General features: G+C 43.5%; 2 protein-coding genes across 3 annotated transcripts in view; one reads left to right on the plus strand and one right to left on the minus strand.

Moving 5' to 3' along the window:
• Coil (coilin) overlaps positions 1–15,234 on the minus strand; it is a 17,841-nt gene extending 2,607 nt beyond the window's left edge. The window contains exons 1-7 of one of the 2 annotated variants that reach the window (XM_076869573.1): positions 14,985–15,234; positions 6,252–7,359; positions 6,037–6,123; positions 5,717–5,764; positions 4,332–4,401; positions 2,927–2,969; positions 19–87 (exon numbers count right to left, since the gene is read on the minus strand). In XM_076869573.1, the coding sequence (XP_076725688.1) occupies positions 63–87; positions 2,927–2,969; positions 4,332–4,401; positions 5,717–5,764; positions 6,037–6,123; positions 6,252–7,359; positions 14,985–15,229 (1,626 nt within the window). In that variant the 5' untranslated portion in view covers positions 15,230–15,234 and the 3' untranslated portion in view covers positions 19–62. Of the gene's footprint in view, positions 88–2,926; positions 2,970–4,331; positions 4,402–5,716; positions 5,765–6,036; positions 6,124–6,251; positions 7,360–14,984 lie in introns of both variants that reach the window. The other variant, XM_076869572.1, reaches the window with a different exon arrangement.
• Positions 15,235–25,724: 10,490 nt separating this feature from the next.
• Scpep1 (serine carboxypeptidase 1) lies at positions 25,725–57,125 on the plus strand. Its single transcript, XM_076870749.2, has 13 exons — positions 25,725–25,838; positions 29,358–29,506; positions 33,643–33,732; positions 34,552–34,707; positions 35,062–35,136; positions 41,051–41,123; positions 46,524–46,561; positions 47,150–47,278; positions 48,320–48,413; positions 49,276–49,389; positions 51,453–51,590; positions 52,502–52,665; positions 56,535–57,125. Exons 1-13 carry the CDS (start codon positions 25,757–25,759, stop codon positions 56,595–56,597), a joined length of 1,365 nt encoding a protein of 454 aa, XP_076726864.1. The 5' UTR covers positions 25,725–25,756; the 3' UTR covers positions 56,598–57,125.
• The last annotated feature ends 14,429 nt before the right edge of the window (positions 57,126–71,554 follow it).

The raw sequence follows: 71,554 nt of genomic DNA on the forward strand, positions 1-71,554 counted from the left end.
TCCTCTCCTGTGTCACAGCATACTCAACTATCTCGGTTCCATTTTCATTGTGATAAACCAAATCAAATTTCCCAGGTTCTTTCAAGGCTGAAACCAGAAGGCAGGGATAAAAGACAATAAGTTATTCCTCAATAGTTTAAATATTTCTCTATAGAGAATTTCTATCATTGGGAAAACAGTCACAAATAAATCACCAACTGATACACAAGTTGGGTGTACAAGAGATCGGGGAGCGCTCCTCACAGACAACCCTTAGAGAACCAGTGCCACAACATGGTCACTTCCTGACGGTTCATCAACAACCTTTCCTTTAAAATGAGCTTGAGGAACTGTCACTACTAATCCCAGAATTGAACATTGAACCACAAGATGATTCAAAAAGATAATTTATATGTTTCAATAAGGCAAGGTGATATACAATGTCATTCAGTCCCAGAAATCACATATGCATACTATTTGGAAACAGAGGCAGGTTTCAGGCTCCCACAGTAGTATGGGATTGGGGAAAAAAAACCCTGCGAGACAAAACTATCTTATCAATCAACGGGAAAAAATATGGTTGTCTTGAAATTTTTCAAAATTGTCATCAAAACATCAAAGACCCTCACTATATAGAGAAATGAAAATTAGTAAAAATATTTTTGTAGTCCATTTTTATTTCAAACATTAGACATTGAAAGGTAAAGCACTTTATTTCTTCATAAGAAACTTATCGAGGGTGGTTGGAACGATGCTGCCGTCATGTCATGTGGCTTACGCTACAGATGGCACAGCTTTTCCCTGCCTGGCAGACTATCACAGTCCCTTCGAGGTGTGGATCAGCTTTCAACATTTTATTCTCAGAGCTTCTAATGTCAAGAAGTGTCTCTGAGCGTTTCCTTTTCACTGTGTGGAATCTTAGTGAAGCTTTCCACTGGTGCCACTGCTGGGACTTTTCATCACAGCCGCCTTCTATATGTCAGGAAGTTTACAAAAGTGGCAGAGTGGACTTCCCCAGTCAGCCACTTCACCTGTGACTCCACTGACGCAGGCGAGGGCACGTCCAGCATTCTCACTTTTGTTTCTCTACTGTGCTTTCATGTTTTTAAAATGTTTTTAAAAAATGTACGTGGTTTTACACTAAGAGACAAGGAGGCAGCACAACCATCTGCCATCTGTATAGAATGTTAGATGTACAGTGAGCAGTCAGTGACAGACTCTGAAAGAAGTGACGTGACTCGTCACTCATCAGGAGGCACATCTGTTATTTACACAGTGATTTGTGGACTGAAGAACTATCAGTACTTAATGCAATTACAGTTAACATACCTAGTATTGTGGGGGACTGATGCTAAATACTTGCCTGGTATTGTTGGGGGAAAGACACTACTTAGTATTTAACCAAACCATGGTAACTGAAATTCATGTATATCAGAACTATGTAAATTGAGAACGACTTGTATTTTTCTTAAAGAACAGGTAGTTTTTTCGTTTTTGTTTTCCAATACTGGAAATTGAAACTAGGGGTACTCTACCACTGAGCTACATTCCCCACCCTTTTAATTTTTTTGCAACAGGGTTTTGCTAACTATCTGAAGCTGGCCTCCAACTTGTGACCCTCCTGCCTCAGCTTCCCAAGTTGCTAGGATCGCATATGCCTGTGCCCAGGGGGTTGTTTGGTTTGTTTTGTTTTTTGGCATTAGGGATTGAACGCAGAGGCACTTTACCACTGAACTATATCCCTAGCCCTTTTTAATTTTTTATTTGGAGATGCTAAGTGGCTTAGGGCCTTGCTAAATTGCTGAGATTACAGGTATGTGCCACCACACCTAGGAGTAGTCATTTCTTGATGCCCCAAAGAAAAGTGCTAGCCAGGCATGGTGGCACATGCCTGTAACCCTAGTGACTCAGGAGGCTGAGGTAGGAGGATCACAAGTTCAAGATCAGTCTGGGCAACTTAGCAAGACACTGTCTAAAAATAAAAATAAAAATTAAAAGGGCTGGGGATATCTCAGTGGTACAGTGCTCTTGGGTTCAATCTCCAGTACCATATACATATGCACCAAAAAAGAAAAATTGTAATTAGATATTGTCATTGTCAACAACTTGACATGCAGTAATTAGGTTTGTGTCACTGGAATTTGACCAAGCACAAACTTCTGTCCATCATTCCTAAGAATAGGGATTTCTATAAATAAAACCTCATCTGGAGAAAGCTAGAGCTGGGCCCCATGGCCTACACCTGTAATCCCCGCAATGCTATAGACTGAGGAAAGAGGATAGCAAGTTTTAGGCCAGCCTTGGCAACTTAGCAAGATCCTATCTCAAAATTAAAAATAGCACGCACAAGGCCAGGCGTGGTGGCACACACCTGTAATCCCAGCAGCTTGGGAGGCTGAGACAGGAGGATTACAAGTTCAAAGCCAACCTCAGCAATGGTAAGGTGCTAAGCAACTCAGTGAGAACCTGTCTCTAAATAAAATACAAAATAGAGCTGGGGATGTGACTCGGTGGTTGAGTGCCCCTGAATTCAATTCCTAGTACCAATAAATAAATAGATAGATAGATAGATAGATAGATAGATAGATAGATAGCATGCATAAATATAACAACAAATCCCATCACTATGTACAACTAAAACGTTCCACTAAAAATATGGAAAAAACCGGGCATGGTGGCATACGCCTGTAATCCCAGCAGCTCAGGAGGCTGACGAAGGTGAATCACAAGTTCAAGACCAACTTTAGCAAGATCCTATGTCAAAAAAAAAAAAAAAAAAAAAAAAAAAAAGCCTCAGGGGTGAAGCGCCCCTGGGTTCAGTTCCTAGTACTGGGAGGAAGGAGTGGGAGAAAGAAAGATTCAAAAGTTCAATAGACAGAAATCAGTCAAAAGAGTTTTTCAACAAAATCCCTTTGTGATATTAAGTAAATGTTTAGATATAACTTACACTGGCTTTCCAGCTGTCATTGTCATCATCATCATCTTCTTTTCTTGGGGGGGGAGGGGTATTAGTTAGGTATACGGAACATTGATCCCAGTGATGCTCTATCACTGAGCTATATCCCCAGCCCTTTTTACTATTATTATTATTTTTTGGTGATGACTTTTAAATTTTTTACCACTTTTTTTCCAACCAGGGATTGAACTCAGGGGCACTTGACCACTGAGCCACATCCCAAGCCTGACTTTGGATTTTATTTTGAGACAGGGTCTCGCTGAGTTGCTCAGCCTTGCTCTTGCTGAGGCTGGCTTTGAACTCGAAATCCCAAGTGGCTGGGATTACAGTTATGTGCCCCATGCTCGGTGGAATTTTTAGTCTTTCATTCACTGACTTGTATAAGGAAAAAATTAATTGCTTTAGAGTCTGCTAAAGAGAAAGTCAACTCCCCTGCTCTCTGATTAGGGACCCCTGCAACATATTTTAAGTTCCAGGTCCTTGTGATAAAAGCTGTCTTATCTAGAACAACAGGTAGGATTAATCAAGACAAAGCAGGGAACCAGTGACAATAATGTGCAAATACTCAACTAAGACACGCAAGACCCTGAGTTTGATTCCCAGCACCACCAAAAAAATAAAATGTGAGAGTATATGTATATACACACATTGTAGACATTTTATTTTGCCAATCTTTTTGAAAGACAGCTAAGTAGGTCTTGAGTTTACTAAATAGAGATGTCTGTCTTTCTTTTATAAACCATACCCCTAATACATTGTCTATAAGTTCCAATTTGGGATTTTCTTTCTTTCTTTTTAGATTTTATTTTTTTATTCATTCATTTATTTGTTTGTTTATATGTGGTGCTGAAATTCAAACCCAGTGCCTCACACATGCTAGGCAAGAGCTCGACCACTGAACCACAATCCCAGCCCAGGATTTTCTTTTTAAAGTGATGTAAGAATGCAAAACTTTGCAAGGCAACTAAGGACAGAACCTTCTTAGACTTTTACCAAAGTCTTCCCAATCTTTTATAGCTGACCCACTCATATATAATTTAATAGCTTTTTTTTTTCAGTAATACTCCTGAGTCAGCATTCAATTGTTTCCTAAAAATAACTCTTTTTGAAATCAGTTTTCACCAGCTCATATAATCCTTTATGAAGTCACACAAATACAATAAGAATAAGTAGCCCACCAGCTTTGAGAACCAATCCAATATATCTTAGTAGACACAATCCAAGGATTAGGTGTGCAGGCCCCAGAGGTGTGGGGTGTGGACAGAGTGGTGAACACAGCCAGTTACAGGTGGTAGGTTAAGTTGAGAAAGAGAACATCTCTGTATATTAATGCTATTCAGAAGCCATTGTAGATATGAAGAGTCTAAATTTTCAAATTCATTTCCAAAAGACTCACCAGGTAAGGATGAGAGAATTTCTATATCTACTTGCTGGGTCTCTGGATTGTGGCTTAATATTTTTCCTTCCTTTCAAAAATAAAAGTCCAAGTCAAAAATCAACATATAAAACACTGTGAAAATACTATAAACCACTGAATTGTAGACTTTAAAATGGTTAAAAAAGCAAGTTTTATGTGTTTGAATTCTATTTCAATAAAAAGCATTAAAAATAAATCAACATGTAGGGGAAAGCTATAAGAACAGCAGATTTATAATCATTTAACTGAAATATACTGAAATATATTCAGAGGCAAAATAGATACATTTTAATCATAAATGGTAGACATCTACAGAACTTAAAGAAAGGCCAAGAATACACTAGGTCATCAAAAGTCACTAAATAAGAGAAATGGAGAAAAATAGGCTAGGATGATGTACTCAGGTGGGACTGGCTATCACAGCCTTTAATAGGAGAGGCCACCCATACCCCAGTGGTGCGACTCCCATTTCTGATGCTGTCGGGGCCATCCTAAGGGCTGAGTACAGTCCCTTAAGGCTGAAACAGGAAGGTACTTTCTTACTGGTAAGTTTATAAATTCCTTCCTCTCAGGTCCCTCAGATTTAGGAGCTGGTTTTCAAATGCATCAAGAGGAGGCATTACCCTATGGTTGCTGGTGGGCAATGAGACAATGGGTGGTCTTTGGGGACACACAGGAAGGCCAACTAATCGGTTCCTCCTGCACCTACCCAGGCTTTCTGAGTATAGACAACAGGTACTTCTAAAAACCAGGTTTGGTGGGGGTCAAGGGCCTTGAGAGACTATTTTCTTTGGAATAGAATTAAATTAAATTAAATCAACTGATCAAGCTAGAAAACAGCACTTAAGATGAAAGCAAAAATATAGGACTCATCTTTTTTTTTATTTTGTACCAGAGATTTAACCCAGGGGCACTTAGCCACTGAGCCACATCCCTAGCCCTTTTTTTAATATTTTATTTAGAGACAGGGTTTTGCTGAATTGCTTAGGGCCTCACTGAGTTGCCAAGGCTAGGTTTAAACTCGAGATCCTCCTGCCTCAGCTGCCCCAGCCACTGGGATTACAAGCGTGTGCCACCACTCCCAACAACAGTGATGATTTTAAAAAGTTTTCACTTTGATAAGTAATTTAATCTTCTACTTTATGACTTTAATGGAAAAAAAGAACTATTTTATCCAAGCAAGTAGTATTAAATATAACTTTAATCTTAATAGTATACTGACAACTTTGTCTCACTATGTTGCCTATGCTGGCCCTGAACTCCTGGCTGAAGCTGTTTCTGCCTTAGCCTCCTGAGCAGTTGGGACCATAGGCACACGCTAACATGTCCAGCTGAATTAATTATTTTTAAATAAACAAGCTTACCTTGTAGTCAGAGACATCAGGAGAGTAATCAGATGTTAGTTCCAAAAGCTAAAAAAGAAGGAAAAAACCTAGAGTACACAAGCCCTCTCTCTTATCCTCTCTTTTCCCCATGGCTCCTCTGTCTTACCAACCTGCCCCTGGAAGAAAACATGCAGTGCCCACCCTCACCAGTCTGAGGCCCCATCCATGAAACTGTGGTCACACTGGTGTTCCAGGGAAAAGGGTTTTTATAAATATTATTCAACATGACTTGCTAAATAAGTTTATTTGGAAGGGGAGCTAACCTTTTTTGTTGTAATTGTTGCTGTTTTAAAATATACCTTAAATGCAATCTTCTCTCCGACTTGAGGGGCAGCTGCTAACAGTGGTAATAGACTATAGTCCTTCTTGTGTATTGCTACTGGATTCTGAAAAACAGCATTAGTCACGTGACTTCATTACTGGTGAGAAAATGGGAGCCCATGACATGGAGTCCATGTGACATGACTACTTTCCCCATGGAGAAAGTAGTCAACTCATAATAAACAATACTTACCTGGATAATAGTAGATGAATTTGTTACTATCTCATTTAATTGCTGCTGCTTCTGATATTCAGTGCTAGTATTTAAAACACAGGAAACAGCGTGCCCTCGTCCTCGACCTCTCCCTCGCATGCCCCGACCTCTTGTTCCCTTCCAAGAAAGAAGGTCCTCTCCTCTCCCCCATCCTCTTCCTAAACTGGTGGGGAGAGACACACTGGGAAGAGGACCAGGAGCCTGTTTGCTAGTATTTGATTCCCAAAATTTCCACCCTATGGAACTTGGAGTCTGTACTGTCAGCCCTGGACCTGGACAGCCCCTTCCTGAAAAGAGGCCTACTGTCTTTAGGAAATCTGTAGCATACTCCGGAGTGCTCTTGGACACAATGCACTGCTCCTCTGAATCTGACGCGGAATCTGAACTAGAAGATGAGGCTCTGATCTTGCCTTTGCTGGTGGTAATGGCAGCTTTTGCAACCAGTTTGTTTACAACTGTATTTTTTGTAAAGGGTCCTTCTTTTGATAACTCAGTTGATAGTTTCTCTGAAGAATTTCTAACCTCCAATGTGACATTGCTGATATCATCACTGTTCGAATCCGGACTAGAACTAGACTCAGACTCCGAGGAGGAATTGGGGCTGTCTTTTGAACTTGTGACTCCCCCACCTTTTCTTCTGACTTTGACAAGACTGTTTTTAGAAGAACCTTTCTGAGGAGTATACTTCTGGATGATCCCCTCTTTTGACATCTGTGCTTTAGGACACTTGGAATTCTTGGTCTGTTTTTTATTTTCATATTTCTCCTTTTTCTTTGGTGTTCTCTTTTTGGTGTCTTCTTCCTCCTCATCCACTGGGCAACATGTTGCTTTATTTTTTCTCTTGCCTTTTTTCCTCCCAGTCTGTTCTGTGACAGCTTTTGGTTCCAGATCCACGACCTTCTCATTAATATTATTGTTGTCTTGCTTCTTCCACTGCTTCTTTGAATATCTACAACCTAGTTCTGATTCTTCATCCTCCTCCAACTTATAAGCCCGCTTCTTTGCTTTTCTAGATGGTAAAGGAATATCATCTCCATTACTGACTACTACAGAAGTCTCAGGAATTTCTCTCTCTTCTAACTTAACTCTGTCAAAAAAAAAAAAAAACAAGAGAGAAAGCTAGAGTGAGCAATTCATAAGTATGTCTCCAGGATGTAGCTATACACAGAGATGATTCTGCAAATGGTCACTACCAGCAGTGAAAAACTGTCATGTCACTTAAGGAAAACAAAGGCTCTTTTTGACAAAATGGCCCATATAGCACAACTTATGGTCAACTTTCATAGGCCAGGGCTGGGGATGTGGCTCAAGTGGTAGCACGCTTGCCTGGCATGCGTGCGGCCCGGGTTCGATCCTCAGCACCACATACAGACAAAGATGTTGTGTCCGCCAAAAACTGAAAAATAAATATTGAAATTCTCTCTCTCTCTCTCTCTCTCTCCCTCTAAAAAAAGATATTGTGTCCACCTAAAACTAAAAAATAAATATTTAAAAAAACTTTCATAGGCCAGTTTTACTTACTGAATACCGTATCTCAAATATTTTCTACACATTTTCTCTGATCAAAAACCATAAGAAAGTAGGTTTTTTCATTTTTGTTTTTTTTTACAAGCCACAAAATTATAGTTCAGACAGGTAAGTTACTCGAGATCCCCAGCTGATAAGTAGCAGGAAAGCAATTCAAACCTGTCTAGCTTCAAAACTCATTATCTTTCACTACATGTATGTTACCTCCCCTAAAAGGTAATAATTGCTAACTTATCCATTTTTGTTTTGGAATGTGTTGCTTTTTTTTATTTTTAATAGCCAAAATATGGAATCAACCTAGGTGCCCATCAACAGATAAGTGGATTAGGAAGATGTGATATGTGTGTGCAGTGCAATATTGACCAGTCATAAAAGGAATGCAATTCTTTCATTTGCAGCAACATGAATGGAACTAGAGGACATTCTGTTAATTAAAATAATGCAGCTGCAGAAAGAAAAATACTATATACTCTCACATTTGGAAGCTAAAAATTTGATTTCAAAGAAATAAAAAATATAATAGTGATTATCAGATCCCGGGAAGAGTGTTCTACAGCACCATAGGATAACTATGGTTGACAACAATTAACAAATATTCCCAAATAGCTAGTAGAGAGAATTTTGAATGTTCCCAACACAAAGAAATGACATATGCCTGAGGTAACAGATATACCAGTGACCCTCATCAAATCATTACACTTTGTATACACGTACTGCAATATCATCGCTCCCTATAAATATGTACAATAACTGACAATTAAAATAAATATATACTTAAAAATAATAAGAAGTAACATGAGATTTGATTATTATTTTTTGTTTAAACTTAGGGAAATACTACACAATTTATGTTCTCTGGAATAGTGACAGATGCCCATAAAATTGCATGACAGTTTGTGATGGTTAATTTTATGTGTCAACTTGCCTGAGGTATGGGTGCCCAGACATTTGTTTAAGCATTATTTTTTGTCCATGGCATGTCTATGAGAGTATTTCTGGGTGAAATTAACGTTTAAATTGTAAGACTATGTAAACTGCTTTTCCGAATGTGGGTTGGCCTCATCCAATCCATTAATTGCCAAAAGAGAACAAAAGGGCCATAGAGAATTTGCTTTCTGTCTGACCTTTCAAGCTGGGATATCAGTCTTCTCCAGCCTTCAGAGTCAGAATTGGATTAGAATCACACCACTGACCCTCTGGTAGCCAGCTTACTGACTACAGATCTTGAGATTTCTCAGCTTCCACAACTGTGTAAGTTAATCCCTTATATTAAATCATGTGTTTTTCCTATTGGTTTTGGGGAAGAAGCCCTCTCCAAACAGGCACAGCAGCAAAGCAAGGCCAGATCTGTATGTACACGCATGACTGTCAGATAACATGATGCCTTCAATAACCATGTATATATGCATTCATCAGACAAAGGAAAGGTGGTACGGCACACTCGGGTTGCATGTGCAACCCTGTGCTAACAGCTCTGTGGAAACTTCTTTATGATCTTATAGTACAGAATACCCACACAAAATATATTTTTCCATATAGGGGAGACAAAGGGGATAATATGCAATGGGAGGCAAAGAGGAGAGGAAGTCCTGCTGCAATCAAAACTTGGCTTTTGGATGTGAATCTGCTGAGTCTGTGCTGGCACAAAATAAACACTGCTTCCTGTGGAACACTGGTGCCCTGTCTCTCTGTGCACAAATCCTGCAACAGTTTTGTTTTTCTGGAGAACCTGGACTAATACACACTGCATCCAAAATTATTTCATTACAGAATAGCAATTTTCCCCAATGAACTGGCAATAGCTAATCCCGAGTGAACAGGGAAAGATACAGTCATATTTGAAAATAAAGTATAATTGGTTAGGGTTAGGGTTAGGGGTTAGGGTTAATTGGTGAATAAGGGCATATGTATAAGCATTCTTTATTTTTTTTAGAAATATCCTTTAGTTGTAGATGGACACAATACCTTTATTTATTTATCTTTATGTGGTGTCGAGAATCGAACCCAGGGCCTCACACATGCTAGACAAGCACTCTACCACCAAGCCACAACCCCAGCCCGAATTCCTTAATTTTTTTAAAGCCCAATAATCTTGTTGATTTACCTTCTCAAAGCAGTAGATGAGAAAAATCCTCAATTATTTTTCAACAAACAACTATTTAGAAATCCACAAATCAAGATAAAATAATAGCTACCGAGCAGGAGAAAATAAAGACAGAAATAAAACTCTGAATGACCAAGGATTTTTTTTTTTTTAAAGAGAGTGAGAGAGGAGAGAGAGAGAGAGAGAGAGAGAGAGATAATTTTTTAATATTTATTTTTTTTTAGTTATCGGCGGACACAACATCTTTGTATGTGGTGCTGAGAATCGAACCCGGGCCGCACGCATGCCAGGCGAGCGCGCTACCGCTTGAGCCACATCCCCAGCCCAATGACCAGGGATTTATATTATAAAAACATATCCTCGGCCTGGGGATGTGGCTCAAGCGGTAGTGCGCTCGCCTGGCATGCGTGCAGCCCAGGTTCCATCCTCAGCACCACAAACAAACAAAGATGTTGTCCGCCAAAAACTAAAAAAAAATAAATATTAAAAATTCTCTCTCTGTCACACTCTCTTAAAAAAAAAAAATCAGTTCCCCTTCCTTTCCTTTAAAAAAAAAAATAAAAATAAAAATATATCCTCTCTATTCCCTTCTAAAGGCCTCAATATTTAACAGCAAAGAAGTCATTCTTAACTGGCACAATCTAGTGTGGCATCCTGTGAATCTAATATTGAATAAGTTTCAGAATATCAGATTTTTTCCCTTGACATTTTTTATTAATTTGTTTAACTTTTAGCAATGCTATGATTCAAGCTTCAATTGTGAGATGACTAATTAGGATCAAACTCTTCCCCAAACTTCAAATAGCTACTCAACTTCCTGACATTGTAGTTTATTAAGTCCCTACATACAAGACAGCAAATGCTGCACCCAGTTTAGGCAGCATTCATACTTTTCCCTGGAGCTGGTAACACCATCATGCTTTCTAAAGCATCACCTCACCCATTTTTTTGTTTTGTTTTGTTTGTGGTCCTGGGAACAGAACCCAGGGCTTTGTGCATGCTAGACAAGGGCTCTTTCACTGAGTTACATACCCGACCCTTATTCCTCCTTAAGACACTGCGTTTATAGGTATCTGACTGAAAAGTATGACTTGTGATTACTGCAGCCTCACTAGCTACTGTTCCCCACAAGGAACAAATATGAACAGAGTGAGGCAAAATGTCACCCAGGGAACAAGAAATGGTCTCCTTAAGTCTGTTTGATTGCCATTTTTTTTTTCTTTTCTTTTTTTTAGCACCAGGGATTAAACCCATAGGTGCTTAACCCCTGAGCTATATCTCCAGCCCTTTTCTATAGAGTATTTGGAGACAGGGTCTCACTGAGTTGCTTAGGGCTTCACTAAATTGCTGAGGCTGGCTTTGAACTAGGGATTCTCCAGCCTTAGCCTCTCAAGCTGCTGGGATTATAGGCATGTGCCACTGCCCTCAAATTACAGGGGGTATGCTTGCTTTAGTAATGTTCATTTCTCTGTATGAACTACAGACAACAAATGGAGCTGTCTTCTACAAACAAAAGTGAATGCAATTGTTCTTTTATAAACGGAAATGAATTACCTGGGTAATTAATTAGCAATGACAGAAATTTGATTTCAAGGAACTTCTAAAACATATCCTCCACTTTTTATTCAAACTCTGTGCAGGGAAAAATGGGTGGTATTATCAAAATGCAAATACTCCCTTTTATATTTGTAATTTTGCTTCTAGGATTTTATTATACAGAAATATAGACATGCCCATCTGCCCCACCTGACACCTACTTTCTTATACTGTCATCTTACCAAGGTCAAAATGATTGCCTGGGTTAAAAATCCTCTTTCTGCCACTGTAATTAATTCTTAAAAAACCATTACCTCCGCCCTTCTCATCTATAAAAATGAGGATAATGATAATAATTATAGTACTCAAATGAACTATATATCTAAAGCATGCCTGGCTCAAAACAAGTGCTATCCATGTTAGTTCTAATTTTCATTAATACAATGAACGCTGTTAGTCCTCTGAAGGAGATGTTGGTGGATTTTTGATGAACTTGTCTCATCAACCGAACATGAAATTCAACAAGGAAGGTGAAATAGGAAAGCTTCACTCCTTTGGATCCCACCAGTTCCCTGCAGCCTCCCTCCTGTCTCGCAGCTGGTGGCAGCAGCCACATTGCCACCTTCAGACAGGTAAAAAGTTACCTGACCAAAAGCACAAAGTTTGTGAGTCACAGAGTCACAGACGCTTTAGAGAGGTTTGACTTTGTACTGACTACAGGAATATGAAATGAGAACCCACCTCTAACACTTGATCAAATACTGTAGGCATTTGAAAGAGAGAAAGAGGAGGGAGTGAGAGAGGAGGGAGTGCACTTTATTTCCTCACAGGATGACTTCAACTGAAAGCTCTCTTCTACCTGGTCACTGTCCAAACCAGTTGCTGCAACCAAACCTCTGTGAAACCCTCTTCGGGGGCTGTTATGAGCTCAACTGTGGCCCCTTAAAGTTCATATGTAGAAGCCCTAAGTCCCAGTACCTCTTGTGACTGTATGAGGAGACACAGCTTTTAAAGAGGTGATTAGGTCAAGATGAGGCCATTAGGGTGGATCCTGATCCAATCTGACTGGTGTCCTTAGAGGAAATTTGGACAAAGAAAAACACCTGGATTGCACAAAGAGAAAAGCCCATGTAAGAACATAGGGAGAAGGATGACTTCCACAAACTAATGAGAAGCCTCAGAAGAAACCAAATCTGTAATATTATGAGAAATCATTGTTGCTGAAGCCATCCATCTGCAGTATTTTGTTATAGCAGCCCTGGCAAACTAACACAGGGGTCTCCAAGCAAGGAGCACTTCCTCTTCTCATGGGACCTAAAGACCAACTTCAGGAGCTCACTGTCAACAGTTTGGGTGCAGATGTCCAGTCAGATTCCTGGGGTTTAAGAGAATGAATTATGAGGAAAAGACAATGGCACAGAGGGGCCTCAAAGATTATTTCTCAGGATTCTCACAACCTGGCTCTACCTTTCCTCATGAGACTTCTCAATTCCCCAGCACCTCCAACAGAATTCTACTGATCAGCAGGCTTGTCTCCTCTGATTCTTTTTTTTTTTTTTTGCCTCTACAACTGCACTTTAGCCACCTAATATGTGCCCAAACTTCAAGGTACTGCTCAGTTCCCTGACCACTTTTGTTCCAGATCTCTCTCCTTTTTGTGGGGGCAGGTGGCAGTACTGGGGATGAAACCCAAGTGCTCAACCACAACTATAGCCCCAGACTTCTTAATTTTTATAAAATTTGAAACAGGATACTGCTAAATACCAGACTGGCTCAATTTCTCAGTCCTCCTATCTCAGCCTCCCAAGTAGCTGGGATTATGGGAATGTGCCATTGCACCTGGCTTGATCTCTCTTTTCTCAATCATCTTCTGTACTTAGCAGTATAAGTTGATCAAACTATTCAATCTAACTGACTACACCACACAAGATGATAGTATTCAGAAGCACAAAGCTATGTATTTGGGTGTACTTCAACAATATTAGGTAACTGACAACAGAGAATATGTTTCCTTTGTAGCTCTGAAAAAAAAAGTGAATTTGTCAGGGAAAGACAATGATTCAGGGAGCATGAAACAAAACATTCCCAAATTTAGTTTTCTGCTACAGGATTGTCCCTATTTATCATTGAAGCCAGCTACAGAAGTCCGTCCCCCTCTCCCCTCAAGTGCTGGTTATTTGACCCAGGGCTTTGCACATACTAGGCAAGTGCTCTACCACTGAAACGTTGTTATCAGCCCCTGCAGAGGATTTCTCATCATATGCATTTGGGCATTTGAGGCATTTAGAAGGAATCTGCCTGCCATTGTGCTCTAATTATTACTTACAACAACTTTCACCATTGTTTTTGACATTGTGAGCTTCATTATAAACAACGTAATTCCTAGATGATTCATTAAGTGAAGTATAACTGTACTTAGCTAGCAGTCATAAGTTATTAATTCATTAGGCAGGGGACAGTTGGGAAAGTAAACTTAATAGGAGGGGATACAGTCCTTACAACCATAATATTTAATCAGTCCCTAAATTTCAGAGCAAATGGAGGCCTATTACAGTCAATAAAAAGAGAAAAGAACATTTTTTTGAAATTTGGGCTATTTCAAATTGTCATTTGAAACAGCTGAACATTGTTAAAAGTCATAGCATTCTTGATTTAAGAGAGACTCAAAGATACAGTCATTATTCCAAATTAAATTCCCTGATGTTCTGAAGAAATCTTGGGAATCTGACATGCTTCGGGGGAAAGCAATTTTCAACAACAAAAGGCAAGCAACAGGATGTAGCCTGGCTCCCAACTCCGAAATTCACTGTAGCTTAGGCTTAATGAGGTGGTGGTGACAAATCAGTCCAAGATGAGAATCTGAACTGGAATGATCACATCTCACTATCTGACTGAGCCAACGAGGTATTGGCAATTCATACTACAACTGCCCCTGGATACTCACCTACCATTTTCTAAAATTTCCAAAAGCATATTTTAAATTATTCTTGTGTGTCCTGATGCACAAAGAGAAGGATCCAAACACCTATTTGGGTGAACCCAAAACGCCTAGTGAGACACAGAATGTCGCCCACCAGAAGTCTCAGCGGACACTGCACAGGAACTAAAGTGGGACAACCGGAGTGTTAGGAAGAAAACAGGACTGTTTTCTCCGTCTGGTCTCGGGGCAGATGACCCTGAGAGTATGCCAAGGAAGGCCAGGCTCCCAGACATTTGCCACCATGTGCACGGAACACAGTGCCTGGCTGGGTGCGGGTTCCCTAAATCAAGGCTGGAAGAAGCACCTGCCCTGTTCAGGAGCATGAGAGCTGCCCCAAGTTTGGTTCACCTGAAAATCAGAAGCTCCCGGAGAACGACACTAGTTAAGGATGCAGATTCCTCAGCCCCAGCCTTGACTAGACCAGTCTGGATCTCCGGGGTTCATGCATTTGCATTTTTTTTTTTCCCCAGTCTCACCCTAACCCGGCCGGAGGCGACCCCGGCGTGCGCAGGCGCGTCCCCGGCCGGCCGCCCGCCCCGCCGCCGTCTCCCCGCGCCGCGCGCACCTGAGGCAATCGTTGTCCCTCACCAAGCGCGCGCTCTCGACCGGGGGCAAGAGCCCCCCCTCCAGGTAGAGACCTAGAAGGGCCCCAGAACTGAAGCCGAATCGCTGGCGGATGAGACTGATGAGATCCGTGACGACTCGGCATCTGTTTAGGTCGACCAGAAGCCAGAAGACCGTGCAATGCGGGGTAGCTGGAGGAGGGTAATCAAATTGAAGCCGTAGCCTAACCGTCTCGGAGGCTGCCATCTTGCTCGTGCTCAACGGAAGCCCAGAGAGACCACAGGGCTACCGAGAGGCGTGCTCGGACGGCCCGCCCCCCCGCACTACCCGGGGTCGCTAGCGTGTGCCACCTATGGGTGGCACGTGGCTATGACAGGTTTCGTGAGAACCCGGAAGGTGTTGGATTCTATTCAGATTTGTTCATGACAAGGGTTAGGGATAAGTGCATGAAATGTCTCTATTCCTTTCCTGCCCAGCATTGTGTAGGGTCCGAATTTAGGCAAGTGGCTGGTGAGAAATTTCTAAGATATTCGCTCATATATGTAAAAGAAGTTTCGTGGTTTTTTTGAAAACACTTCCTCTGAGCAATTCTTCATGGAGTTGAAAAATATGTAATTCCTAATGTATTGTCAATATTGATATTTTTAAAATAAACCATTAATCACTCTTATCTATGCATCCAATGGAATATCTTTTATATCAGGGATTGAATCCAGGGGTACTTAAGTACTGAGAGTCATCCCCAGTCCTTTTTAATATTTTATAAAGACAGGGACTGGCTAAGATGCTTAGGGCTTAAGCTAAATTGCAGAGGCTGGCTTTGAACTCATGATCCTCCTGCCTCAGCCTCCCAAGTAGCTGGGATTACAAGCATACACCACCGCGCCTGGCTCCAATGGACTATAATTACCGTAGCCATTTGATATCTACCACCATCCATATTATCAAATAGAGTACTTACTTCTAGTAAGTAAATCAGAAATTTTATATCATTTATTTCTTGAACTAGAATTTCCACGTGTCTCACATATAATTTTTGTTTAATTTTCATGAGGAAGGTATGGATTTTAAACTATTATCTTTTTTTGGGGGGGGGCGGTGGTACCAGGGACCAAACTCAGGGGCTCTCAACCTCTGAGCCACATCCCCAGCCCTACTTTGTATTTTATTTGGAGACAGGGTCTCACTGAGTTGCTTAGGGCCTCACTTTTGCTGAGGCTTGTTTTGAACTCACGATTCTCCTGCCTCAGCCTCCCTAGCTGCTGGGATTATAGACATACCCAACCGTGCCTGGATATTCAGAAGATTTTTAAAAATAAATTTTCACCTGTGATTTACGCCTGTAATCCCAGCAGCTCAAAATGAAAAATAAAAAGGGTTGGGGATGTAGCTCAGCGCCCCTGTGTTCAATCTCCAGTACCAAAAAGAAAAAATATATATATTTTTTTTCAGTTCTCCAGCAGCTCAGGTTCATGTTCCATAATGTTAAAAACAAAGGGACTGGGGCTCAGGATGTGGCTCAAGCGGTAGCATGCTCGCCTGGCATGCGTGGGGCGCTGGGTTCAATCCTCAGCACCACATAAAAATAAAATAAAGATGTTGTGTCCACTGAAAACTAATATATATATATAATGGGACTCAAGTTTCAAAAGGAATATTTACCCAGCCATTTACTTTCTCAATATCTGGAAGGTTCTACTGAGATTTAAGTGATTATTATACCACTCACTCTTACACTTAGAGGTGCCTGTTTTCCACATCTAAAATTAGATAAAGTTTTTGGAGTAAAAAAATGACAATTATATTGAAGTGGGGGTTATAGCATTTAAGCTTATCCCATTGGCTATGATCAAAGACCTGTATATATATATTCATGACAGATGAACAGAGAGATGTTTGTGAACTCTTATCTGTAGATTAACAATTTAATCTCATAGTAAAAAAATCAGTTATATTTATAAATAGGAATTTGACAGAACCAGAAGAGCTTATCAACATCTAAGAAAGAAGAGCTAGCTACTCCCAATAAAATGAAGGTGTTCAACACCTTACTAGATTTTATGTATTAATGATTGCTGTTATGTTCATTATTTACAGTAGGTTCAGTACATATTCCCTTAAAGTTCATCTAAATTTAATACTTAATAGAAACAAAGAATAAGGGAAGTGGGTGCCAGTGAGATTACGGGATGCTTTTCTTTGGGGAGAACAGCAAAGGGAGCACAGACACTTTCCCAGGCAATCAGCTTTAGGAAAGAGTCCACTGAGAAAGTGGAACTTTTGAGAAATGGAACTTGAGTCCCTTAAAACTATCTATGCAGCTGGGCATGGTGGCACATGCCTGTAGTCGAAGCTACCTGGGAGGCAGAAGGATCCTTTGATTGCATGAGTTGGCTCCATCATTTTGGAGTCTATGGTGAGGCAGAACATCATGGCAGGGAGTGGATGGTGAAGCAGAGCTTCCCATCTCACTGCAACCAGGAAGCAAAGAGAGAGGACAGGGGAGGGGACTGGTGGCAACATCTCCATCAAGGGGTAGCCTCCAGTAGGTCCCACTGTGACAGAAAAGACTTCTCCCCAGAGGAAGAAGGGGACCCAAAAGGCAGAATCCTGGAAGGGGGAGGTCTTCCCTTTTTTATAGCTAAGATCTTCTTTCAGCTTTCCCACACTCCTGTCCTCTGTTTCCCTTTGTCTTGCAGTGATAGAATGCAGGTGGGAAGGCCCAAAAGGTGGGGGATAGGGGGGCTGAACGAGTAATCTGGGGAGCTTTTGATTAGCACCTCCCTGTTTGCTGGGAGCTGCTTCATTAACATTTCCTTAGGATGGGCTCAGAGCCCTGGGGACATTAACATTTCAATTTCCCCAATTCTGCTCTGGTTTCCTGGACTCCATTCTCTATAATGGTCTCCATTTTATTTATCTTACTTGATATTAGACCCAATTTACCTAACTACACTAACTACCTATCTGTAAATCTGGCTTCACCACCACCTAAAGGTTCTACCACCCCACCAGTAGCAACACAGATGGGTGACCAAGCGTTTAGCACATAGGTCTTTGGGGAACATTTAAGACCCAAACCATAAAAATGCCCATCAATAGGGACTAGATTGAATACATTAGTACAGCTATATGACACTTGTATAGAATTCCACTGTACAGATATACCATCCTTTTCCCCAATCTGATTTCCAATGAAGTTACTACAGATATATTGATGTAAGAAGGTGTTATAGTTTAGATCTTTAATATCCCCCCAAACTCTCATGTGTTAGGCAATCCAGGGATGATCAGAGGTGAAAAGATTGGAGTATGAGAGTCGTAACTGTTTGAGACCCCAATAGACTTCCAGGAGCCAAATCCGATGCAATTACACAAGAGTGTTTATTGGAAGCTCGAGCCTGGACTCACAACTGTTCCTGACGCAGCGGTCCCAGGAAGTGAGTCCTGGTCCTTTGTTCAGTAAGGTTTTATAGGTTTTGCGGGGTACTCTATGTGTCACAACATCACACAGCAAATCATTCCATACTGCGGGAAAGTCAAACAACAACTCTTAACATTGATTAGCACATTCAATGGCAGGAAAAATTTGGGTAGAGGTGATTGGTTAATATAAGAGGGGGATTAGTTTGAACTGATTGGTTTAGACCACAAGGGGTGTACGTGCATGGTTTCCCAACATGTTATCAACCACCATAAACCACTTGGGGGTCATTTAGCATCCCAGGTATTTTCCCTGTCTCATACTGATTGGAGGTTGCTGCGGGGGGGGGGGGGGGGGGGTGCTATGGGTCCTCACCTAGCCTAACTGAATCAGGGACACCTGGCGCCTCCGACTTCTCCTGCTATTTACAAACAACTCAGCAGGGTGGGTATGTGCTTAGGAGTGCTCTATGGGTTTTTCCAAGGACAAGGGTCACGCCCCTCTTCCTTAGGACAGGCCTTGAGGTAGAAGATGCTGTTATTTTTTTATTTTTTAAAATGGAGTCACATTAGTTTCTCAGTAACCTCATGAGTGGATTAATTCATTTGATAGGTGTAATATTTGAATGGACTACTGGGTAGTAACTCTAAGTAGGTGGGATGTCCCCGGAGGATGTAGGTTACTGGGGGTATGGCCTCAGACTAAACCTGTTCCCAGGCCCTTCCTCTCTTGCTCTCAGCCTCCAGGTGCCTAGAGCGGAGCAGCTTTTCCCCACCAGCCTTTCCACCATGATGTTCTGCCTCATCTCAGGCCCAAAGTAATGGAGTCAGCCAACTATGGACTGAGACCTCTGAAACTGTGAGCCAAAATAAACTTTTCTTCCTCTAAGTTGTTCTTATCAGGTATTTTGGTCACAGCAATGAAAAGCTAGCACAAAAGGTGTCTAGAATATGATGAGAGAAAAGAACAAGAAGGAAACCCATACCTATTGTACATTCTTGGCAGACACAACATCTTTGTTTGTACGTGGTGCTGAGGCTTGAACCCAGGACGCACACATGCCAGGTGAGCGCGCTACTGTTGGAGCCACATCCCCAGCCCTTGAGTCTTGTTTATTCTGTTTGCTGGCTTCCTCTGACACTGCTCCGACAGGGATGGAAGAAACTGCCTCATTAGTGCTGGGTGGGGAGAGAAGTCTAGGTTCCCTGCTTGGATTCTTTTGATACCTGAAGAGAAGGAGAAGCCCTCCTTACTGCTGACTGGTGGTGGACATTCCTTGTACAAGTTCTGAGAAACTGATGTGACTCCATTTTTGAGAAACCAGCTTCTGCCTCAAGGTCTGTCCTAAGGAAGCGGGCGTGACCCTTGTCCTGGGAAAAACCCACAGAGCACTCCTAGGCACATACCCACTCTGCTGAGTTGTCTGTAAATAACAGGAGAGGTCTGCTTGCCAGGTGTCCCAGACTCAGTTAGGCTAGGTGAGGACCCATAGCAACCCCCCTAGCAACCTCCAGTTATTATTCCTGTAGGAATTTAAGTTTAGAAACCAAAGTTGAAAATCGGGCTCCAAACAATGTCGATACAGTAGCTCATCATCACAAATCTTCTGGGGTTATTCATGACACACCCTTTTATGAACAGTTCAAACTGTCACTTAAAGAACAACTTAAAAGTATGTGTGTGGAGAGAGAGAGAGAGAGAGAGAGAGAGAGAGAGGGAGAGATGAATGAGGGTGGCTTCTGGGAATCAAACATAGGGCTTCATGAAATTCTAGGCACGTACTCTACCACTGAGCCCAGTCCCTAAAATGTATATAATTTTGAAAGCTCACAATATTACTCTTCCGGAAACTGCTGAGGAAGAGGGGCACAAAAAATGATTCTAGGCTCTCCAAGTTTTCCTGGCTCCTAAGAATGATTTCTAATACATTTTATCTCTCATATTTTCTTATCATCACTGAACTTCTTTAAACACATTTACAATTTGCCTCTGCCTTGACTTGGGAACTTTGTTATGTGATTTCACATCACTACTGTTAGCCCATTTGAGGTTTTTTTTTTTTTCCATATTTTTATTGGTGCGTTATAATTTTACATAATGTTGGGATTCGTTACTATTTGAGTTTTTTTTATATTTATTTTTTAGTTGTAGTTGGACACAATATCTTTATTTCTTTTCATGTGGTGCTGAGGATCGATCCAAGGGCCTTGCCTGTGCTAGGCAAGTGCTCTACTGCTGAGCCACAACCCCAGTCCCTCCCCCCATATGAGTTTTGAAATTCCTGTGGCAATTAGCCCCGAAGAACAAGAGAATCACCTTCCTCATACTGGCACAACAAAATTGCCTGACATACAAATCTGGCCCCATCACTGCCTGACCAACCCTTTCCCTGGATAATATCACTTTTGGTAAATCCTAAAGTTGACAACCAGTTTTGCTCAGGATCCTGCATTGTGGTCTAGACCTACCCAAGTCCTATTCTCCAACAACTTCCCCATGACTTTAGACTCTCAGGTTCTGCACAATAGAAAAGAACAAATTTTTAATTTTTTTTTTTTTTTTGTAGATGGAAATGATACCTTTATTTATTTATTTTTATGAGATGCTGAGGATCAAACCCAGGGCTTCACACAATGCGAGGCGGACGCTCTACCACTGAGCCACAACCCCAGCCCCCAAAAGAACAGTTTATCCCAAACTTGGAAAAAGGCAAAATAACTGCTTGGTTTCCTAGTATCATGGCAAAGCATTTGGCAGTAAGCCTGCTGGAATCTCCCAAGATACACTCAAATGCAACCTTGAGGTCAGAGTCTAATTGGTCAAACATCAATGACAACTTGATCCTCAACCTCGTGGAGTCCACAACTCAGCAGGAAAGATAAAATTAAATAATCACATGCACAATTATTTAGAAGCAATTATGATGAGCATCATGAAAGAAAGGTACAGAATGCTGTGAAGATCCATTAAAAGGGTCCTAGTCTTAACCTAGTGTTGGGGAAAGTTTCCCTGAGAAGAGACATTAACTGACAGCTGAAGGTGCCACAGAAGCTAGGCAAGTGCAGGGGAAGGAAGGGTTGGAGGGTATCCCATACAGACAGGACAGCTCCTGCAGGTGTACAGGGACAGAGAAGCACAAAGGGAAGACACAGGGAAGAATCTGCTGGATGGGTCATTAACAAACCCTAACCAATCTCCATCAGCTTCCCAAACCCTCCTAAATGAACGATTTTTGCAGACAGTCTTGAGGCACGTTCCCAGTCTTTCTTCTCACTCTTACTGCCTTTCTATTATGTTTTTGAGCTGCCCCAAGAGAACAAGTTCACATCACAAAAATACAATCAAGTTCAAAGAGCATAACCTTTTAAAAAATGTTCTGTCAAACATTTAAATATTTTCTTTCATCAGAAAAATTTCCTCTGTCTTTTCATCCAGCCTCGACCCCTGCCCCATGCTGGAGATTGAACCCAGGGCCTTACAACATGTTAGCTGAGTGCTCTGCCCCCAGCTACATCCCAACTCTGGCCTCAGTTCTTTGGCTGCTTTTTATCTCTACACAGCTTCCCTTCTTTTATTTATTAATCTTTTCAAAAAAAATTTTTTTTCCATTTTACAGTAATAAGGATAGAACATAGGGGCTGTCTGCCACTGGGCTACCTCCCCAATTCTTTGCTTTTTTTTTTTTTTTTAATATCAGGGATTGAACCCAGGGGTGCTTAATCACTGAGCCACATCCGAAACCCTTTTTTGTATTTTATTTTGAGACAGGGTCTCACCGAGTTGCTTAGGGCCTTGCTAAATTGCTGAAGCTGGCTTTGAACTCATGATCCTCCTGCCTCAACCTCCTGGACCACTGGGATTACAGACATGCACCATTGTGCCCAGCCTCTATTCTTTTTATTTTTTATTTGAGACAAGGTCTTACTAAGTTGCTGGGGTTGTCCTCAAACTTGCCGTCCTCCTGCCTCAGCCTCCAGAGTCACTGGGATTACAGGTGTGTACCCCTATACTTGCTACAAGATGGTTTAGAAGGCAGCTCCCTTGCTTTCTGTCATGTCCACAGCTCAATTGTGCCAGGGCACTGGGATAGGTTGCTGAAAGGTTCAGAAGAGGGCATTCAAGATAATTTATTGGAAAATGCTTACAAGACATTAGTGACTGCTCCAAGAAGAGTTCAGTGGTGACAGGCTCAACCAGCAGCTCCTTTGTCCCTCACAGAGCTTCACCAAGCAGCACCTCCATCCCTCATGACAATGCTCCAGAAAAGAAAACCTCCATCCCTCAAAGTGATTTATCTGGTCAGGGTCTCTTGGACCAGTACATAAATCATTTCCACAGTGCCCTCAGTTCCCCACCTGCCCCACTCAGAGAAGGATTTTATATGTAGGCTGCAGAGCAGTGACATCATCAGCATTGGCTTGCTTAGGTTGTTTGTCTGACCAGCATTCCAAGGAGCATCTGTCCATATAAGAAAGTAGCTTTCCACAACAACATCAGCTTGCCCTGGTTCTCAGTGTGCAGGAGAAAGCCAGTGTCCTTCGAGATAACATGTATCAGGATATTCCAGTCCAGTCTTGTTCTCAGTGTTCCCTGAACTTGGCTAGGTTTTTGGGAACAGAGAATGGGCACCCAGGAACATGGTGTTTACAGTCCCCTTTTCTTTAAAGATAGTACATCTTACCTGTATCTTTATTGCTATTGAATAGGCCTGCTGCATGGCTTAAAAAATATAGTTACACAATAATGATTGCAGCCTGTTATGGTTTGGCTACAAGGTGTCCCCCAAACACTCTCCTGTGTTAATGCAAGAATGTTCAGAGGTGAAATGACTAGACTACGAGAGCTGTCACGTAATCAGTGGGTTAAATCCATTTGATGGATTAATAAATTGAAGAGACTGGGTGGTAAGTATAGGCAGGTTGGAGGATGTAGGTGGCTGGGGACCCTTGGGGTTGATATTTGTTCCTGGTGCTTTGTCTTCTCTCTTTCTTTTTTTTTTTTTTTTTTTGAAGTTTTTAATATTTATTTTTTAGTTATTGGCAGACACAACGTCTTTGTTTGTTCGTGGTGCTGAGGATCGAACCCGGGCCGCACGCATGCCAGGCGAGCGCGCTACTGCTTGAGCCACATCCCCAGCCCTGTCTTCTCTCTTTCTCTGTCCCTCAACCCCCACTGCTTCTTCCCAGACACCGTGGGCTGAGCAACTTCCTCTACCACAAGCTTCTGCCATCATTCTCCACCTCATCTTGGGCCCAGAGTGATGGAGTGAACTGATCATAGACTGAATCTCTAAGACTGTGAGCCCAAATAAATTTTCCCTCCCTTAAGCTGTGTGTGTGGTTCTTTTTTTTTTTTTTTTTTTCCTTTTGTGGTGCTGGGGGTTGAACCCAAGGGCCTTGTGTATGCAAAGCAAATGCTCTACCAACTGAGCTATATCCTCTGCAGCCCCCTTAACTTGTTCTTCTTGGATATTTTGACCACAGTGACAAAAAGCTGACTAACACAGTAGCCTTTTGTACAATAGTTTCACTTCTATTTTACTTTAGAGAAATAATCCTGATATGAAAAAACATAATGTTTTTTCATACATGCAAAAATATATGTTTATTATAATGTTAATTTGTCGTGAAAAGTTGAAATCCTACCTAACACAGTAACTGTAGTGGAATGGTATGTGCCTTTGAAGCTCTGGTGATAACAGATCACAGTTTAGGATGGTGCTTGCTACATAGTTGTTTTGTTTGCTGTTTTGGGGATAAGCCCAGGGGTGTTGTACCCATTGACCTACTTCCATTATTATTATTATTATTATTATTATTATTATTATTATTATTAACTGAGACTGGTCTTGCTAAGTTGCCAAGGCTGGCCTCAAGTTTGCAATCCTCTTGTCTCAGCCTCTCCAGTGGCTGAATTAGAAGTTACCATACTCAGCAAAGTTATTTATTTTTTCACTAAAGGTATAACTTTTTTTTCTCTCTCTCTCTCTTTCTCTCTCTCTCTTTCTCTCTCTGTACTGGGGATTGAACTCAGGGGCGCTTGACCACTGAGCCACAGCCCAGCCCTATTTTGTATTTTATTTAGAGAGAATGTCACTGAATTGCTAAGCACCTCACCATCCTCTGCCTTCCAAACTGCTGGGATTATAGGCATGTGCCACCACACTTGGTCTAAAGGTATAACTTTTACTATCTTCCAAGTGTTTCCCCAGATGATGATCCTCTGATACCTGCATCTTGGCGTTTCACCCATTGGGAACCATCTCACTCGGAAGCAGGAGAGAACCTGGGCTCATGCTTCTTTTCTCTGGGCTGTGTCCTTCTAGAGGATATAGAGTAAAACAGATGTGTAGATTTATGAGGCGTGGGAGAGACCCCAGCGAAGAAGTAAGCAAGATGCAGGGACCACAGTGTACTTTATTTTGGTTTCCTTTTTTTGGGGGGGGGGGTGGGAGGAAGTTGCTGTGTGTACTTTTAAAACTAAGTTTTTGAAGTACGTCTGACCTTCATGTAGCTTTTACTGTATTTGTTTCCTAGCTTTGAAAGGTGAGTTATTCAGTAAACTCCTAAGATAAAAATGACCCTTCTCTCTCTCTCTCTCTCTCTCTAACACACACACACACACACACACACACACACCCAAAATCTCTGCGTCCACTTTTTCTTCATTCCCCTTTCCAAAACCCCAATCCCCGGTTTAAAATGACTGTCCTGGAGGTAAGGTAGCAATACGGAATAATGTTGATCACAAATTAGATACACAGAAAAGAAACAGAGCATTTTATTACTGTGCTTGAAAAAATGAAGTAAAACACTATGAAAAAGTACCTTAGACGTCAATAATGGTTATGTATGATCTACCTTTTTTTTTTTCACATTTACAAAATGTTCAGGATCTATGTAATTTTAAAAGAAAATAGTTTTTAAAAAATCTTTGAAAATGGAATCCCATATTTCCAATGACCAGCTGGTTCAGGCTTAGTCTGATGGTGGGGGATAGATGTGGCAGTTTTTAAAATGCCAGCCTTTTGTTGAAGAAGGCAAAGACGGGTGGAGCCGGAGGGGCATTGGTTACTTCCCTACAGTATGTGCACAACTGAAGCCGAATAAACGCATTACATGCCTCCTCCCTAAAACCGCAGAGAACCACTTAAGCAAGCAGGCGCGCAGAATTGGCCCAGCGCCGGGGCAGCGGTTCTGATTGGCCTGCCCGGCAGAGGGCGCGCTGCATGCAGCGAGCCTCCCGGCCGCTCGGGCCCCGCCCAGGCCCCGCCCAGGCCCCGCCCATCGCCGTCACGTGGTGGGGCTCCAGGTCCAGCCTGTTGCTGATGCTGCCGCGCTGTATTCATCATGGAGCTGGCGCCGCGGAGCTCTCCTGTCTCGCGGTGGCTACTGCTGCTGCTGCTGCCGCTGCTATTGGGCCTCAGCACCGGTAGGTTCCAGCAAAAAGCTCACCAGCAGCGGGTGCGCACCCACCCCCCTGTCTCTCTCTAGGGGTGAAACTTTGCTAGTGGGTTTGTGGTTTTTAAAACAAAATTCTTTTCCTGGTTCGTTCTTTAGTAATTTATATTGCTTTTGAACCTCGCCTATTTTTTTTTTTTCTTTTTTCAGTTCAAAGTATTTTTCTACCCTTTTCTGGCTCTGGATGATCTAGTGCTTCCTTTCTCCCTTACGCCTATATATACGCAATTGTGCACCAATGTGTGATTTGGGGGAAACTGCCGATCAGTGAGATTTCCATGATCTAAAGTCTACTTCCTTTTTTTTTGGTATGGTGGGCTGCCAGATGAGGTTATAAGGTCTTATAAGCCTGCAGTAGACTGTCAGAAAGACCCCTGAAAGCCCTATCAGAAACCAGCCCTTTCGTCTGCTTGATTGGAACAGGCAAAACAAATTTGTGTTTAAATACGATGACTTGCAAATTGATTTTCACTTTATTCAGCAAAATATCTCCCCGTCTGAGTCTACAACAGAGAATATGAACTAGCCACAAACTTGTCTTGTGATCTCAGGCAAGTTGCTTAACAGTTCTTGTTTTCTCTTTTGTAAAATGGTAATTATCTGTCCCTTCAGCTTGGGTCACAGAAATGCAAAATATGTTCCTCCAGATTTTACAATGGTCATTGTCAGGGAAGGGTGAAGTGCCAGGGGTTAGATTTGGAGGGACTTGAAATTCTGTCGTTTTCAAGAAATTAAAACCTCTGTCATTTTCAAGGGACTCAGGTTTTATCAGTCATTTTCAAGGAGACTATAATCTCCTGTTACTTGTATATAGAGCCTTTTAGCCACACCTGTAATATTCTAGCCATTCTCTTTTATTTCTTGGGCATTTTCTGATTTTCTTCTCTCTCCTTCTCTCCCTCTCTCCCTCTCCCCACCCTCCCTTCCCCCTCACCCTTATAGGGAATGGAACCCAGGGGCTCTCTACTACTGAGCTACTGCCCCAACCCTTTTTATTTTGAGACAGTCTCACAAGTTGTGATCCTCCTACCTCAACCTCCAGAGTCACTGGGATTTCAGGCTAGTGCCACCAAGCCCAGTTTCTTCATTTTCTTTCTTTCTTTTTCTTTTCTTTTCTTTCTTTTCTTTTTTTTTTTTTTTTTGGTACTGGGGATTAAATCCAGGGGCGCTTAACCACTGAGTCACATCTCTGGCTCTTTTTTATATTTTATTTAGAGACAGGATCTCCTTGAGTTGCTTAGGGCTCACTAAATTACTGAGGCTGGCTTTAAACTCAGGATGCTCCTGCCTCAGCCTCCAAGCTCTGGAATTACAGGCGTGCACCACACCATGCTTTCTTCGTTCTTTTAATTTACAAGACAACATCATCTCCTCATCTATGCCCATCTCTTCCTTAGTTGGGACAAGCTTTTGTTTTAATTGCTAATGATGCCTGAAATTTAAGAAAAAGAAGGCAAAAACTTGGTCACAGGGAATTCTTCTCATCTTTTTTTTTTTTTTTTTTTAACCTACCCAGTGGCTTTGAGAAAAAAAAGATACTGTAATTTGGAAGTTATTACTTCAACAAAAGGTGACAGAAAATGTAATTTATCCTACCCCTTTCCAATACATATTTTGCAGATGCTAGAGAAAAGTTAACTAAGGAAAATCGGAATGAGAGGATTTAAGGAAATAAAAACATATATATATATTTTTTACTCTTCATTCAGCAAATAAGAAATATATAAAATATATATCTCCAAATTAAAAAAAATTAATTGGGCTATAGCTTATTGGTAGAGCACATGCTGAGGCCTTGGTCTGATCCTTACCTCCATGACCTCTGAAAAAAAATTGATCTACATAATTAAGGAAAATTATTCTTTTGTATATTTGTTACAGATCTGTCTTTCCTGTTTGCCTATTTTTTGGTACTGGGCATTGAACCGAGGATTGCTTCACCGCTGAGCTATGAGCTATAGCTCCAACACTTTTCGGGGGAGGGGGCAGGTAAGGGGGATTTAACCCAGGGCACTTGACGGAGGAGACACATTTCAAGTCTTTTTTATTTTTTTATTTTGAGACAGGGTTTCCCTAAATTGTTTAGGATCTTGCTAAATTGATGAGACTGGCTTTAAACTTGTGATCCTCCTGCCTCAGCCTCCTAAGCTGCTGGGATTAAAGGTGTGAGCCACCACACCCAGCACACAGCTCTTCAACTTAATTACATTTTTTTTTTTTGTCGTGGGTACCGGGGATTGAATTCAGGGGCACTCAACCACTGAGCCACATCTCTAGCCCTATTTTGTACTTTATTTATTTATTTTTATTTTTATTTTTTTAGAAGAGAGAGAGAGAGAATTTTTCAATGTTTATTTTTTAGTTCTCGGCGGACACAGCATCTTTTGTTTGTATGTGGTGCTGAGGATTGAACCAGGCGAGCCCGCTACTGCTTGAGTCACATCCCCAGCCCCTATTTTGTACTTTATTTGAGACAGGGTCTCACTGAGATGCTAAGTGCCTCACCAATGCTGAAGCTGGCTTTGAACTTATGATTCTCCTGTCTCACCTTCCCTAGCCACTGGGATTATAGGCATGTACCACCGTGCCTGGCCAATTTAATTTTTGATGTATAGAAATTTTGTTGTGTAGAAAATTGACAAGTTTCTGCCTTCACCTCTTAATGTTTTTCCTTATAATCTCTGGAGTTTGCTTAAATTCTTTTCTCATCTAGAGGTCAGAAAAATATTCAATTGCAGTCATCCCTCCGTATCCAGTTGGATCCAAGATCCATCTTGGGTGCCCAAATGCATAAGTGCTCAAGTACTTTATATAAAATAGTATAGTATTTGCATATAACCTACACACATCCTCCCATATCTTTTACATAATATCTAGATTACTTATAATACTAATACACAATTTAAATGCTATGTGAATAGTTGTTATACTTTTTTGTTGTTTTTTTTCCCCAATTGGTGAGGGGGACCAGGTATTGAACTCAGGGGCACTCGACTACAGAGCCACATCTCCAGCCCTATTTTGTATTTTTATTTAGAGACAATGTATTCCTGAGTTGCTTAGTGCCCTGCTTTTGCTAAGGCTGGCTTTGAACTTGCAATCCTCCTGTTTCAGCCACCCAAGCTGCTGGGATTACAAGCATGTGCCTTGCTGGCTCCAAATATTTTTTATTCAAAACTAGTTGAATCCAAGGATATAAGATCTGTGGATAGAGAGGACTGCCTGTGTATATTTTTGTTTTATTTTTAAATTTTAAACACTTTAATTTTTAATTTTAAAATTTAACACTTGGTTACTTGGAATTTATTTTGATTTATAGTGTTGAAAGGACCTAAACTTCTTTATAAATTCAAACATTAGCTGGGCATGGTGGTGCATGCCTGTAATCCCAACCGTTTGCGAGACATTTGTAGCCTGGCATGGCTATCTCTACCAGGTCTGGAATTCACCTGACAATCTTCAGGAAAATGACCTTGAGACTCTTTTGCAGGAGCTGTCATTGACTGGCCCACAGAAGAGGGCAAGGAAGCATGGGATTATGTAACCGTCAGAAAGGATGCTCACATGTTCTGGTGGCTTTATTACACTACCAACCCCTGCAAGAACTTCTCAGAGCTGCCCCTGGTCATGTGGCTTCAGGTAAACTAACTTCCTTCCCTGGCCTCACCTTGAGACCAGGCCTCCCTCTCTCAGTTTATTTATTTATTTATTTTGGTTCTGTGGATTGAACCCAGGGACACTTTACCACTGAGCTGCATCCCCAGGCCCCTAACTTTTTTTTTTTTTTTTTGAGACAGGGTCTTGCTAAGTTGCTTAGGCCTTACTAAGTTGCTGAGGCTGGCTTTGAATTTGTGATCCTCCTGCCTCATTCTCCTGAGTTGCTAGGATTACAGACGTGTACTACTGTACCTGGCCTCTTTGCTTATTCCTAAGGGCTCACAGCTCAACAGTTAAAGTCTGGTTTGGTCCAGCAGCCAGGCTTGGGGCTTTGGCATCCTGAGGCAAATTGAGAAAAAGGTATAGCCAAGGAGGTGAAATTGGAGGGTAAAGGGAGTCTAGCCTTTTTTGAGGGTTTTTTGGTTTGTTTTTGTGGTACTGGGGATTAAACCCAGCGATATTCTACCACTAAGCTACATCTCCAGCCCTTTTATTTTATTTAATTAATTAATTTATTTGTTTATTTTTGGGTACAGGGATTGAACTCAGGGACACTCAACCACTGAGCCACATCCCCAGCCCTATTTTGTATTTTACTTAGAGACAGGGTCTCACTGAGTTGCTTAGCACCTTGCTTTTTGCTGAGGCTGGCTTTGAACTCAGGATCCTCCTACCTCCCAAGAATTACAGGTGTGAGCTACCACGTCCAGCTCTTTTATTTTATTTTGAGACAGGGTCTTGTTAAATTGTTCAGGCTGGTCTTAAACTTACAATTCTCCTGCCTCAGCCTCCGATATAACTGGCATTAAGATGTGCACCATCTCACCCAGCTGCCAGGGTCTTTTTATTATTGAGGCCAGACAGTTGCAGGAACCTTGACTAATGATGTCTTTGGTTTTATACTGATAGAAAGTGTTTGAAGGTTCTGAAGCAAAGACCAAGATACATCAAACCTCCCTCACCTTTTCTTTTCCTTCCTCTCCCCCTCCCCAGGATCCTCTCCTGGACCCTAATACCTCATCCCCAGAAAAGCTCATCTTTTCAAAGAACTGCTACTAGTCTTTTATATCTTAGTGTGAATGTTAGGCCCTACCCTTCTTCCTAAATGTGTTTGCATTTTACCCTTGAGCTCTGACTGTAGACTTCCTGCGTTCCTGTAATATCTGTCTAGAGATAGCCACGCCTGGAAGACTAATCTCAAGGGAGGGGTTGAAGAACAGTCTTGCTTCAGCCTCTGGAAAACGTGGGCATGGCCCAGTTGGCCAATAAATAGGGCACCCTGGTACTTATCTCCATGGGATGCAAATGGGACTTCCTCCAAAAAATGCTTCCCAGTGCCCAGGCTTTGTCTGCCAAATTTTTCTGCAGATTTTCAGCTGAGATGAAGGGAAGATGGATACTTTTCAGAGAAGGTCCTTTCTCTCTAGGATTAGCACACATACCTCCTCTAGGGGCTACAGGTGAGGCTCAGCCCAAGGCTGCTGATAGGAAAATGCTCAGAAGAGAAAGCTACGTGTGTCAGCCAGCCCCGATGGGGCAGCTGGAGGGGAGGGTGCAGCATGGTTACCTGGGAGAGCCAGGTCTGGGACAAGCCCAGCCAGTTCAGCCAGAGACCTCAGTTTTCAGTGCCCTCCTGCCGCTTTCAACCATGGCAAGACCCTACCCTTCTCTGAGCCTTAGTTTTCTAAGCGGGGCGATTTGGATGGTTTTCAGACTTTTTGTTCATCAGCAGAACTCTTTTACCCACAGGTGAAAGCTTCCACACAGGGGCCAGAGCAGATAAAACAGAAGTGCTGAGGCTGGGGTGGGAGGGGGTGCTGAGTCCTGTGTGTACGGCCTCCTCTTAGTCCCTGGCCTCCCTCAGGTACTTTCTAGGCTCTCTGGGAAACAATTTGAAAAACACCCGATTCCAGAAACTTTTGCTTGACTACTGGGTCAACTTGAACCAGTTTGCCAAGATTTTAAAATCAGGACGTTTCCTTCCTCTTTCAAAATATCAGGAAATCCAGCAGCTTGGATCTGAAGTCACCATCCCCAAAGTTGAGTGGTAGAGTCCCCCCTCTCAGACAGCTGCAAGGAAGGGGGACTCTGCCCCACAATCTCTGCCCAGCCTCCGGCCTCTGGCTGTGCCATTTGTGACCTTTGGTTAGTTAGTTTAACCTTTCAGGCTGAGATTCTATTTAAAGGTTAGCTACTGAAGACACAAAGATTGCTCTTCTCCGTTTCCCTAGAGGCTCAAGGGAAAAGGAAAAAAAATACACATATATGATTAAAGAAGAAACAATTAATTCAGATGAAAGGCGTTCTCTCGTAGCAATCTACCAAGGACTCACGCACTGATTTCTCCAGAGGATCTTGGAGAATCGAGGTCACATCAGGAGTGGAGTAGCAAGCTATTTTAGGGATACTTTCAAGTCATGTACGCACTTCGTTTGATCCACTGACACACTTACCATATTTCAGAGTCGCTGGGTAGCCCTGGGCCACCACGGTAGTGCCCCATCCTGAAGATTTTGCAATCTTGTGTGTGTTCAGCTAGAACAGCAGTGTCCTCCAGCCGGCTTCTCCAGCCGGCTTCTCATTTGGTCCCTAAAGACCACACCCTACCAAAGGCCTTAGGAGCCTTCAGGGGGACTCTTCACTTTGATCCTGTCCCATCCTGACTAAAAGTTGGGTTTCATATTGCCTTGTAAGCATTTGTCAGTGTTGCCACACCGTTTTCATAGTTTGATTCTAACTGACAGCGTAGCCCACCCTGCAGGCGTGGTTCACTCCTCTGTTTCCCGTGGTGGGACATTCCAGTCGCAGCCTTCCTCTTGTTGTGGCTGCTGTCGGCACACGAGATGAACATCCCCCACTGGACTGTGAACTTTTTACTGCTGTGTTGGGAAATCTTAAGATAGAAAGTGCCTATAATCGAGGGGAGTCGTGGCCTTCCAGTGTGTCTTAGCAAGGTTGGGGTCGGTGGCGGCTCTAGTGTGAGGAGCCTTTCCTTGTGGGGGTCCAGCCAGCCCTCAGCCCTGCCTCCCCCTTCTCTTTTCTTTAGAGTTTCTTGCACAAACTGCCTGGGTTTCTGTTGGGCTGGAATGATCTCCTTTCCATCTTCTCTCCCTTTCCAACTCATCTGACTGTGCACAAGAGAGGCTAGGTCCTTTTATTCTGGGCCTTGAGCCTTACTGATAATGCGGTCATGTACCCCCAACTCAGCTGGCCCACTAGAGTTTTCCAGAAAGGCTCCCTCCCTTCCCTTGACCATCTCCTGTTGCCATCAGAAAGCCCACCCAACCTCCCCCACTTTTGCCCCTTCATTTCTTTCTCCTCCTCCCCTTTCTTCTCCCTGAGCTTTTCAGAGCCCATGGAACTTCTGCCCGTCACAGTGCAGTGTCCCCAAGCTTCCGTGCAGAATCCTGCCTCTGCCCTGCCTCTGGATGCCCACACATCAAGCGCTCCTGCGCCGGGACTTGCACATTTGCTCCGTTATATCCAGGGAGTTGACTTGACCAAGCAGCCTCTCAGTCTGAGCCCTTGTCTATCCACAGGGGTTCATCACAGGAACCAGATAGTCCCCACAGAGCCCCTAATTGCTGCATGGCCCAGGGCCAGCCACATCCCCTCTTCAGGGCCTACTGCTCTTCTTTGAAGTGAGAAGGGTTAGAGTTGTTTTTTGAAAAGTCTTTTGCGGTGTAGGGGGCAAGGTTCAAACTCAGAGAATCAGGAAGCAGGAAGGTTCCCTTGAGGGCCTCTTAGCCAGCTCTGCCCTTTCAAAGAGGAGGACTTCAGAAGTTACCACAAGAGCCTGTTGCCAGAGCCCGTGGGTCTCTGGGGACATGCATCTTGCACAGACTGACCAAGCAATCACTAAATCATAAGTTGTTTATAGTGATCGGGCTCATCCACTGTGATGACTAAGATTTGTCTCGATTTTCTTTTCTTTTTTTTAATATTTATTTTTTAAGTTTTAAGTGGACACAGTATCTTTATTTTACCTTTCTGTGGTGCTGAGGATCGAACTCATGCCTCAAGCATGCTAGGTGAGCGCTCTACCTCTGAGCCACAACCCCAGCCCCTTGACTCGGTTTTCTTTAGGTTTACTTCGTTGATTTCTGTCTCTTCCACAGGGTGGTCCAGGCGGCTCCAGCACTGGATTTGGAAACTTTGAGGAAATCGGGCCCCTCGACAGTCATCTCAAACCACGAAAAACCACCTGGGTACGAGGATGGCAGCCCCCAGTTGCTCCTGTCCTACAGCCTCTCCCGGGGGGTCGCAGAGTTGGCAGTCCTCACTGTCTGTGTTGCCCGAGGCCTTGGTCATTTGTTATAGGCTTCCTCTTCAGCCAGATTCTCTATTTCTCAGGACACCTTATCCTGCACTCATCTCTTCTCCAAGTTGGCGGCCTTTCTCTATCTGCCTGTAGAAACCTACTCTAGTGGACACCTGGGGCTCTGTCCTTACCAACATGCTGGCCATCTCTGTGATCTTAGACTCCAGGGTCCCACCCTCTGACCACGCTTGCAAGTCCTCCCTTCCAGTCCACCTGGTGTCTTGACTGTGACTCCAAGAGCCTAGTTCCTCCATTTTTGAGGCCTCTGGTTCTCAGTCTTCCCCTTCCCCTCATTCTTACCACCCCTTCCTTTCCCAGTTCCCCTTACTCCACGGGAACCACACCCTCCTCTCTCTCCAGTTCTGCCGGGCCCACCCTGGGTGACCTGCTTCTTCTGTCCTGCTTCTTGCTCAGACGGGCACCACCTGGGGCTACCTGCACTAACGTGTTACATTCATTCCATGCACTCACGTGTTAGGAAAGCAACTGCTCAGAGTCTTTGATCACCATTTATGTGTCTGTCTTTCCTTTTGGCCTCACTTTCTATGCTGCAGTCTACGTTCCTGTCCCTTTTCTGAAAATCCCTTTTAGCAGCAAGACATCACCACCAGCCACACCGAGGTCATAGCGTGGGTTTTCCTGAGCTCCTCTGAGATGATAGAAATGTCCACTGATTGCACCATCTCGTTCTCTCTGTGGCCTGCAGCTCCAGGCTGCCAGTCTCCTCTTTGTGGATAATCCTGTGGGCACTGGCTTCAGTTATGTGAACAAAAGCAACGCGTATGCAAAGGACCTCGCCACGGTGGCTTCTGACATGATGGTCCTCCTGAAGACCTTCTTCAGTTGCCACAAAGAATTCCAGGTATGTAAAGACCTAGGAGCAGCTAAGTAAAGGGCTAGCAGTCGCAACAGGACATCCATCAGAATAAATGTATGCTTTCCCAAGAGTTCAGTGCCCCGCTGATTTCAGATAAACCCTTTTTTGCTCCTGAGGTGGGTTGTGGGCTCTGTTTCTGTCATTTCTAAAGGGCTCTAGTGTGAAAGAATGACCCTGGAGTCATTGTGCTAATCAGACCAAAATAATCAGATATGGAGAGAAAGATAAAAGCAGATTTGTTTTGCCTGGGCATTACAAGCAATAAAAATTTTAAATTAATTTGTGTGAATTAGAAGCAGTCAGGCTATTTCATTGTTTGTATGTTCCTTTTCTTGCTAGACGGTTCCATTCTACATTTTCTCAGAATCCTATGGAGGAAAAATGGCTGCTGGCATTGGTCTAGAACTTTACAAGGTAACAGGGAGGGTTTTTTTTGTTGTTGTTGTTATTGTTATGATTTTGGAAAGAACACTAATTATGTTTTTTTAATAGGATATTAATGTACTTTGAATAGGATTTTATATATGCAGAGTGAAGTCTGGAATAATATCTGAAAAGCTTTAAGAACAGTGAAGGTCGTTTGTCTACATATTGAGTAAAACTGTGGAGCTGACATAGTGACCAATAGATTGAATGCAACATGATAAAGAATCAGAAACAGATTATATTATGTGTGTGTGTGTGATGTATGCAGTTTTTACATGGACCATACCTGTATGGGAACCATCCACAAAGATGGCATTTCACATTTTTGGGAACAGACAGAATATTTGATAAATGGTATGGAGATATAAAGTTGGATTCTGGCTAGATTAAATTCTAGATAGATTAAATTCTAGATAGATTAAAAATCTAAACATGAAAATGTTAAAACGCAAAATAGTTGGAAACTTAAAACTATAAGAGAGCCTGAAAATAGAAAGTTTTATAATCTTGGGTAGGACAGGCTTTCCTTCATGATATAAAATATCCATCTGGGTGCAGTGGAGCACACCTGTAAATCCCAGTTCGACACTGGAGGCTGAGGCAGGAGGATTGCAAATGAGAAGCCAGCCTCAGCAACTTAGCAGGACCCTGTCTCAAAGAATGAAAAGGGCTAGGGGTGTAGCTCAGTGGTAAAGTACCCTTGAATTCATCCTCAGTACTAAAAAAAGCAAAAACAAACAAAACAAAAAACTAATGAGACATCCAGAAGCCACATAGGAAAAGTTTCATTGTTAGGCTACATGTAAAACTTCTTAGGGCCTCATAGGCAATTATACATACACAGGTATATGTATGTGTTTGTGTTTATGTATATGTGTATGTGCACACAAATATGTACATATAGACAAATGTACACTTGTACAAATATATAATAGAAAAAAAGGTAGTCATATCAATATATCAATAAATCCATTTTATTTTTCTATGTATTTATTTTTAAAAATATTTTCAGTTGTAGATGGACACAATACCTTTATTTTGTTTATTTAGTTTTTTTATGTGGTGCTGGGGATTGAACCCTGTGCCTCACACTTGCTAGGCAAGCACTGTACCACTGAGCCCCAACCCCAGCCTGATAAATCCATTTTTATAAGAGAATATCCTAGGGGCTGGGGCTGGGGCTGGGGCTCAATGGTAGAACACTTGCCTGGCATATGTGAAGCACTGGGTTCAATCCTCAGCACCGCATATAAATAAATAAAAATAAAGGTCTGTCAACAACTAAAAAAAAATATTAAAAAGAAAAATTCAACCTTTGTAGTGAACAAGTGGAAAGATTCACAAGCAGCTTTCAGGAATTTGAGAGGAAGAAACCCTACTATTTCTTTAAAAAAAAAAAATAAGAGAGAGAGAGAGAGAGAATATCCTAGTAAAATCATGGGCAAAGGATATGGATAAGCACCTGCAAACATGAAAAATCTTCAACTATTAATAGTAAGCCACACCTTTGAAATTTGCAATTATTTAAAAGATTGGCAACATCCAGTTTGGGTAAGAAGTTAGAGAAATAAATACCCTCGTGTGCTTTGGGTGGGAATGGACGTTGTTAAGTCTTTTTACTTATTTATTTATTTATGGGGGTAAGTCATTTAAAAAGAGCAATTTAGCAGCATGTATCAAGTTTGGAAATGTATGTGCCCATTTACCCAATAACTTCACTCCCCAAAATCTGTCCTACAGAAATACTTACACATATGTGTCTGTCAGAGGATATTTATTATGTCATTGTTCATGATGTTCACTAACTGCAAACAGCTCGATGGCTGTCAGAGGAGGATGGCTCACATTAAGTGGTGGGACACTTTGCAGTCATGAAGAGTGGAGAGAGCGGTGCAGGCTGAGGCTGGGAAGTCACCCTTTGCTGTGTGGCAGGCACGCTGTAGGACAATTTTGGATACCTTGTTGGTAAATGAAGAGACACATCTATTACAAATGGTTTATTATGAGTGCTGTATATTTATATGCTTGTGAAGGCAAAGATGGGTCAGGAAGAAAACTTTAACTACAGTTAGCTGGTGTGGGGCACAATTAGGGCAAAGTAAGAGAGTCACATTTTCTCCTGACTTCTGTGTTTAAATTGTGTAGCGGTGAGCTTGTATGAGTGTTTCTAAAAAGATGTATTAATTATTTTAAAAAAATAATCCTGTAGAAGCAATATATGGGCGTCACAGAAAATCAGAAGAGGGGCTGGGGCTGGGGCTCAATGGTAGAGTGCTTGCCTCTCACGTGTGAGGCCCTGGGTTCGATCCTCAGCATCACATAAAAATAAATAAATAAATATATTGTGTCCATCTACAACTAAGAAACAAAAAAAAGAAAGAAAGAAAATAAAAAGATACAAGACTGAGATGTAGACAGTGATAGAATCAAATGCTTAGTATGTGCAAGGGCCCTGAGTTTCATTCCCAGCACCACTGAGAGACAGAGAGAGAAAGGAGGTTGAATATGCAGCAAGTACAAAGTAAAAATGAAAGCCCGTAATCCCAGTGGCTCTGGAGGCCGAGGTAGGAGGATTGCAAGTTCGAGGCCAGCCTCAGCAACTTTGTGAGGTCCTCAGCAACTTCGTAAGACCCTGTCTCAAAATAAAACATAGAAAGGGCTAGTTATGTGGTTCAGTGGCTAAGCATCCCTGGATTCAATCCCTGGTACCAAAAAAAAAAAAAAAAAGCAAGCTTCACTTTCTTAACTTTCCTACCAGATAGGAAACACCTTAGCATATAACTTTCTAAATATTTTCTTGATAGATGAAAAAAATTTTAACCAAAGCATGGTCCTCAGTCTTCTGTCCTTACCTTTCTGTTTCAACCAGTTTTCATCTCAGCTATTCAGACTTCATTAGTTTGTCCCAACATGGCCTTTATAGCTGCTTTGCCCAAGCCGATATTCAGTCCATATGCATGAGTTACATCTGGCTATGATGTCCCCGAGGACTGTCTTCCTCTAGCACAGTCCCTATTTTCATGACCATGATGTGCTGAAGAGACCAGAGCGTTTGTCTTATAGAATGTCATGTTTCTTGGCTTTGTCTGGCAATTTCTTTGTGGAATTATTTAACCTATTTCTCTATTCACTGTAGTTCTTACAAAACTGGAAGTTCTATCTAAAGGCTTGATGCATTCAGGGTAAAAATTTTGTTTTTTGATATATTTTTTAGATATTGATGGACCCATATTTTTAAATTTTTTTTAAACATTTATTTTTTAGTTTTAGGTGGACACAATATCTCTATTTTACATTTATGTGGTGCTGAGGATCGAACCCAGTACCTCGTGCATGCTAGACAAGCGCTCTACCACTGAGCCACAACCCCAGCCCTGATGGACTTTTATTTTATTCACTTATTTATATGTGGTGCTGAGAATCGAACCAGTGCCTCTCACATGCTAGGCAAGTGCTCTACCACTGAGCCACAACTCCAGCCTTCAGGGTAATCATTTTAAATAGAAAATAATAAAAGCCAGATGTCAGTAGGCTATGACCCATGAGTCACATTGACCCCCAACCTGTTTTTGTACGACTCATGAGCTAAGAATGACTTTTCCATTTTTAGGTGGTCAGGAATCAAAAGAAGAATAGTATTTCATGACACATGAAAAGTTGTATGAAACTCAAATTTCAGTGTCTATAAATAGAGCTCTGTTAGAATGTTTAGTTGTTTACATATTACTGTGTCTGCATCAGCACCACAGGGGCAGAACTGACTAATTTAGGCTGGTTGGTCCACAAAGCCGAAAACATTTAATATTTGACCCTTTATTAAAAATATCGGTGACCTCTGTCATAGTTGATGTGCATTTGTTTTGCATCAAATCAGAAAGCATATCATAATACCTCAGTCTAGTTGGATCTTTCTATTGAACCCTTTTAGCCACCCCTGCAACAGAAAGTTATGGGAGTAGAGTTGGTTTTGCTCTCTTTGGGTGTCCAGCCCCTCATCCACTTTTCAACATCAGGTTGTAATTCTCATCTAGCCTATTGATTTCATTAGAAGTTCCAAAGTGCTATCATTCTGTTCCCTCTTTTACAAGGCAGACTTCCCTTATTACCTGGGACTATTTAGATTACTCAAATGAGTTTCTTCTGGAAAAGTCGAACAAATGCATAATTCCTTCTCGTTAATACGGATGTTCAAAGTCAGGCTATTCGTTGTGTTATATATATAATATAATATAACATAATATAATATAATATTATATATATATATATATATATATATATATATATATATATATATATATACCTTTATTTTGTTTATTTATTTATTTACTTTTTTATTTGGTGCTGGGGATCGAACCCAGTGCCTCAGATGTGCTAGGCAAGCACTCTAACCATTAAGCCCCATGTTCTTGTTTTTGTTTATTTATTCATTTAGGTGGTGGTGCTGGGGATTGAACTCAGAGCCTCATGCATTCCTAGCAACTGCTGTCCTACTGAGCTATATCCCCAGTCCTGTTTCCTTGTTTTAGATCTCTTAATAGCCTTTTTTTCTTTTTTTTTTTTTTTTGGTCCTGGGAATTGAGCCCAGGGGTGCTTTTTCACTGAGGTAACTCCCCAGCCATTTTTATTTATTTTGAGACAGGGTCTCAGTAAATTGTTGAGGCTGGCCTTGAACTCCAGATCCTCTTGTCTTAGCCTCCTGAGTTGTTGAGATTACATGTAGCTGTGCAGCACCACGCCTGCCTAGATCTTTGAGTAGTTTATATTCACATAATTAAAAATTTTAAGAAATATAAAAAGAATGCTGTTTGGGCTGGGGATGTGGCTCAAGTGGTAGCGCGCTCACCTGGCATGCGTGCAGCCCGGGTTCGAGCCTCAGCACCACATACAAACAAAGATGTTGTGTCCGCTGAAAACTAAAAAGTAAATATTAAAAAATTCTCTCTCTCTTTAAAAAAAAGAATGCTATTTAAGCTCTTAGTCTTGCCTTTGTCCCCCTTCCCTAATGCACTTATTAAGCACTTATTAAGCTGCTTCTGGATTGTTCCAGAGGAACTGCATGGCTGTGTAAACTAATTTACATGAATTTATATTTTTTCCCATTTTTGTATAATATGCATAATTCTCTCTCTCTCTCTCTCTCTCTCTCTCTCTCTCTCTTTCTCTCTCTTTCAAATATTTTTTTAGTTGTTGATGGACCTTTATTTTATTTATTTTTATATGGTGCTGAGGATCTAACGCAGTGCTCACACGTGCTAGGCAAGCGCTCTACCACTGAGCTACGACCTCAGTCCTGTATTTCTCTTTTTTAAAAACATCAACAACATATATTGGAGATATTTTCATATCAGTACATACAGAGCCTTACCATTTTTTTAAAGATTTTTCATACATCATGGAAATAACCAGAATTTGTGTAGCTCATCTTATTGATAAATATTTAGGTTATTTCCAATTTCCTGTTAGTGGACAGATTCATATTTAAATGAATAAAAGAATCAGGGGTTCAAGTTTCTTGTCCTAAGGCATCCGCTTCATCCTCGAGGCCTCCAGCCCTTCAGTGACTGCTACTTGGCATTAATCCCAAGCACCTTGGGAGGATCACAGACTTCATGGGGGGGGTGTGATCATGTTCCTACCAGAGACAACTAGGGTCAGACCTCACATACATCCTGCCAGCACCCTGTGACAAAGGAGAGAGAAGCAGGCGCTTCCTCCTTGTTTTGCCAATGGCTGCAGGAGAGCTCCCCTGCTCTTTGGTGGGTTCCTGGGTCTTACAATGGCCAGAGAATCTAGGAAAGGATGGGCAGAAGTTCTCAGAAAAGGTGGAGGATAGGTCTGCCTCTTTGAGAAAGGGCTGAGGCCCCTGATCCCTCATGAGGGTGTTTCTTGGCTTCTCTTCCAGGCCATTCAGCAAGGGACCATCAAGTGCAACTTTTCTGGGGTTGCGTTGGGTGATTCCTGGATCTCCCCTGTTGGTAAGTATAGAATTTGTAGGCCTATCTTTACTTTCCCTACCCCATCCCTTGCTCAGACTTTGGGCTGTGTGGTCCAGATCAAAGAACAAGGCAGCGGGGCTGGGGATGTGGCTCAAGCGGTAGCGCGCTCGCCTGGCATGCGTGCGGCCCGGGTTCGATCCTCAGCACCACATACAAACAAAGATGTTGTGTCCGCTGAAAACTAAAAAATAAATACTAAAACTCTCTCTCTTCTCTCTCTCTCTCTCTCTCTCTCTCTCTTTTAAAAAAAAAAAAAAAAAGAACAAGGCAGCAAAATTTTAGGGGGGGGTCCATGGAGAAGTCAGCACAGAAAGTGTTTCCCTCGGGAGCATCCAAGAAATGTGGGGTGAGGATGCATTGACAGAGCACCTACCCCTGCACTGAGTTCTCAGATTCTCCCAACAAAGGAATTGAATTTTGCAATTGGAGATATTCCGAAAGACTCAGAGAGGTGATGGAATATACCCTCTGGCACTCAGAATGAGTGGTTAGTGAGGATCCAGAGGCAGGTCTGTGTGACTCAGCAAGAGGACGAATTTGTGTTGTCAGCTTGTCCCCTCCACCACCCTGATGTTGGCGTGAGCACTCAGGGTGAAGTTTCCATCTCTCCATCCTGTTGATGGCAAGAGAAGGTGATGGTCAGGTCTTGCCATTCAGGCGCACGGGTTTCACAACCTAGCATCCTTCTTGGAGCACCTACAGGAGTTGTTTATTTGCAGATGTCTGGGGTGTGGCTTCAGCTGTCTGAAGTAATCATCTTAGTGGGGTGAACTGCCATAGGGTTTCTCAACCTCAGGGCTGTTGACAATTTGGGGTCGCGTGACTTTTTTTTGTTGAGAGGGGCCATCCTGTGCATTGTAGGATATTTATTAGCAGCAGGCCTGGCCTCTGCTCATTAGATGCCATTAGCACCACCTCAGTGTGACAATCCCAAAATATCTCCAGCCAGGCATGGTGGCGCATGCCTGTAATCCCAGCAGCTTGGGAGGTTGAGGTAGGAGGATCATAAGTTCAAGGCCAGCCTCAGCATCTAAGCAACTTAGAAAGATCCTGTCTCTAAGTTAAACATAAAAAGGGCTGGGGATGTGACTCAGAGGTTAAGTACCCCTGGGTTCAATCCCCAGTAACCCCACCCTCAAATCTCCAGATGTCACCAAATGTCCTGTGGGGGACAAAATCATTGCTGATTGAAAACTCCTATTCTAAATTAACAAATGGTGACTTTTCACAAACCAAACTTTAGAATTAGGAATCAAAAGAGGGGTTGTCTTTGGAAGAGAGATGGGACGGGTTGGGAACAGACACAAGGGAACTTCCTTGGCTGTCAGAGCCCTGGGTCGATGTGATCAAAATTCTTAATGTACATTCATGCTTTATCATGTGTGACTATGGCTCAGTGTTTTTAAAATAACAATTGACCAAAGGTAGTATTTTTCCCCTAAATAGAGAATTTGGCTTATTAAAGAGCCACATCCCTGGTGGATTGGGGATGTTCTGTTGCTCCCTGGAGTGGTTATTTCTGGCCCTCCAGCCTGGCATCTCCAGGATAGGACTGAAATTGCATGAATCAAGTTAGGTTGAAAAGGAAGGCTGCTATTGGCTTTTTCTTGGCGGAGGGACCTCGAAGGACTTCACAAAACTGCAGGAGCCTTGGTCAGAGGCACAAGGACCAGCAGCTTCCTGTCAGACACTGCTCTGTAGCTCATGTCAATGACAAGGTGCCGATCAGGTCAGATGCATCAGAGGGCTGCAGTTCCATAACTGAGCAATCCTTGTTGGGAGCACAGATAAGAGTAATTTGTGACTCAGAGTTCCAGTGCTGGTCCTCACACTTCCTCATGGGGTCTAATCACAGTTTCATCACAGCACTAAACTTTGCATGTGCTAATTTCATTTAATCATTACAAAAGCTGCACAGCATGAATGCTGCTATTATCCTAATTTTGTATGTGATGAAAGAGAGACTCGGGGAGGTTAAGTAACTTTCTTAGAACTGTACAGCTTAAGTGTTAGAGCCGGGACTCAAACCCAGGCACCAGGGCCAGTATTGGTGCACTTAACCACGATGCTACGTTACCTCAGCAGACCGGAAAGCGTAGCCACGTGGCTTTCTAAAGGCTGTTCATTCTGTTCAGAATCTACCTTCTCTCCTTGCCGTAAACCATTTCCCTTTATGAATTTGCCTGTCTGGATCTTTTTTCCCCCCCATACTTTTTATTGGTACATTAGGATTGTACATGGTAGTGGAATTCATTGTTAGATATCCACACATGCACACGGCATGATAATATAATCTGGTCAATTGCTTGTCCAGATCTTAATCTGCCCATCCACGGGTACTTTAAGTATCACTCCTCCATCCCCAAAGCATTTTTTTTTTTTTTTTGAGATAGAAGTACTGTTAATTTCCATGAACAACTTTTTCTTCACTAGCTAGAAGGGAACATTATCAAAAGAATCCCAGCTGTTTGATACCACACTCAGGTAGATCACAGTCTTCAAACTCCCTCTTGCCTCAGTGAATGTCCTTCAACGTCACTTCCCAGAACGGAGCTGAGTCTTCTGCCACACACCCAGGAGCAGATGTAGCACTGTTCTCCGACTGCACCTCGGTCTGACTTAGGAGCCTGGCTACTTGGTTTTCTTTAAGCTTCCTGAGTGGCCAGTGTTTGCAGACGTCATTTCCAGCACTGCAGAGTGTTAATAAGAGAACCGGAAAAGGTTCACTAGACAGTCTTTTTCTACATAGGAACCTGCAGGACAGTGGTTCTAACTAGTCGCAGCTCCAGTGACTTTGGGTATACAGATCCCCTTGCCCCTGTGTAGTCACCCCTGTCAGTCTCCCTAGGGTGGGGTTCATTATTTCATACCCAAGAGACCAGATCCAACTTGTCCAGAAATTAGAAGCGATTCATCTCAGTCCCGGGGTGTCATTTAGGCACTGGGCTGTGGGTAGGACAATTACAAGGAGTTCTCTAGGTTAAGATAAGCGACAAGTAGGGCCACCATTCAGGGCAAGTAAAGCAGCCACCGGAGGGAAAAAACTGCAAGAGTCTAAACTCGGAAGATTGTCTGCTCCTCTTTCTCCCAATATGAGAATGTCTGGGTTCAGCAAGTATTCTCCAGATCACTGGCCTCATACTTACACACACACTCACTGGCTTCTTCCCAGAAATCCCTGTTGAAAGACACACGCACCAGCCAGTTGCAGTGGCTCACGCCTGTAAACCCAGCAACTCACAATGGGTCTAAGGCAGGAGGGTAGATCACAGGTTCAAGGCCAGCCTCAGTAACTTAGACCTTGTCTCAAAATAAAAAAATAAAAGGGGCTGGGTGGGGAAGGGAATGGGGTTGTGGCTAAGTGGAAGAGCGCTTACCTAGCATGTGTGAGGCACAGGGTTCAGTCCTAAGCACTGCATATAAATAAATAAATAAAAGTCTATTGACAACTAACAAAATATTTTAAAAAGGCAGGGGGGGTTGGGGGGCTAGGGATGAACTTCAGTGGTGGAATGCCCTTGGGTACAATCCCTAGAACCACAAAAAAAAAAAAAAAAAGACACACATGGCTGTTGGCCATCATTGTGGACCACACAGCTCCAGAGCATTTCTGGCTTTACAGGAAGTTCCTCTGGGCAGTGCAGGTCTACATCAGAGGTTGGTAAACTGTGACTCTGACGCCTACATCAGTAATTTTTTTAATTGGAACACAGCCACACTGTTCATTTACCTGTTGTGTGGCTGGTTGGAGTCTGCACAGACAAGAGTTGAGTAATTGCGACAGTGATCAGCTAGCCTGTAAGGTCAGGTTATTCACTATCTTTCGCTTTATAGAGTTTGCCAACCCCTGATCTATATCAAGCAGAAAATGATATGCACTAGAGGATTATAAATGATTCGGTATTTCTTTTTCTTTTTTTTAGAGAGAGAGAAAATGTTTTAATATTTATTTTTCAGTTTTTGGTGGATACAACATCTTTATTTTATGTGGTGCTGAGGATAGAACCCAGCACCCCACGCATACCAGGCAAGTGCATTACTGCTTGAGCCACATCCCCAGCCCATGATTTGGTATTTCCACCTCCCCAGGCTTAAACTGGGGAGGTGAATGTTAGCTAGGTCACAGAGGACCTGGTATACTCTGAGATGCCTGCATTTTTCAGGGTGAACAATAAAGAATACCTGTCCCAGGAAATGCTACAGAGAGCTCTGTGGTCACATAAGTTTTGAAAGTGCTAAACACTGTCTCCACCTCCCTGGAGTCTACAGGCATATTAAAGGCTCTGAGAAGTCCTACAGTAAAGAGGATCCATTTTGCATAACCTAAAGTTTTCAATGAAAAATTATTCTTTTTTGAGGAGAGGGGTACCAGGGTTGAATCTACAGGTACTTAACCACTGAGCTTCCCCCACAGACCTTTTTTCATATTTTATTTAGAGTCATGGTCTCTCTGAGTTGTTCAGGGCCTCACTAAGTTCCTGAGGTTGGCTTTGAACTTGTGATCCTCCTGCCTCAGCCTCCTGAACTACTGGGATTATAGGCATGCATCACCACGCCCTGCCAAGAAACTATTCTTTTCCTGGAACCTATATTAAAATCCTTCAGAGGGCTGGGGCTATAGCTCCTTTGGTAGAGTGCTTGTCTCACATGCACAAGAACTGAGGTTATTTGACACAGACTTTGGGAACTTGGTCTTAGGGAGGCACTGAAGGCTTCTAAGCAAAGCAGTGACATTTTCAAATGTGCTTTATATGTTGACGTCCTTGATTCTTACTTGGCACCTCTCCAGGGCACTTGTCTCACCTCGTGACCAGGTAACCGTGAACTCGCCTAGGCCAGCTTACTATGCTCATTGTTTAAGCATTTATCTTACTCCTGTTTGTCTCCTTGGGCTGTTTGGTGCCCTCATATCCTTGGTCTCTTCTGAGTGTGGCTGTGGAATAGAACTGAAAATTGTCTGTGAAGAGCCACAGTTATTAGCTAGAGTCTCCCCATTGGAGGAGCAAACATGCAGAGAGGAGATAGGAGGGCAGGAGATTATTTTAGGCTGTCAAATCCTAGACGACTGCAGATCCCAGCCTGCACCACTCCCGCTCGGCCTGCCTGTGAGGATACTCTGCTGGGTGACACCCTTGCTGGACCAGTATCAGGTCAGATGAATTTGAGCTCTCAGCGTCATCAGAAGGCCCCACAGCTTCGCCCCACCTCTCAGCCACCAAGGCCTCCTCCCACCTCCTGTGTGGGTGCTGGGGAGCTCAGCAGTCTTCACAGCGGAAGCCACTGGACATCCAGCACCTGTCTTTGGAGGAAAGCCAATGAGGCATTTCTTTGGGAAGACAGCCACACCCCACTTAATTTGTACCTATGTCATTTCTTTAGATTCGGTGCTCTCCTGGGGACCTTACCTGTACAGCATGGTGAGTAAGTGGGTTCTCACCTTTGCACCCTCCTTGGGGAACAGCCCCACAGCCCTCTCCACTCTGACCTCCTCCTGTCCCCGGCAAGAGGAAGCTAGTTGAATTTGCACAGGTGGTTGACAACGTTCCTTAGGGACAATTAGTCCAAATTAAATTAGAGAGACTAAGCAACCGCCAGCCTTGGGGAGAAATTCAAAGAAAATCAGCACACTTATTCCATTTTTTTTCCAGATATGAGACATAATTTTAAGCTCCCTTTGTAGCATAAGAAATTGGAAATACACCTCAAAGTTGAAGGATCATAGGGAACACCCACCTACCCACTTTCTCAATTCAGTTAACTTTCTACTGAATTTCTCACATAATGAAAAAATGTGACTTGGACTGGGAATGTAGCTCAGTGATAGCGCACCGGCCTAGCATGCATGATCCCCAGGACTGATGAGGGACTTGTGACAATACCCGTTCACATGTGAGCTCCCCTGTCTCCTTCCTCCCACTCTTTCTCCTGCCCATCCCTGGCCACTGCAACACCAGATTTATGTCCCCAAGTAAAGGATACCTTTTTGTTCTTCTTTTGCATTCCAGTCTCTTCTGGAAGACAAAGGTCTGGCAGAGGTGTCCAATGTCGCAGAGCAAGTCCTGGATGCTGTAAATAAAGGGTTCTACACGGAGGCCACCCAGCTGTGGGGGAAAGCAGAAACCATCATTGAAAAGGTAAAGAGGACATGCTCAAGGACCATCATGGCTTGGCTTTTTCCCATGGGTACAGGGGCCTAGGACTGGTATTGTTAGGATTGGGTTGGTGTCTCTTCTGGGTCTCCCCACAAAGCCTGAAATAATTACATGCAAAATGATAAATCTGACGGATCTGAGCCGTGGTGTAGTGACCACTTAAAGAGTCAGAAAGTCACCTATGCCTGCCAAACTTGCTTGTCCTTGACTGTTTGTTTTCTATAAGAAGACTGTGTAAGTGTAAAGAGTTTGGAGATTTTTTTTTGATACCAGGGATTAAACCCAGGGGTGCTTAACCACTGAGCTACATCCCCACCTTACCCCCCCCTTTTTTTTTATAAAGAGAAAGACACAGAGAGAGAGAGAGAGAGAGAGAAAGAGAGAATTTTAATATTTATTATTTATATTTTTTGGTTTTCGGCAGACACAACATCTTTGTTTATATGTGGTGCTGAGGATCGAACCCGGGCCGCATGCATGCCAGGCGAGCGTGCTACTGCTTGAGCCACATCCCCAGCTCAAACCCACCCTTTTTATCTTTTATTTTGAGACAGGGTCTCACTAAGTTGCTTAGGGCCTTGCTAAGTTGCTGGGGCTGGCTTTGAACTTCTGATCCTCCTGCCTCAGCCTCCTGAGTTGCTGGGATTACAGGTGTGCGCCACCGTGCCCGGATTATTAGCTATTCTTATTTGGATCCTTGCCAAGCAACATTCTGACTCCACTGTACCAGAAGGGAAGAGTGCACCAACCGAGGACCCTCCGCAGCTCTGACACAGGCCCTGGGCTTCTCCTGTGGCGTCTAAGATGGGTTCTGATGAGCTTGGCGCCAGCCCCTGAAGTGTGGGCTGACACAGTTGCTTTCTGCACCTTTAGAGCTGCATCTCTCTCTGGTGCTAGAAAATTTCCAAAGCTAAAGCCATCCTTGGAGGCCATGTGCCTTTCTTTTTTACACCTTATGATAGGGGAAAAAAAAAAGAAAGAAAGAAAGAAAGAGAAACAGCCAAATGTACTTGTGTATTTCAGAACGCAGATGGGGTGAACTTCTATAACATCTTAACTAAAAGCAATCCCACGTCTGCCATGGAGTCAAGCCTAGAGTTCACCCAGAGCCATTTAGGTGAGTGAACCTTAGTGCCCTTAGCTCCTGCCTCAGTCTTCATCCCAGAAGGAACCCATCTTTTAAAAAGCTTTATGAAGATATACTTTACATACCACAGAATTCACCCATTTTTAAGTGGATAACGAGTTTTAGTTATTCACAGAGTTGTGCAGCCATCACCATGATCCAGTTTTAGAACATTTCTGTCACCCCAAAGAGAGCCCACATGTCTGTCTGCCGTCACTTCTCTTTCCCACACCCGGCCCCAGGCAGCCACTGATCTGCCTTCTGTTTCTCCTGGTTTGCCTTTTCTGAACATTTTACAAAAATGGAATCAGACAATAGTCTTTCGCATCTGGCTTCTGTTGCTTAGCATATGCTTTTCTTTTTCTCTTCTTTATCTTTTTTTTTTTTTTTTAGGCTGTGCTAGGAATCCTATCCAGGGGCTGGTGCATGCTAGGCAAGCACTCTGCTACACTCCACACTCCCAGCCCCCTGGGAACCAGCTTGTGTCCACCCATTTACCATGTCAGATCCCTGAAGAGCTGAATTTAGTGGTCTTTCTGACCCAGGTTCACTTCGGAGGCAGAATGTCTAGAATCCTCCCTCATAAGAGGCCAGAACGGCTGTAGGAATCTTGCTAGATTCCTCTTCTCAGCAGATTTTCTCGGGCTGTTCTGGATCATCTCAGTGGCCCACAGTGCACGGGATGCAGTCATCTCTCCTCTGTCATTCTGTTCCCAGCTGTCTTCCTCCACCCCGGGGTGAATCCAGCCCCAAACCCCCCTCTTCCTGCCCAGCTTCCCCAGCAGCTTGGGAAAGATGTCCCCGTGGTCATGTTTCCAGTCCTTTGACTCGCTACCTCCCTGTTTGGTTTCAGTCCGTCTTTTTCAACGCCACGTGAGACACCTACAAGGAGATGCCTTAAGTCAGCTCATGAATGGCCCCATCAGAAAGAAGCTCAAAATTATCCCTGAGGATATCTCCTGGGGAGGTACTTATGTGACCTGATTTGTAGAGTTTGAAGGAAGAAAGTGCAACTTCAGAGGTCTTAAGTTGCACAGTGGGTTTCGGTGGCGATGGTATGTTGCAGGTAAAACAATATTACCTGTCCACAGTTTGCAGATGAGAAAGCAGGTAGACAGTCAATGACATGTCAAGTTTGGTTGAAAGCAAGGGGATGGCAGGGAAGAGGGAAGAGAGAGAAATGGCAGGTGATCGGTTATGAGTCAATAATTGTGGAAGCCTAGTATAGGTGTATGGGAATTATATTCGTATCTTTACCTTGGTAATGGTTTGAGATTTTCCATAATTTTATATATGTGTATGTGTGTGTGTGTGTATATATAGATAGATAAGTAGATATAATTTTATGCATATGTATTTTACATATATATGATAAAAAGCCATGCCCAAGGCTGCAGCTGGTCACAGATGAGATGTCCAGCCAGAGGTCCTCTGAAGGATGCAGATACGCTCATGTGCTTGGTCAGATCTTGACCAGCTCTCTTGCCAGCCTCCCCAACAACCCAATGCTGGATGTTTTCAGCCGTGTACCACATTCTGGTCTGAAGGCTATAGTATGGAAATATTGGAGTCTCAAGAGACCAGAGCCAGGAGGAAAGCCTCAATAAGTTCACCGCTTAGTCCAATAGGAAAGCCTTGAACAAGCAGCACTCTCGAGTTTCTGGAGTAAAAACACTCCATGCACCTTGAGAGGGGGTTTGTTTGGTTTGCATGTGAGATTCCCCAAGACTGTGGGGTCAGGAGGCTCCTTTCTAGGATGGCTCCTTGGCATCTGCCAAAAAGCTGAGACTTGATCTTGGTCCTGGCCTCCTCTAGGATCGTGGACTATCTTATCCCAACATGCCAGCACCAGAAGGCTCATTCTAGACCTAGTTGTCTCATTTTCCTGGATTAAATGCAAGGATGGAATATGTGTGAAGCTGCAAGGGGAGGGTACCACTGCAGAGAGCTGTCATGCCACGGAGCGACGTGGGGAATCACAGGAGGCCAAGTGTAGGGCATGCTCACGAGCACATCTTTTCTGCTCACCACCTTCATTTTATCTTCATGATGATTTTTTTCCTAGCCCCAGTGAATGGGCAAGGTGACTATATTTTTGCAGATAATTGCTGATAGAAAGAGGAAATAAAACCAAAACCAAAAACCTCTCTTTGGCTCCACATCTGCCTGTGTGTGATCAAGAAAGGACAAATTGTTCTTGGACAATACCCCAGAGTCTTGAGTTGCAGTCTGTAGTGAAACTTACATCTTAGTGTCAACCAGGCCTGAGTTCAAGTCTTAGCTGGTTACTGACAAGCTGTTTGACCCTGGGCATTTTCTCAGCCTCTCTGAGCCTCATTTTTAAAAAATTTTGTCCAAGTTAAGGCCCCTTATCTCTCAAGGTAGTGATAAAAAAACAATAAAATGCTCACTTAGCACCGTGACTGGCAGATAAATGGTGGCCTCTGCTGTTATTGTAGTCATCCAATGTGATGCTGCTGACGATGGCAATAACCCAGCAGGAATGCTGCGTTGCCTGGCTCCTCTCCGGCCCGGGGTCTGTTGTCCCTTTTACTTTCCTGTGGGCCAGCTGTGAATTGGTTTAGTTCTGGTTTGGCTCATTGTAAGGTAACCAGCCTCGTTCAGGACTTGGAAGGTGGCCCTGGTGTGTTATTCAGCACAAAAGAAAGAATATTGGCCCCAAACACAATTTATTCCCTAGGTGGACGAGCTTAGAGAGTGTGTTCTGGGCCTTTGCCTCCCTGTTTCCTTACACAAAGCCACCTTCAGGTTTCCATTTCCTATTAAAGATGGCATCTGCTGTCATCACAAGCTCCCAGTGATCGGATCACGTGTGCTGCCCGTGTTTCTCGTCTACTGGGTCAACTCAGACACAGCCTGCAGACCCGGTGGGGCCCTGTCTCTGGAGCACCTGTCCTTCAGCCTTTGCTAGGAGATCCTTGGTGGTGACTCCTAGATGCTTGGGCTGAAAGAGACCTCTTGTTCTGGCAGATTCCGAGCTTCTACCTCTTTCTTCTTTCCCTTATGCAGCCCAGTCTTCTAACGTCTTCCTAAACATGGAGGGGGACTTCATGAAGCCGGTCATCAGCATTGTGGACGAGTTGCTGGAAGCTGGGGTCAACGTGACTATATATAATGGACAGCTCGATCTCATTGTGGACACCATAGGTAGGAACCATTGCTGAGGGACACATCGAGGCTGTTTTATGGATTGAACTAGAAGGGAACAGGTCATGGACACATGAGTCTTGGGGTTGGTGACATTGGTGCCAAGAGGAAGGCCATTTCCTACTGTGTCCATGTACCCCTGACCTTGGCTCTGCAAGAAAGGGAAGCTGCATGCAGCTGTGACCCCTCAGAGAAGTCTGGGCCCTTTGGGTTTTGAGGTCCTTGGCTGTGATTAAAGAACAAGACAGTGCCTGCCCCCTAACAACTCTCCAGCCCTGTGTGTGCCCAGGGGAAATGGCCTGTGGGGTCCTGAGCACTGCCCTGTTGCCTTGCTGGCCAGCCTGTGCTCACTCCTGGTTTCAGCAGGGCCAGGCGGAGGCTCAGAGACTGGGTCTCAGAATTGGCAGGCACAGCGAGGCCCGAGATGTGGCAGGCGTGAGTCTCCTTGATGCTGGCAGGATTGAGTGGCCTTTGGACTTGTAGGTGAGGACACCAAGGACAGCTTAGAGAGCTACTGCTTTCTGCCATGACCTGCCCAGGTGATCCTCATCCCCTCTCATTCCTGCTCCTTCTCAGTCCTCCTGACAGCCCCATCAGCCTCCAGGGGTCCCTGGTTTCTTTCTAAAGAGCAAAGGGCAGTGGGAGAATCAGAGGCAAAAATAGCTTCATAGCTGTTAGGTTCTCACTGTTAGCCTGAGTATCTCTGGGAACCTGCTAGAAATGCAGGTGCTAAGGCCACACCCAGAACCACTGAATCAGAATTTGCATTTAAACAAGATCCCAGCGAATTTTATGTTGCACATTATAATTTGGGAACCACCAAGTTATAAGATCTAGTCTCCCTCCTTCCCTCCCGCCCCACATTCTACCCAGCTGTTAATACCAGGCTCCTTTCTTTATCCCTCTACCAGGACAGGAGGCCTGGGTGCGGAAGCTGCAGTGGCCAGAACTGCCCAAATTCAATGAGCTGAAATGGAAGCCCCTGTACAGTGACCCTGAATCCTCCGAAACATCTGCTTTTGTCAAGTCCTACAAGAACCTGGCTTTCTACTGGATTCTAAGAGCTGGTCACATGGTGAGAGCCAACTTTTGTTCCAAATTAAAATCATGCTGAGCTGGGTTCCAAGATGATGTAGCAAATGGAAAAATTTATACTTGGTGTGATTAGACACAGTTGAAATATAGGTGCCCTGAAAACGTTGCATAAAATTAGCTTTGGGCAGAGCATGGTAGTGCATGTCTGTAATCCCAACAGCTTGGGAGGCTGAGGGAGGCTGAGGGAGGAGGATGGCAAGTTCAAAGCCAGCCTCAGCAACATTGAGGCACTAAGCAACACTGTGAGACCCTGTCTCTAAATAAAATACAAAATAGGGCTGGGGATGTGGCTCAGTGCTCCTGAGTTCAATCCCTGGTACCAAATAATAATAATAATAATAATAATAATAATAATAATAATAATTAGCTTTGGCTATGTGTATAAGCAATGTTTAGACTTGGGTCCCATCTCTGAGATTTCTCATTCTTTACATGCACATATTTCAAAATCTGAAATCCAAATCAATTCTATTTCCAAGTATTTCAGATAAGGTATACTCAGCCCGTATTAGTGTTTCATTCCTATTAGGTTTGAATGAATATAAACTCATTTTAAAGAGTAAGTCCTCCAGAGGGAGTTACTTTGGGCTCTCTGTCCTTTATTCTTGGTTTAAATGAGTTAATTAGATATTTTTCCCTTAACAATTTGTTCTGGTCTGGGAAGAAGAGAAGAATTGCCTTCCTTGGCCATTTTCAGGGAATGAAAGTGAAAGCCTACTTCTCTGTCAAGCTGAGTCACAGAATGAAGGCCAGGAGCATCTCCAAGCAGTAGTGGCCCCAGGATTTATTAAGAGGAGTCTTTGGGTGCAGTGATGAGCCACGAGCCTGTCACACTGCAGCACTTACAAAATGAACTTACTGTTTTCCCTTAGGTTATTTGTTGATTGAGTAACTTTTTTTGAGTTGAGGGAGTTTATGGAGGCCTTAGTCCTGCCCCCAAATCCCTGTCTCACCTACATACCTGAAAAGGAGTTTAAGAAACTTTGGCAGGAGGCAGAGGGGCCCCAGAGACTTCTTAGAGCAAACATCTGGTTGTCTGCTAAGTGCTAAACTCTGTGCTATATAATAAGTACTGGCAGCACAGAGATGAATGGTTCCTAGTCCCTACCCTCAAGGAGTTCATGGTCCAGGGTACAGTCAGGACAGTAGATTTGTGTGCATGTGTGTGATACTGGACAATGAACCCATGGTTGCTCTACCCTGAGCTATACCCCTTTTTTTTATTTTTCATTTTGCCAAGTTACCTCTAAATTGCAATCCTGCCTCAGCCTCCTGAGTCACTGAGATATCAGACATGCACCACCATGCCCAGTGCAAATAGACTCTTCTTTTTTTTTTTTTTTTTTTTTTGATACTGGGGATTGAACTCAGAGGCACTCAACCACTGAGCCACATCCCCAGACCTATTTATTTAGAGACAGTGTCTCTCTGAGTTGTTTAGTGGCATGTTTTTGCTGAGACTGACTTTGAACTCGCAGTCCTCCTCCCTCAGCCTCCCAAGCCATCGGGATTACAGACGTGCGCTACTGCACTCAGCACAAGTAGACTCTTAATAGCATGGAGTAAGCAGTGCGGAGAAGGGATTGGACCAAGGAAGGGTCCCCAGCCCAGGCTTGGGGGTGTAGAAGCCTGGCCCCTCCATGATGAGCAGGAGTGAATTAGGTAAAGAGGAGAAGCAAGGACAGCAGTGTGCACATGCTCAAGCGGGGCCTGCAGGCAGCAAGGCCTCTGGAGATGAGCTGAGGAGAGGTGAGCTGGGAAGGGGGACTTTCCATCCCACCCTGAGGAGCTCAGAGGGTAAGGGGCCACGGAGGGGACAAGCAAAGGAGTGCAATTGCCAGATTTGTCTATGAAATAATCTTCGCAGCCGAGGGCATGGAAAAAGACTGAAGCAGACAATCTATAAGGGAGAAAAACAGAAGAATTTGCTCAGGCAGAAGATGGGAGCATTGGCAGGACTTAGTAATCATTTGGGATGGAAAAGAAATCAAGGGTGGCCTCCTGGCTTCTGCTCCAGCACCCTGGCTTGGGGCAGGGAGGCAGTTTGCACCTGCTGAGTTTCATTTAACAGCCAAGTGCATAGTCCACAAGTGCTTCACATATAAACTGAATAGGTAAGGTCTGCAGGCAAGACAAGTACTTGGAGATGGAGATTTGAGAGTCAGAAACAGAAGAGGACTCGGCAGGACTGACTGAAGAGTTACAAAGCAGAAGAAGAGCCACATTGAGGTTGAGGCAGGCACTGCAAGAGAAGTAGGGAGACCTAGGGCAGGTGGCATTCCCAAAGCAGGGTGGGGCCCTTCATGTCAATGCTACTGAAGACCCAGACCAAGAACTGAAGTGCAATGCCTGGATCCCAGGGTGGCTTTAGCATCACGGTGAGCCCTTCAGTGGAAGGGCAGACCCCAAAAGCCAGGTGGAAAGTGGGAGAACATGAATAAGGAGTGAGGGAAGAGATGACAGCTTCCTTTAAAGTGAAGAATGTAGCCCTCCCCCTGAGAGGACAAGCAAGGCCAAAGGGCCTTCAGTAAAGGGGCATTATCTATGGCTAAGTGTATCTGGGCACCTTCATACTGACTGGGTTAAAGCTAGCAGGAAGTCTTAGAGCAAAGCACTAGTTCCATGCACTAACCTCTTGCTTCAGTGCTAGAGTGCAGACCCATTTCCTCTTGGTTTGTCACATTTAGAACAACAGACCAGTTGGGGACAGGCTTAAAATAACCCTTACAGAATGTTGTTGTCACCGCCTATCACTTCCCCTTTATTTGATTAAATGCCTTGCCTCCTGGGGACTCTTGATTGACAGGGGAATTCCAGGACAGAAATGTACCAGAGAGAATCATGGAACCAAGGATTTCAGACCCAGAAGAATACCTACCTGCTCTGCCTCCCTCTTTGTAGAGGAGAAACTGAGGCCTGTGACCCTACCTTTTTAGGTGGTGTATGGGAAAGAGTTTTTTTTATTTCTTATTTTTTTTGCAGGATTGAGAATTGAACCCAGGGATGCTCTACCACTGAGCTACACCACTAGCCCTTTTTATTTTGGAATAGAGCCTCACTAAGTTGCCTAGGCTGACTTTGAACTGTTGATCCTCCTGCCTTACCTCCCGAGTTGAGATTACATTTTATTCTAAAAAGCTGAAGGAAAACAAAAGAAACAACAGAAAAAGGCCGGATGCCACCTACACCAAGGGTCTTGTTTGTCTGTATTTGTTCAGGGCTCTCCTGTGAGCCTTTCCTCAGCCTCTCCTCCATGCACTTCCCAGCCTGGGATCCCCTCTACATACAGAATTCTTTAAAATGTTTAGCATCCTCTTTCCTTGAACAGGCTGATCCCAGCACCCTGAGCATAGCCCCTGTAAAGAAATCTATAAGGGGTTCCTGGGGATACAGCTCAGTTGGTAGAGTGCTTGCCTCGGGTGCAACAAGGCCCTGGGTTCAATGCCCAGCACCACAAAAAAGGAAAGAAACGAAAAGAAATCAATAAGGCCTTGGGATGTAGCTCAGTACAAGAGCTCTTCTGAGCATGCATCAGGTCCTGGGCTCCATCCCCAGCACCAGGGGGAAAAAAAGAAACAGATCAGCCCCAAATGCAGTAGAACTTTCCTATGCTGACTTCTCCAGGCCCCTGTCACTCAACACAGGGGGAGCTCAGAAGAGCTTTAACCCAGCTCAGGGGTCCTTTCCCAAAGGGACTCTCTCTTTAAGGGTGCACTGAGGTGCAGCTGTCCCCACTGGTTGTTGTCTCAGGACTGGCTCCCTCCTGGGAGCAAGGGTTCAGGATATTGTCCCCAACCTCAGCCCAGGAATGGCACTAGGAGCACTAACTTGGATCCTGCTTGGTTCTAGGTTCCTTCTGACCAAGGGGCCATGGCTCTGAAGATGATGAGGCTGGTGACACAGCAGGAGTAGGAAGTACTGATATGAGAGGAGCTGGCGTGGCCTGGAGGTGCAGGAGCGAACCAAGGACCCCGAAACTGGAGGAAGCTGTGCTCCTCCTTGAATCTAACTCAGGCTGGGACTGTGAAGGCCCCTACCAGCTGCCACGGCCTCGGGCAGCTTGGGAATCATTTCTGCTTCTTAGAAAACATTTTTTTAATGGATTTGTTTTTATCAAAGTGAAGGATTGTCATAGATTGACTTTTTCTGATGGTAAAATCAAAGGATGTGATTTGTTTTAAAAAATTTAAAAAAAAAAAGCTGAGAAATACAGTTAAGCAAAGAACAAAAGAAAGATGCATACTCTCCCTTTCCAGGGGTAAGCACTGCTACCAATTCAGTATCTAGCCTCACAGGTATTTTTTGGTTACATATATAGACATTTATATTTTTTACAAAAATGGAATCATGGCTATATGTTATTTTACCATCTCCTGTGTTCAGATATCAATATGTCCTAAACACCTTTTAATGTCAATAAATTCTTCTGTGACATTTTCAGTGGCCTCTGAGCATTCCATTTTGTGGTCGTACTGTGGTGTATTTATCAAATTCCTGGTTGTTTCCCACAAGTGATTTCTAGTTTGTCACTATTTTAAATGGTTCTCTGGGGCTAGGGATGTGGCTCAAGTGGGTAGCGCGCTTGCCTGGCATGCGTGCGGCCCGGGTTCGATCTCAGCACCACATACAAACAAAGATGTTGTGTCCGCCAAAAACTAAAAAATAAATATTAAAAAATTCTCTCTCTCTCTTTCTCGCGCGTTCTCTCTCTCTCTCTCTCTCTCTCTCTCTCTCTCTCTCTTTAAAAATAAAAATAAATGGTGCTCTGGTGATTCATCCTGATGGTTATAGCTCTATGTACTTTCTTGCTGTTTGCTTACAGTAAATTTGTAAAAGTGTGATTGTTTAGCCAAAGGATTGCCACATTTCTCTGAAATTAAAATAATAAACTCAGGGCTTTTAATTTAATTTTTTCTTTTTGGTACCAGTGATAGAACCCAGGGGCACTTAACCACTGAGCCACATCCTCAGCCCCCCCCCCCTTTTTTTTTTGTATTTTATTTAGAGACAGGGTCTCACTGAGTTGCTTAGGGCCTTACTGAGTTGCTGAAACTGGGTTTGAACTTGCAAACCTCCTGCCTCAGCCTCCTGAACTGCTGGGATTACAGGCGTGCACAGCTGGGCCTGGCAAGACTTTTAATTTTTAATTTGCAGCTCAAAGTCTGCACAAGGGACCTGATACTATAATTGGAGGATACTTTGGAAAATCAAACCCAAAGTCTGTTCCTGCAGAATGTGGCAGGTTATATACTCATGGATGCAGGCTGAGCCTCCAGCAGGATTCCTTGGTCAGAGACTTTACTCTGAACTTCACTGTTAGTGAGCAAGCAGTCCTGTGTGCCCTGGAGAGGAAGAACATTAGAAGCCTGTGCTGGGTCCCCCTGGACTTTACCAAGGCAAGTCTATTTTCCTGCTGCTTTTGCTGTGTATCCTTCACTGTTGAGGAGGGAAGAAAAGAAAGAAAAATCTAGCTATGAACATACCTGCTTTTGAGTCTTATATGGTCTTCTGGTAAATCACCAATTTACTTATTAATAAATAAGTAAAATTTAAAATTGAATTACAACACATTGAATTCCTAACCTCTCAGGGTCTCTTTTGTTAAAAGTCAGTGCATTGGGGGCTGGGGTTGTAGCTGTGGTAGAGCATTTGCCTAGCATGTGTGAGGCACTGGGTTCGATCCTCAGCACCACATTAAAAACAAATTAATTAAATAAAGGTATAAGGGGCTGGGGATGTGGCTCAAGTGGTAGCGTGCTCACCTGGCATGCGTGCGGCCCGGGGTTCGATTCTCAGCACCATGTACAAACAAAGATGTTGTGTCCGCCGATAACTAAAAAATAAATATTAAAAAATTCTCTCTCTCTCCTCTCTCACTCTCTCTTTTAAAAATAAATAAATAAATAAATAAATAAAGGTATAAAAAATACAATAACATTATTAAACAGAAAGAAAGAAACTTAAAAAAAAACAGAAGAAGAAGTCAGTGCATTAGGACCTGGGGATATGGCTCAGAGATAGAGGACTTGCCTAGCACGTGAGGCCCTGGATTCAATTCCAGCACCACAAAAAGGGCATTGGGCTGGGAGTGCATCCCAGTGGTAGGATGCGGGCTGAGTATGTGCATGCTCTTGAGGGTTCCATCCACAGCACTGCAAAAATAAATAAAAAGGGTTGGTCTGAACCAAATGTTGGTTTGGCTGGGTAGTCTGGGTCTTGGGAAAAACTCAATTGAAAATTAAGACATGCGATCTGAGGACGATACAAAGCTAGATTTCTATGAATGGCAGAATATGGAGATACTCATGTCCCACGTGAGGGTAAAGGAAGATTGTCATAATCAGGCAAGGGGGATGACCCAGTCTGAGGACATCAGTCAGCCTCCTTCTCCAGCCAGTCCTTTGGTTCAGGAGCAAAGTGGCCATGGCAACACAGATGGAGGTTATGCACAGGCTCAGTAGCATAGACTTCCACTCCCCAAGGCTGACCTGGCTATGGCCACGGCTGGGTACCTCATCTGTCAGCTGATGAGACAACACTTAGCCCCTCATATGCCACCACTGCCTGAGATGGGCCAGCTCCCTGGTGTTAGGTTGATTACCTTGGACCACTTTCGTTATGGAAGAGGCAACACTTGCTTCTTAATGGAATTGATGCTTGCTTTGGGCATAGACTTGCCTTCCCTGTCCACCATGTTTCTGCCAAAACTACCATCTATGGATTTTTTTTTATTCAAATATTTATATTTGAAATAGAAAGTTCTATGTTTTTAATCCCAAGATCATTAAATCAAGTTTCAAATAAATTAGAAGATGGAAACCATCTATGGATTTGCAGAATATCTTCCTCACGGTCGAGGCATTCACAGCAAATGGAACGCAGCAGCGGGCTTATTCACATGGAACGCTCCAATTTCAGCTTGGTCCCCATCGTCCTGAAGCAACTGCCTTGACAGATGGTTAAATAGTTTTTTGAAAATTTCAGTTACCGTGCCAGCTAGGTGGTGAGACCTTGCAGGGCTGGAGCATCCTCTTCCCCCAAAGTGATGTAGTTTCTAAATCAGCAACCACGTTGCTCCCTTACCCAGCACGCATGATCCAGGAATCCAGTGATGAAAATGAGAGTGACCCCTCTCCTAGTAATCCTATCCAGCAGGAAATCTTTGCTCTTCATCCCTGTACTTCAGCTGTGCTGGTCTAGAGGTCTTGGTTACAAGGGAGAGAATGTTTTCACCAGGAGGCAGAACGCCACTGAACTGGAACTTGAAGACACCATCTGGCCTCTTTGGGCACTGCATCAACTGGCAAAGTGCTGGCTGAGGTGAGGATTCTGCCTGGCCTGGCTCTCAGGGGAAATTGGGTTGCTGGTCTACAATGCCGGCCAGGAGGAAGAATGCAGGAGACCCTCTGGTCCACCCCTTAGAGCTTCAATGTCCTCGGATGAAGGTCAATGGAAGACTATGAAATCTGATTTAGATTTCTAATGGCCCAGACTCTTTGTGGAAAAAGATGTGAAGATAGAAGGGAGACCAATAGAGTAGAGGAGGGGGATGGAGAAGGAAGGAGGAGGAAGTACTAGGGAACAAATCTACAAAATGATGCTAAGTCCATGTTCTAATATACCACATGGAGGGGCTGGGGCTCATAAGTCGAGGGCTCGCCTAGCTTGCGTGAAGGCACTGAGTTCGATCCTTAGCACCCCAAAAAAATAAAATAAAGGTATTGTGTCCACCTACAACTAAAACGTAAATGTTGAAAAAAATATATACCACAATAGATTTCACTTATGGGTATAATTATAATACACCAATTCATAATAGCAAGGTGCGGTGGCACATGCCTATGATCCCAGTGGCTTGGGAGGCTGAAGCAGGTGGGTTGAAAGTTCAACTCAGCAAGTTAGTGAGGCTCTAAGCATCTTAGTGAGATTCTGTCTCAAAATAAAATAGGTAAATAAAAAGGGCTGGCGGGGCTGGGGATATAGCTCAGTTGGTAGAGTGATTGCCTCACATGCACAAGGACCTGGTTTCGATCCTCAGCACCACAAGAAGAATTAAATTAAATTTAAAAAATAAAAAATAAAAAAAATAAAAAAGGGCTGGGGATGTGTCTCAGTGGTAAATTGGCCCTGGGTTCAATCCCCAGGACCGAAATAAATAAATAAGAATAATAATAGGAGGGAGCTCAGAATAAAGCAAGCAGGTCAGGGGAGGGAGGTGGGGAGGGAAAGGGAAGAGACTGGGGAATAAGATTGATCGGATTATGTGCTTGCACAATTATGGCAATAATCAATCCTACTATCCAATATTATTATAATGCACCAATAAAAAAAAAATTGGAGTCATTCCATTAGGCAAGGACTCCTGAGCCAGATGAGTGCATTTAGTGATGCAAAGATGTGTCCAAGACCTGGGTGATTCCGTCCTGTGCACTGCCCTTGTGACCTCCACTTCATGCTTGTATTCTCCTGGTCTCCATTTCCCACCCACTCTGCTTTCCCCTCTGCTGGCCCCAGATACCTCCACACAGGTTGTTGACCACTACAGCCTCAGGAAGACTGCCTGACCAGCAGCCCCACACTGCAGAAGTCCAGTCCCCAGTAACACACCTGATGTGCGTCTCTGCCTCTCCAAATGAATTCTGATTAATAGAGTTGTTTCAACTTAATTATTTTAATGCACTAAAACTTGCCCACAACTGGGATCTGCATATTTGATGATGTCTTTCTGCGGCCTATACAGGGGATCAATAACTTGATCAGGTAGAGAACTTGAGCAATAGCTTCCCCTTCTCCTTGGTATCTAATGTTGCTGACAAATTTAAAACCAACTTACCTTTTCTTCTTCAGTCTTGAAAATAGTCTATCTTAATACCCAGATGCTGTTTACTTCTTTGTTTAATCATGCAAATTGGTAATTTCAGATATTTACATTCATGTTTCTATTTATGTTGTTGTTTTGATCCTGGGGATTGAACCCAGTGGCATTTTGCCACTGAGCCATACCCCAGCCATTTTTTTTTAATTATTGGTTTTTAGTTTGAGACAGAATCTTGCTAGTTGCTGAGACTGGCCTCAAACTTGCCATCCTCCTGCCTCAGCGTCCTGAGTATTTGGAATTATAGGTGTGTGCTGCTGCACCTGCTGATATTTCTAGTTTTTAATTTTGCCTGACACCAGGTGAGCTCTCTCTTCCACAGGTTCAGATCTTCAGTTTGACAACATTTTCCATTGTATATTTGAATATTTTAAGGATCTGTTTCCCCACATTTTTGTCCTTTACCCTTTATTCTAAGTACCTTTTCTCAAGACTACTCTCAACATCACTACTTCATTTTCACCGTTCTGCAATTATCTTCCTCCTTAATTCATCTTCCCTAATTATGCCAGCTGCTATTTCACCATATTACTCTTGTCTTTTTATCTCCTTTTTTTTTTTTATTTCATAGACTCCACAATGACTTTAATTTCCCTGAAAGTATTTATAATTCCCTAGTGCGAATCTTCAAAGGAAAGTTCCTCATCTATCTTTTGTACTTTGTGTTAATTTCCTCCATTTCAGTTACAGGGTTTTCCCCTCTATGTTTATATATTATTTGCTGTTTGGTTTATTTGTTTGGTTTTGGTTTTTGAGACAGGGTCTTGCTGTCTATGTTGCCTGTGCTACCCAGGATGATCTTGAACTCATCAATCTACTGCCTCAGCCTCCCCAGTAGCTGGGACTACAGGCTTACACCTCTGTGCCTGGCCTCGTGTGTTAGTTTTTGTATTCTCTTATGTCTCTGAGGGAAGGCAGTTATATTATCCAATTACCCATCTCGCTCATCTGGTTATTTTTTGGTTTGTCTCCTTGGCTCTTTTCAGGAAGCCTGGATATGATGGATCTCTACGGTCTGTTTAATCTTTCACCAAGGAAGGTGAATGCTGGGATCTTGGGCAATAAATATTGGGAACTTATTCCCTGTGACCCACTTGGGGAGTGTTTGCTACCTAATGGCAGAAATGCTCACAATTTTTGTTCTTTTGATTCAAGATGAACCTGATAAGAAACAAAGTCAAAAGAAACTTGGGAACTTCCTATTTGATGGGTATTTTAGTTATCTACTGGTATGTGTTAAATTATCCAGAAACAGAGTGGCTTAACATTAAAATATATATGTGATATATTTTAATAAAGTATATCAATTGTAGATAGACACAATATCTTTATTTAATTATTTAATTTATTTTACTCTTTTAGGTGGTGCTGAGGATCGAACCCAGTGCCTCACACATGCTAGGCAAATGCTCCACCACTGAGCCACAGCTCTAGCCCTTCCCATAACATTTTTATTTGACAGCTTCTCTGGGTAGGGAATCCAGGTGTGGCTGAGCTGGGTCTTCTATCCTCTCTCACACAGAGCTGCAATCCAGATGTTGGCCAGAATCACAGTCATCTCAGACTCAGCTGGGGTAGAATCTGCTTCCACCCTCACCCACAAGGTTATTGGGAAGATTCATTTCCTTACAGAGCTGTTGAACTGAAGGCCTCCCTTAACCCCTTGTCATGCAAACCTTTCCACAGGGCAGCTCACAACAAGGCAGCTGGCTTCCTCTGAGCAAGGAATATGAGTCAGAGGGAGAAAGTAGAGTACAAGAAAGACAGAAGTCATTGTCTAACCAAACCTCAGGAGTTATGTCTCATCAGTAACCTATTTGTGAGTTTTGTTTTGTTTTGTTTTGGTTTGGTTTTTTTTGTCTGTTTGTTGTTTTTGGTACAGGGATTGAACTCAGGGGCACTCAACCACTGAGCCACACCCCCAGCCCTATTTTGTATTTTATTTAGAGACAGGGTCTCACTGAGTTGCTTAGTGACTCACTTTTGCTGAGGCTGGCTTTGAACTCATGATCCTCCTGTTTCAGCCTCCCAAGCTGTTGGGATTACAGGTGTGCGCCACCAAACCAATCACCTATTCTATTATTTTTTTTAATATTTATTTTTTAGGTGTAGATGGACACAACACAATGCCTTTATTTTTATGTGGTGCTGAGGATCGAACCCGGGTCCCGCCCGTGCTAGGCGAGTGGTCTACCGCTGAGCCACAATCCCAGCCCCACCTATTCTATTCTTTAAGGATAAATCAATATGTCCAGTCCACACTGGAGATTACACAGGGCAGGAGCAGGAGGTGGGCATTTCCAGGAGCCGTTTAAAAGCTGCCTCCTACAGTGGCCCATCCCATACTCTTTCCTACTTCCCTCACCTCAGAACTCTTCTTATCAGGAGCAAGGTTAGAGGAGAAAGCATGGTCCTATGTGGCTTTTCAGGCTCTCCTCACTTATTCTTCCACATTGGTAAGGAACGTGCTCATGTTTTAAGCTTCTCAGGAGACCTACCTGACTTCTGGTCCATCTTTGCAAAATGGATGGATATTAGCAAAACCCTTAAAAATTGCATCCAAGTGGGTGCAGTGGCACATACCTGTAGTAACTGCTTTATGGGAGGCTGAGGCAGGATTGCTTGACCCCAGAAGTTTTGAAACCAGCCTGGGAAACGTAGTGAGACCCTGTCTCAAAAAAGGGTGGGTGGGACTGGGAGTGTTGCTTAAGGTTAGAGTAGTACTTGCCTAGCATGTACAAGGAACTAGGCTTGATCCCCAGTACCACAAGGAAGGATGGAAGGAAGGAAGGAAGGAAGGAAGGAAGGGAGGGAGGGAGGGAGGGAGGGAGGGAGGGAGGGAGGAGAAGGAAGAAAGGAAGGAAGGGAGGGAGGAGAAAGATTTTTTAACTGGGCATACTACTATTCAGAAGAAAACTACATTTCCCAGCCTCCCTTGCTGTTGTATGGCCATGTGACTAGGTTCTGGCCAATTAGATATTTAACAGAGTATTCTCCAGCAATAGCTGGAAAACTTTTAACTCTTTCAACCTCTTTTCTAGGTAACATATAGATGCAACCCTTTGGGATCATGAACATAAGGACCCTATCAGGTACTGTGGGAATTTGCTAGAAGAATCCAAGTTCCTGAGGATTTTGAGGGGTAGAATCACCTTCCCACTTTGTACCACTTTCCTCTTTGTAAATGGGACAGAAATAAATTTTTGTCTTGAGCAATTTTTAATACAAGTTTTATACCACTTACAGCTAAGTCTAAATCTAACTAAATAATTTGTGTATGTGTTCTGGGGATTGAACTCTGTGCCCCGTACATGCTAAGTATACCTTTTACCACTGGGTTACATCTACAGTTCCCTGCATTTAACTAAATATAGTGTGGATTTAGAAATTGAGAAAGGCATGGTTCCACTCTTCTTCATAAGCCTGGAGAAATTGAGAATGACTGCCACAGGAAAAAGTCGTTCAAGTGTACTTTGAGACCAGGTTGGGAGGTTTGACTTTGTACATGTTCAACATTAAAAAAAAAAAAAAAAAAAAAAAAGATTTAGTGAGTTAGTGTCCACAGTAGGAAATTCCAAGTAAAATTATAGGATCCACAGCATTCACTCTCTAATTTAGTTGCCTCGATTATAAAGGGAACCACAGAGAGTTAGGGGTAGGGAAGCAGACTTCTCCCCACTTATCTTGTTTCCAAGGATTACTGCCCCTACTCAGAGCTATTAAAAGGTCCTTTTAAGAGACACCAAAAATAAAGTGGCACTGGCATCTCTCAGAGAGCCCATTTAATGCCACTCCTAGGAGCGGAACCTGTTTTAATTTGCTCAAGTCCAAGTCAAGCCCTGTTTTTATATAGACTAGGAAATGGAAACCTCTGAGAAAAATATTCTAAAATACAAATGTGAATCTAAAAGCAAGAAAGCCCAAACCAAAAGGAAGTTGTGTTAGGGTGTATCACGGCACAACTGAACTGAGTCTGGTGAAAACACAGATGCTTTGGGGCTTGGATCTACTAAAAGTCAGGATGAGGAAATCAAGTTTTTTTGTTCCTTAAAAAAATTGTGGTCACTTGTGGGGGCAGTGAAGGGGGTGCAGTGTTTTGCTGTGACGTTTCCATTCACTCCTGGCATGTGATCTCTCCTGACCATGAGAATTTATCAGCAGAGACTGGGGTTGTACAAATTCTCATGATCAGGAGAGATCACATGCCAGGAGTGAATGGAAATGTCACAACAAATTCTTACCATGTGTGAGGCCCTGGGATCAACCCCAACACACACACACAATTTGTTGGTAGTAAAAATCAGTATCAGTATCTAGTGAATCAACATCAGGGCTATTGATGATGGGTGGGGAATAGGAGGGAGCCTGGCTGAACACAAGGGAGGGGAGCCCAGAGGGTGTGGCCCTATTGTTTCTCTCATGTTCACAGGGGCACAGTAGCACACACTTGTAGTCCCAACAACTCAGTAGACTGATGCAGGAGGATCATAAATTTGAAGCCAGCCTCAGCAACTTTGCCAGACCCTGTCTCAAAAATAAAATTTAAAAAGGAAAAAAAAAATCATACAGTGCCTCCAAGGCCAATGTACTTGGTAAGATACATAGAGCCATTCTGGGCCATTCTGTTAGTATCGTAAATGATGAACCTTCTGCTGGTCAAACGATCCATGTATGTACACACTTCAGGAAGTTTCTGATTTCGTAAGTCCTTTTCAGAATGGGCACTTCGTCTGTAGAGTGAGAGGGTAGGTTGTAGAACTTGGCAATAAAATCCACATTCCCTTGGGAGAAAAGTCGTGTATTTAATCAGGGATGGCTGTTTTGAAAATGGATTTAACACTATGTTCCAGTGTGTTCTACCAGGGTAACAGCTCTTTGTTACCGTGTGTGTGTGTGTGTGTGTGTGTGTGTGTGTGTTAAAGCCACCGGGCTGCTGCCACAAACCCCTGGAAGGCTGCTTTTGTTCCTTGCTCACTTTCCCTTTAAGGTTTGGTGTTTCAGCTGGCAGAGTTCCAAGTGCCCTCTGGACTAATTGGCACAAGGTGAGAATTTTCCAACTTGGATGAGAAAGAGCGTATTCACCAGGGAAGGCTCTTCAAGGTAATTGCTGGGTGAGTTTCTCCCTACTGCCTTTGGCAATCTTCAGGGACAAACCCCTCTCCCTGTTAGGAGGAGCTGGAAACCCAGCGATGGAGGGAAAACAGATTTGCTGAGACCTTTGAAACCAGTGACCTTCAGAGAAGAGCAAGTAGAGGAAAGGCCAGGGCAGGCAAAGGCAGCTGACATTTCCCTCCCCAGCAAGGCGACAGCTTGGCCTTACTGGCTGTTCCCATTCCTCCCAGTCTCTAAAGAGCTCTGGCTTGGGGGCTTGTTGAGGAACCCCCTCAAAGGGAGAGCGGCATAGGCCTGTGCCAGCCATTCGTGAGCAAGCCTCCTGGTCTGGGGGGATGGGGGGCTCCAAGAGGAGGCCATGTGTGTCTGGGGTGGGGAATTGGGGAGAGCAAGGAACAACAGGGGGAAAAGAGAAGGCAGACCTCTGAGTCACCTCCTCCCACCCTGGCATGGGGAAAAGGCCAAGGGAGGAGGGTGCCAAGCAAATGGGTGGCAGGCTGACAAGCAGCAGGAAAGCATCAAACTGAATTGTAGTTTTCAGCATCCCCCCCCACACACACACACACACTGGCTCTGTTCTGGAACCTTCAGTACAGTCCTGCTGCTTGCTATAGCCTTTGAACGTGGGGCGTTCATTCTTTCTGGGAAGAGGCAGATGCAGGGGCCTGTGGATGGTGCGTGGGGAACAGGAGGGGGGGAGAGGAGCCCCCAGTGGGTGTGGTCCCACTGTTTCCCATCCCAGTCCTGGAGAAAGGCAGAAGGGAGAGAACGGCCACAGGTGTCTCCAGCGGAGAAGTGGCGCTGAAAGCCAAGCTAAAGGGCAGCCCTTAAGAGGGCTCCCAGGCTGGGGGTGAAGGCAGGGCTGCCTGTCTCCCGAGCACGTGTCTTAATTATCTGCCCAAGAGTGGCTGGCCCCTGTTTCTGGTAGGAGGAACTTGGCAAGAGCCCTAAATTCATGAGGTTGGAGCAGGCTCTCTGGGTTTGGCTCTATTGACTAATGTATGACCTTGAACAACTTATTCAGATTCTCTGCACCTCAGTCTCAGCTGCAAAAGCAAGACAATGAATGGGACTTTCTTGGAAAGGTTACAGGGGGTTAGTGGAAGCCCGGGTGGCCTCACCTTGGTGTCTTGCTGCGCAGTTTGGCTGAAACACCACCAGAGCCACACACAGTTGGGTCAGCAATGGGAGTGGTTTTGAGAGTAGCTGGGAAACCTAGATTGGCCAAAATGGAACAAAGCATGTCAAACTCATTTGTTCGTGTGGGTTTCTTTGCTATTTTGTTTGATAGTGGGGATTGAAGACAGGGGACTCGACCCTGAGCCACATCCACAGCCCTTTTTATTTATTTATTTATTTATTTGGGATCTTACGGTTGCTGAGGCTGGTCTCAAACTTGGGATCCTCTCTGCCTCCAGAGTCACTGGGTTTATAGGCATATGCCCCTGTACCCAGCTTAAGTCAAACTCATTTGCGAGGAATCAAACAGTTTTTTTCCTCCATGTGGGGAGGAAAAATGTGAGCAGTCCCCCTCCCCCCAGACATTCCTTAAAGGCTTTTGTCCCCCAAGACTGCCATTTGTGGCGTTCACTCCTTCTGCGATGTCTCCAGAAGGGCCCAGTTGAGTTCGCATTCCAGCTCATCCCTAAGACAGGTAAAAACCAGAGTGGCAAGAAGGGGGCCCTACAGAAGACCGTGTGGACGAGGGTTCATGCCGCCTGCACCGGGAAGTCTCAGAAGTGGGAGGACAGTGCGGCTCGCTGCAGTAGTAAGAATAATAGCCATCCTGATTGAGGGGCCCCTGTTGTAAGGGCTTTATAGCTGTTGATTTATTTAACCATCAACCTGAGCTGGAGCTGTTTATTCTACTCATTTTACCCCTGGGGAACTTAAAGCAATGCAAGTTTAGGTAATTTCCCTAAGATGACACAGTTAAAAAGTGGCAGCTGTGAGATCTGAACCCAGTCTGTGGTCAGGGCCCACACTATAAACCAGAAAATACTGCACAGAACCACATACATGTGATGACATTAAAAAGTATAAAGTGCTCTGAAAATAGAGACTGGAGTATATGTTCTTTATTTTTTTTTGGGGGGGAAGGGTACCAGGGATTAAACTCAGGGGTAGTCAACCACTGAACCACATCCCCAGCCCTATTCTGTATTTTATTAGAGACTGGGTCTCACTGAGTTGCTTAGACCCTCGCCTTTGCTGAGGCTGGTTTTGAACTCCTGAGCCTCATGCCTCAGCCTTCAGAGATGCTGGGATTACAGGCATGCGCCACCATACCCAGTTGGAGTAAATGATCTTGCTATTTTGAGTGTGTCCCCAAAAGTTCATATCTTGGAACCTTAATTCCTCTATGTGACAGTGTTGGGAGACGGGGACCAGGGGGAGGGTAGCATCCATGAATAGATTAATGTCTTTCTGCTGAGAATGAGTTCTAACACTTGACCTTGACCTTTCAATTTCCCACATGGGTTGAAGCAGTATACGGCCCTCAGCGGAAACTGAACAGATGCCAGTTGCACACTCTTGGGCTTCCCAGCCTCTAGAACTGTGAGCCAGAATAAACCTCTTTTATTTATTAATTACCTAGTCTCCAATAATCTGTTATAGCAATAGAAATGGACTAAGAGTTTTACTAACAATGGATAGCAGCATTATATTTTGACAGTCATTACTTTTGTGTGTGTGTATGTGTGTGTTGCTGGGGATTGAACCCAGGGCCTTATGCATGCAAGGCAAGCACTCTACCAACTCAGCTATATTACACACACACACACACACACACACACACACACACACTTACTTTATTTATTTATTTATTTATTTTTGAGATATTTTCATTGCCTGTGAAAAATCTCTCTCTTGGATAGCTCAGAGGCACCACTAACTCAATATTTCTAATGAGAGAAGCTTAATTATTTTTCCTATTGTGTCCTCCAACCCCGCCCTTTTCTTTTGATCCACACGGTAGCAAATGGCTCTACCTCTTATCTTCTCCTCACCCAACACTGCAGACAGCCTCTACATTAAGGCTACAAGGATCTTTCTGAAACAATGTTGGCTGGGAAGTGGGGAATGAGAGAGAGGGAGCAACCTCAGGTGGCTTTCCATTTTTTGACTTGAAATTAGCTACCAAGGTAAGGCAGATAGTGGGAGGAACAGGTTCGGACCTCTTAACTTGCAAACGTCCAGGTTTATTAAAAGGGTGATACTCAGCATGGCTCAGCCTTCTAATGTGATTGAGTACAATGCAAACAAGAGAAACAACCATGAAATTGCTTTGGCTTTAGTCCAGCCATACTGTCTTTTATTTTCTTTGTACTGGGATTGAACCCAGAGACACTCCGAGCCACATCCCCAGCCCTTTTTATTTTTTATTTCAAGACAGTGTCTCACTAAGTGGCTGAGACTGGCCTCAAACTTGCAATCCTCCTGTCTCAGCCTCCCAAATCACTGGGATTACAGATGTGTTCCATGGCACCTGGCTCAGCCATATTTACTTTAACAGCTTTATAAAGCCTGTGTTTCTTATTTATGAAACTGTTAATGGATTAAGGAGTCATATAATTAAAAAAAAATTTTAGTTGTAGATGAACACAATACCTTAATTTTACTAATTTATTTTTATGTGATGCTAGGATCGAACCCAGTGCCTCACACATGCTAGGCAAGCGCTCTACCATTGAGCTGCAACCCCAGTCCAGGAGTCATATAATTTTGAGTTGTACTTTATTTCGTGAGTGAATATATGCTGTGGTAGTATTGGGGATTTCAGGAAGGTAATGGGAATAAGCCTCATGAATGGTAAAAGTCTACTATAGCCAGGGGCAGTGGCGCATGCCTGTAATACCAGCGGCTTGGGAGGCTGAGGCAGGAGGATTGCAAGTCCAAAGCCAGCCTCAGCAATTTATCAAAGCCCTGAGCAACTCAGTGAGACCCTGTCTCTAAATAAAATGCAAAAAGTACAAAAAAAGGCTTGGGATGTGGCTCAGTGGTTAAGCACCCCTGGGTTCAATCCCTGGTACCAAAAAAAAAAGAGTCTACTATCAATATAACAGACAATATATTGAACTAATTTCCAATAAAACTTATGTAAAATGTGAAGGGGAGAGTGGGTGTGTAGTCTATGGATAGACAATGGCCATTCTATCCTAGCACTTACTTCCTGCTGGGCATTCTGTTACATATTCTATAAATATCCCAGTTAAACCCCCACATTATTTGTCATCCAGTTTACATGTGAGAAAAGCAAGGTTCAGAGAAGTTAAGTAACTTGCTCAGGATCACAGAGCCAGCAAGGAGTGGAGTCTGTATTTGTTCCCAGATCTGGGCTGACTAGAAAGCTTGGGTTTCTCTGAAGAGCTGTGTTGTCTTTGGTTGCAGAATAGGTTCTCTGACAAGCAGGGGCTGACATGAAGTGGAAATGGGAAAGGCTTATTGGAGAGCAACCCCCTGGAAGGGGCAGACCCCAATGAAGACGTGTCAAAGTTGCTGCCAGCCCAACGGGGAGCTCTGAAGCAAAGGCTGCCTTTCAGAGGGCCCAGCTGGGGCAGAGATGGTGAGGCCTATGTCGTTACCTTGCTCGGTACTTGGCTTGCCTCCATGAGGAACATGGACTCAGCTCAAAAGCCAAGCTGAGCTGAAACGGTGGTGCACACCTATGATCCCAGTGGCTTGGGAGGCTGAGACAGGAGGATCACAAGTTCAAAGCCAGCCTCAGCAAAAGTGAGGTGCTAAGCAACTCAGTGAGACCCTGTCTCTAAATGAAATACAAAATAGTACTGGGGATGTGGCTCTGTGGTTGAGTGCCCCTGAGTTCAATCCCCTGCACACACACACACACATACACAAAAAAAATACCAGGACGTGGGGA

Source organism: Callospermophilus lateralis, chromosome 11 (genome assembly GCF_048772815.1).
Source record: "Callospermophilus lateralis isolate mCalLat2 chromosome 11, mCalLat2.hap1, whole genome shotgun sequence".
Lineage (NCBI taxonomy): Eukaryota > Metazoa > Chordata > Mammalia > Rodentia > Sciuridae > Callospermophilus > Callospermophilus lateralis.

Bases quoted from the DNA above. Each gene is read 5' to 3' on its own strand.
- Scpep1 (XM_076870749.2), top strand. From the start codon at position 25,757: ATGGAGCTGGCGCCGCGGAGCTCTCCTGTCTCGCGGTGGCTACTGCTG. The intron at 41,124-46,523 runs GTAAGTATAGAA...TCATTTCTTTAG, and splicing joins TTCCTGGATCTCCCCTGTTG to ATTCGGTGCTCTCCTGGGGA. The intron at 51,591-52,501 runs GTAGGAACCATT...TCCCTCTACCAG, and splicing joins TCTCATTGTGGACACCATAG to GACAGGAGGCCTGGGTGCGG.